This window comes from Arachis hypogaea, chromosome 13 (assembly GCF_003086295.3).
Source record: "Arachis hypogaea cultivar Tifrunner chromosome 13, arahy.Tifrunner.gnm2.J5K5, whole genome shotgun sequence".
NCBI lineage: Eukaryota > Viridiplantae > Streptophyta > Magnoliopsida > Fabales > Fabaceae > Arachis > Arachis hypogaea.
The window spans coordinates 31,309,803-31,367,576 of NC_092048.1; the positions used below are offsets into that span (position 1 = coordinate 31,309,803).

The 57,774-nt window shown below is 34.2% G+C and overlaps 5 protein-coding genes and 1 long non-coding RNA gene across 6 annotated transcripts; 1 reads left to right on the top strand and 5 right to left on the bottom strand.

The window, feature by feature from the left end:
* Positions 1 to 4,510: 4,510 nt before the first annotated feature.
* Positions 4,511 to 5,831, bottom strand: LOC140177532 (uncharacterized). Its single transcript, XM_072210653.1, has 4 exons — positions 5,493 to 5,831; positions 5,197 to 5,308; positions 4,832 to 4,986; positions 4,511 to 4,663 (listed from the first exon to the last, which is right to left on the bottom strand). The coding sequence occupies exons 1-4, from the start codon at positions 5,829 to 5,831 to the stop codon at positions 4,511 to 4,513; spliced, it is 759 nt and encodes a 252-aa protein (XP_072066754.1).
* Positions 5,832 to 23,336: 17,505 nt separating this feature from the next.
* LOC112737939 (probable glutathione S-transferase parA) lies at positions 23,337 to 24,570 on the bottom strand. The gene is made up of 2 exons (XM_025788100.3): positions 24,049 to 24,570; positions 23,337 to 23,934 (listed from the first exon to the last, which is right to left on the bottom strand). The coding sequence occupies exons 1-2, from the start codon at positions 24,364 to 24,366 to the stop codon at positions 23,587 to 23,589; spliced, it is 666 nt and encodes a 221-aa protein (XP_025643885.1). The 5' UTR covers positions 24,367 to 24,570; the 3' UTR covers positions 23,337 to 23,586.
* A 13,256-nt stretch (positions 24,571 to 37,826) lies between these two features.
* On the bottom strand, positions 37,827 to 38,690 carry LOC112735858 (uncharacterized). The gene is made up of 3 exons (XR_003168580.2): positions 38,559 to 38,690; positions 38,024 to 38,296; positions 37,827 to 37,877 (listed from the first exon to the last, which is right to left on the bottom strand). It is a non-coding gene; the product is annotated as an uncharacterized lncRNA (long non-coding RNA).
* Positions 38,691 to 39,751: 1,061 nt separating this feature from the next.
* LOC112735859 (enhanced ethylene response protein 5-like) lies at positions 39,752 to 42,981 on the bottom strand. Its single transcript, XM_072210654.1, has 6 exons — positions 42,966 to 42,981; positions 40,475 to 40,736; positions 40,304 to 40,397; positions 40,135 to 40,224; positions 39,965 to 40,030; positions 39,752 to 39,787 (listed from the first exon to the last, which is right to left on the bottom strand). Exons 1-6 carry the CDS (start codon positions 42,979 to 42,981, stop codon positions 39,752 to 39,754), a joined length of 564 nt encoding a protein of 187 aa, XP_072066755.1.
* LOC112737940 (probable glutathione S-transferase parC) lies at positions 42,957 to 45,543 on the bottom strand. Its single transcript, XM_025788101.3, has 2 exons — positions 45,072 to 45,543; positions 42,957 to 43,489 (listed from the first exon to the last, which is right to left on the bottom strand). The coding sequence occupies exons 1-2, from the start codon at positions 45,384 to 45,386 to the stop codon at positions 43,145 to 43,147; spliced, it is 660 nt and encodes a 219-aa protein (XP_025643886.1). The 5' UTR covers positions 45,387 to 45,543; the 3' UTR covers positions 42,957 to 43,144.
* Positions 45,544 to 47,712: 2,169 nt separating this feature from the next.
* Positions 47,713 to 48,688, top strand: LOC140177533 (uncharacterized). The gene is made up of 2 exons (XM_072210655.1): positions 47,713 to 47,776; positions 48,060 to 48,688. The coding sequence occupies exons 1-2, from the start codon at positions 47,713 to 47,715 to the stop codon at positions 48,686 to 48,688; spliced, it is 693 nt and encodes a 230-aa protein (XP_072066756.1).
* Positions 48,689 to 57,774: the final 9,086 nt, after the last annotated feature.

Below are 57,774 nucleotides of genomic sequence, written 5' to 3' on the forward strand. Positions count from 1 at the left end.
CTTGATCTAATGCGTTGTAGACGAACTCCATTCTCTTGTTAATGTATCTGCAATAACATTTTTGTCACCCTTAATATATTCAATTTTTATTGGATATTGTAACAAAAATAATTGTCATCTTACCAATTGTCCATGATTATAATCAACTTTTAAATTATATCGTATGAAACCTGTTAGGTAGCTTGAATCTGTCCTTAATGTAAATTCTCTTGGTAGTAAATCAATTTTCCATTTCTTAAGAGATTTAATTGCTGCTAGAGTTTCCTTTCATGAGTGGTATATCTCTGTTCTGTTGGAGTAAAAGTCCCTGAAATATACCTGCAAAGTAATTCCTTTAGGGAATCTTTAGAATCTAGTGATTCTTTTCCTTGTTCCAAACTTTTTATAGCTTTCTTAGCTTTTAGACATCCTGACCAGGTTATGTCTGAAGCATCTGTTTCTACTATTAAGTAGTCATTTTCTTCTGGAATATAAAGTTCTGGAAGTTTTTCACATAATTCTTTAATCCTTTGAATTTGCATACTATCTTTTTCATCCCATTTCCATTCTTTTTTAGTACTTATTTTTGGAAATAAGCTTTTAGTGTATTCTGTTATATTCTTTAAAAATCCTTGATCAGAAATATAATTTATACATCCTAAAAATCTTTGTAATTGTTTTCTATCTTCTATTTTATTAGGAAATAAATTTACCTTTTCTAGGACATTTGGTTGAAGTTTTAGCTTTCCTTGAGTAGATAGAATTAATCCAAGAAACTCTATTTCTTGTTTTGCTATTCTTGCTTTCTTTTTGCTAAGAACTAATCCTTTTTCTTTACATCTTTCTAGAACTATTAATAATTTTTGAAGATGATCTTCTCTATCCTGTTTTGTAAAAATTAGTATATCATCAATATACACTAAAACAAATTCATTTAACTCTTTTAGATTTTCTTCCATAAATCTTTGGTAAATACCTGGGGCTTGTTTTAATCCGAATGGTAATACATTCCATTCATAGAGTAACACACTTGTTGATTCTTTTGTTGGGCAAGTAAAAGCAGTTAATTTCTTTGTTTCTTCGTCTAAACGAAGCTGCCAATATCCTGATTTTGCATCAAGAGATGAAAACCAAGTTGCTCCTTTGATTTTTTCTAAAATAGAATCTTTTCTTGGAAGTTTATGAGCATCACCAATAGTTGCTTCATTCATCTTCTTATAGTTAATAACCATTCTTCGTTTTCCCCTTTTAATTTCATTATTATTTTCGACATAAAAGGCTAGAGTCGCATGAGGACTTTTACTTAATCTTATAATTCCTTTTTCCAAAAGATCTCTACATTCTAATGAAAACTCTTCTCTATCTCTTGCGGAATAAGGAATTTTATTTGGAACATTTATCTCTTTTGTAGGATCTTTTAATTTAATACTTACTAATTCGTTATTTGTATTTTTAACATCTAAAGAATTTTCAGCACAAATTTCATCCAAAAGTTCTTCTATCTTTATTTCAAGACTATTTTTTGGGATATTTATCTGAAAGTATAAATTTAAATAGCATGTCTTTAATATAGAAAATATTTTAAATTTTAAGATCTTATCTATAGTGGTAGTTGGTATTTTTATACGTTTTGATTTTTGATTTATTGAAGAATCGTGTGGTGCTTTTAAAACTATATATGTTAATTCTTGAATGAATGGATGATATAGCTTTAAAAAATTATTTCCTATGATAAAATCCATTCCAGAGTCTAACATATATATAGATGGAACAATGAACCTATAATTTTGAATAAAAATTTCAACCATCTCTGTTTTTTGGTTAATTTTATGTATTGATTTGTCAGCTATTCTAACTCTTAATGGTTTCTTTAATTTTTTCCAATCAAGTTTTATGTTTGAACTAGCAAAGCATTGCGTTGCTCCAGAATCTATGAAAGCATTTATAAACTTTTCTGTTATTTTTATAGTAATAAATGTAGCATTATTACTCAGTCTCTGAGTCTGTTTCCGAGACATATTCAAAAATATAGTCTAAGTTATCATCAGATTCTTCTAATGGTTCCATAAAACAGGACTTAGCAATTTCTATTTGTTTAGTAAGATCCTTTTTATCCTTCTTTTTCAGACATTCATTTGTATAATGTCCTTCTTCTTGGCAATACCAACACTTACAATTTTCTTTTTTATTCGGGCAATAATCACTTTTTTGTCTTTTGTTTTTATTGTTATTTCTTTTTCTAAAATACCTCTTTTTTCTCCAGTTTGGATAGTATTTTCTTTTTCTAAATTGATATTTTCTTTTTCTTTGAAAATTTTTATTAAGACCATATTTTTTAGGTATCTCTTCATTATCCTGACAGCAAATTTTAATTATATTTGCAAATCTTTTTTGAGTTGCTTCTTGCATACAACGTTCTTTTATTTCCTCTCTTATTGCAGAGGTTGCTCCACCAAAATTATTTTCAATTGTTCCTCTATTTATTTCTCTTATAAATCTTCCCATAATAAATTCATTAGCAGGATATGGAAGTTTTGTTATATACATACTAAGATAATGATTTTTATCTTCTTCTTTTAATTTGTAATAATGTATTCTATATTCACATATATAAGACTCCACATTACATAGATCATATATCTGAATGTTAGCTAAATGATTTTTTGCTTCTTGATATTCTTTATTATAGACTTCTTGTTTATGATCTATAATATTTTTTCCAAAAAATTCTTTATATAGAATCATCATTATATATAATATCTTATCATAAGCTGTTGTTTTTGTTGCTAATTCTTCTATTATTTGGTTTTCTATTGATGTCATATAATCTCTTATAGCTCCTTTAGTATGAAACCCTGTGTAATTCCAAATATCTCTTCCAGATAATTCATTAAGTTTTGGATTAGTAAAGGCTTCTAATAAGAAGGAATTCAACCAGTTTTCGAAAATTTCTTTTTCATTCTTTTTACAGTCTAAATCGAGCATTCTTTCTCCTTCCATTTCCTGGATTTTAGGAACGTATTTTGATGGTGTTTTTGTATATTTTGAATCTTTATTTATAAATCCTTTTTTAAAAGCATAATTATCAAAACCTGTTTCCATTTAAATTGAGATTGATTATCCCTAGATGTTCCAGCTTCATTTTTTACTTGTATTGGAATTGCTGGTTCTTCGTCACTTGAATAATCTAGGATGTGTTCTTCATTTTCTATATTTTTAGAATTTACTAATTCTTCTTCTATCTGAAATCCCTGTTCCATAATATTATTTTCTTGAGCCATTTTTAATTGTTTAAAAAGCATTGTAACTTCTTCTAATTTTTCTTCAATATTCATAATTTTAGTGGTGGTTTTACTTTTAAATCTGTTATGTTGATTATATTTTGAAATTTTTCTTCTTTGGGATTTTCTTTTTCCTTATTTCTTTGAAATTTTATAGATACTAATATTTCTTCAAGCATATCTACTATAGAATTTAATTGTGGATTAAAAGTATGATAAAGATGTGGGGAATCATTTCCATGGTAACATTTCTTAGAAATTCCGTGTGAAAAATAAGTTTTTTCAGGTTTTTGAAGTCCTTCAATAAAACTTATAGTAAAATAAAGATTTTGAGAAAAATCATTTTGTATTAATTTTAAGAATTCAGTGTCATTACAGTTAACATTAGTTAAAATCATTAATTTTTTATCTATTAATTTCGATAACTTAATTATTTCTTCTCTTAAATCTTCTAATTTATTTTTTTTCATTAGGTGACGTTTTTCTTTGTGAAGAGCTACGGTTTTAAGTGAAAAATGTGGCTTTAAAAAGTGTGGTTTAAGAAAATAAATCTTTAAATCTGTACAGATTTAGATCTGTACCATATAATTTTCTACTCAGCACAGGATGTTATTTTCCCGCCGAGTTTATTATGCAGTATGAGATGTATATTTTTTATTTACTTATATACATATTTTCATATTACATATTGAATTTTATTAATTTAAACTAAAATAAACTAAAACAGTGACAAGTATATTTGAAAGGAAAAGATAGGAATGAAATGAGTACAACAGGTTACCAGCCCTATTATCGCATTTAGCGTGGTAATTGGATCATGTTAATTTTAACAATAGTAAGGATTGGTTTGATAAAGTTTTTGTTTTTCAAAAGTAACTTATGAAAGCTGTTTTTTAAAAGACAGCTTTTTAAAAGTTGCAACACTTACGTTTGATAAAATTAAATTAAAAATGACTTTTAATAAGTACAAGCACCATAATTGTATTTGATAAAATAACTTTTAAAAAAATTGAAAAAATTATAATAAACAGTTTTATAACAAAAAAATAATTTCTTTTTTCAAATTCTTTAAAATTTTATATAATATTTTAAAATAAAATAATATTAAAATAAAAAATTCATAATAAACATAAATATAATAAATAAATTCTTTTATTTTTTAACTTTAAAATTTTATATAAGTATCATAAAAATTTATTTTATCCTAAACATCATTACTAAAAATATTAAATTACCTAAATCACTATAACCTAATTTTTTCCACCAATCAAACTTGATGTTATATTATTTCGAACCATCTCCATAATTCCAAGAAACTTATCTCCAACTTTTTCAACTCCATTTTCAACTTCAGCTTCACCTTCATCGCCATATCCATCTTTTTCTTCAAGCTCAACGTCCATCTGATCATATTTTTTAAACTTACGATCACTTGTAGAATAACGTCTAATGTAGTTATGCAGGGCCATTGTTGCAATAACAATTTGAATTTGTTTTTTATAGCTAAAACTAGGGATATCTCGTAAAATTTTTCATCTCTTTTTCCAAACTCCAAATGTACGTTCTATCACGCTTCTAAGTGAAGAATGAGCATAGTTATATATTTCGTAGTATCCAGAAGGTCCATTAACACGACGAAATTCTGGCAAATGATATGTTGTTCCTTTGTATGGTCCTAGATAACCTTTCTTTTCTGAATAACCTGCATCTACTAAATAGTATTTACCTGTATATTATTAAATGAAAGAAAACATGATAAGAAATTAAATCTATATATGGAGTATATAATTTAATCTTAAAGATAATCAAGTATTACCTGGTGGAGGTTTTGGAAAGTTCAACTCAGATGTACCAATTGCATATAAAAATACTCTTGTGTCATGAGTTGTCCCTTTTCAACCGGCCAAAGCAAAAGTAAATTCCATATCAAAATTACATGCAGCCATAACATTTTGGGTTGGAATTCCTTTTCTACCAATAAATCGAATTTGGTCTTCAGTAGACATAATCACTGGCACATGAGTTCCATCTATAGCACCAATTGTATCCTATGATTAACATGATTAGAGCATCAATTTTACAAATACTATAAAACAAATTTAATACCAACACATGCAATGAAAGATAATAATTTTTTTTGTAATTATTTATAATATTTTTTAAAATAAATAATATATAAATTATCTTAAAATGAGGCCAATATCTATCATCATTTCTTAATTTTGTAGGCACTTCTTTAAAATCACGATCCTTTGGTTGTATAATGTCTATGGCCATTTTGCACACAGCTTGTAGCACTTCTTCAAATTTTCGACTTATTGTTTCGCCGAAATGTTGAAACCGCTCCTTAGTTGACTTATTTGAGTTTCCACCTCCTAGTACAAATAGGAACATTGCTAGCATTTCTGCAGCACTTATTCTTCTTGAGGCACATAAACCATAGTTTGTTTTCAAATCATAGCATAGTCTTTTAAAAACATCTTTTTCCATCCTAAACACGCTGCAACAACGGCTATTATTCCCTTCTAATATCTCTTTAAGCCATTTGTGTCCTATTTGTGTAGAAGTCATGCATGGTCTTTTATAGATATACTTATTATAATATTGGAATACCAAACATGCTGTGGAAGTTAAAACTCGATCAAATTCTTCCTATTCTTCTTCATCATAATCAATTTTCATATTCCAATGCACTGTATAATAATTATATTAAAAGAAAGAACACAAGGATTAAAAAAATAAAATAATATATCAAGAGATGAAAGTATTGTAATTTTTATTTGCAATAAAAAAGATCAAATAAAATAAACAAATCCAAGCAAATGAATGTAAATAGCAGACACAACTCATGGTCTATAAAATGAATGTAAAAAAAATCTTAAAAAAGCTTTGTAAATAAATTGTTCTCCTTCTCCTCTTGGACATTCTTTTCGTTCATTAACCACGCAACTTTGACTTCTTTATGCTTTAAGGCAACGAACAGCTCTCTTTTATCTTTATCCAAGAAGAGTCGAGTTGCAAACATATAAATTTGTCCAAGTGGATCTATATCCGGTATAGCATCCAGTTCTTCTATTGCTTGAGTTATACTAGGTCCCAAAGTATCATTTTTATTGGAGCTCCTACGTTCCACAGCTTCACAAAGTCTATCAATTTGGTGTGACAATTTCTGCGCACCTCTAACTTTTTTTGCTTTCTTGTAAGTATTAGCATTAGTGAAATTTTTCCTTTTTCTTTTAATGTTTATAACACTAGACTCAGGCTCTATATCAGAATCTTCACTATCTTCAAGTTGTGTATCTTTCTCAATTGAAGAAGGAACTATTCCGGAAGATGGAGTCTAAGCATCTTCTCCTGTTGCAGCTGTTCTTTGAAATATCCTATCCAATATTACCTCAAAATCTAGATGAATCCCTTCTTTTCTAAATTTTTTAGCCTTTGGAATAACCTACATAAAATATTAATACTTAGTACTAATTATATATATATATATATATATATATATATATATATATATATATATATATATATATATATATATATATATATATATAATTTCAATGTGTATGCTACTATGCTTACCAAACTAAGCTTAAGAATACTAACCGCTAATTTTTTAGCCCACCACTCTTCACTTGCATCAATTGTCTTTTTAGCAGAATCCCATCCAAGTCCAGTCTCGTTTCCTTTCAATTGCTTCCAATTCTTCCAATCTACTTTCAACTGATCCCATTTGTTTCTCAATTGTTTTCTATTATATTCTTTTTCCGTAACTTTTGTGAATTCAGCTATCAATTGTTTCCAACCTTTGGTATCAAAATGTGTGTCCGGTTTGCTACCAGCTTCAATACTTTTTACACACAAAGCACAAAAGATATCTACTAGATTTTTATTCCATTGTGCAATTTTTTTCCATCATTTTTCTCTTCAGATGTGATCAAATTCATTGTTGTATCCATCAAAACTTATCATATGATAACAAAAATTATTCCTTAAGTTCATACAAAAATTGAAAGATTGAAAACAAAGTAAATCATAAAATTTTAAGTCAGGTATACCTAAATACTTGTTATGTGTTACACAATAATAAACTTTATAAAGTATTATTATCAATTAATAAGACTAATAAATATACAATATTATTCTATTCTAGTAGGCCAATAATAGCACAGGAACCAGATATATTATAAAAACAAAAGAATCATAGAATAATTAATTAACACTACTTGAAAAAAAATCACAAGAAACAATAAATTGATAATATGATTCATGAATCAAATTTTGGAGTTCTAATTAAATCAATTAACACTTTATTTTGATACTAACTCAAATTTTAGAGACTAATAATTAACATATTTACTTGATTTATTCTCTGTACTAATATAAATAGATTTATCATTAGTCAATAATAAAATTTGTATGTAATCCAATGTTAGTACTGGGTATGTTCATTACCTACCTATATATATTGGCTCATCTTTACAGATCACAAAAAATGGGACACATATCTCAAATAACTACTCTTATGATTATATATCTATATTTACATATGTATATACATGTTATTATAATTTTGACTAATGTTCATGCAAAAAAATTTATGATTGGTTTTCATAAACCAGGTCAACCTCTTCCCGTTTCAAAGAACAGAAAAAAACAAACAAACATAATAGATCTACTGACAAAATACAAAATTAACGCAAAAAAATAATATAAATAGATAGAAGTTCATACCTAATATGTGATAGAGATGTATTTGTGTTAAAATTTGTGAAGATTAGGTTCAAAAATAAAAAATATATGAAGATTGTGTTAAAATTTGTGAAGGTTAGGATGAGAAGTTAGAAATATATGAGGATTTCAATGGCAATATAATAGCGGGAAATATGTGCGAAAAAATGAAAAAAATTTGATAAGCATAAGCCAGCTTTGAAAAGCTCCCTCCTAGGTGCTTTCAAAAGCACCCCTAACTTTTAAAAGCTGCAAGTACGAACACTTGGGCTTTTTAATTTACCAAACGCAAAATGACGTGCTTGTGCTTTTTAAAAGCACAAACACCTCTTGAAAAAGTTTTACCAAACTCAGCCTAAATAATCATTGTGTACTTTTGAAATCAAGTTGCTAAAAGGATATCGTGTTTGTGTTCCCAGTTGATTATCACAACCTTTAGAAGTTATTGGGTTTGAATTGTGCAGCACGTAGATTACCAATAAGGAGTTTTATACAATTGTAGCTTCAATGCAACAACTTGCACATATAAGTTCAAATTACATAACATTAACAGATTAGTTGCCATAAATAATTTGCCACAAATATGCTATTATTTAGCAACAGATACCTTTTTTCACTAATTTTAAGTCCAATCACACTAGGTAATCAACGTAGGCTTCAACCAACTCCTGTTAACTCCTATTGGACTGCATCCCAAAGTCCATTACAAAAAAAAATCTCCTCATTTATCCACTTCTTCCTCTTCAAAAATCCGCAACGTCGCGCGACCACCTCCATCCTTCCATCAGGCCGTGTCTCATCCGCCTCTGCCCCCACGCTGTGTCATCACATCTCTTCCGTGCCTGTCACCTCGCTACTTCACGTCGTCTAAATAAGCAAAGCGTCGCACCGCCTCTTTTTTCCTCAGCCAAGCCACGCATTTGTTCCTCTTGTGCCCCTTGTAGTTGGATATTTCTTAATGCAGGTTTGCAGGTGTTCCTTCTTTATTGATGGAGGTTTCTTTGCTCTTTAAATGGATGTTTCTTTGTATTGTAGATGAATGTTTCTTATTATAGGATTGCATATGTTTTTTTTATTTGGTGGTGTTTCTTTACTCTCAATTGGATGTATAAATTTTGGGAAGTTTTTTCTTTTTATTATTGGATGTTTCTTTTTGTAGCATGTGGATGTTTTTTCATACGAGTGGATTTTTTTTAGCGCACTACAAAAACGCGGTGGTGGTCTGCGTGATGACACGACGACGGCAAAAGTAGCTCGAGGGAGTGGGCGTGATGGGTGGAGAAATGCCAGTTAAGAAACAACGTTGCAAGCACAGCCTAAACCGACGAAATTTTCACTATCAATTTAAAATGTGTCATAATTAATAATAAATAACCGCGAGTAGAATCTCGGGTCGTTTCCCTAAGAGTGTTGACACAAGATGCAAATTATTGGTTAGGATTTTCCTGAATTTTTTTTTGAAATTGAGAACGGAAAATTAAATAGCTAGAAATTAAAGTAATGGATAACTAGCAAGAGTGGATAATTAATCAAAATAAAAGGCCTTAGGCAGGGGAGAGAATTAGACTTTCTATCCTTGTTGTCTTTCCCAGGTGTAATAATAAAGGTTCATTGCTCCCACTTAGTTATCCTCTAACAATTGAAGGAAAGTCAAGTGGGCTTCACTTACTCTAGCTCACAAGTCCTAGTCACTTCATGGGGGAGGACTAGAGTTGGTGAGAATTGAGCTAGCCAGCAATTTTCAATTATAGAGTAATACTTGGGTATAACAACTCAAGGGATTCCAATTACTCAACTCCCACCCAAGTTTGGGAGATTTACTCCATTAACATGAATGCCATTTTCACAAACACATGGTGGGTGTAAATAAAAGATATGATAATTATGAGAAATTAACTAAATCAAAATTAACACTAACAACAATTAACAATGATCAACCAAGTATTAAAAATGACCATAAAAATAATTCAATGCATTAATAAAACTCAAAAGTAATAAGATCCAAACATGAATTTAAAGCAATCAAATGGAAAAGAGTAATTAGAGAAGAAAACTATAAGGACAATGACTCCAACTGAAGGTAGCAGCAGCTCTCTCAAGATCCAATTCAAAGCAAACTAAGAATATCAAAAACTATAGAGAGAAGTGGGTGTTTCTCCCACTAGAATTCAAAACTAATCAAAAACTAAAGTGAAAAGTGAAGTGTGTTCAGTCTCAGCTCCATCCCAGCCTCTAGTTTGCATTTTCGGGATTGAAACGGGGTCCAAATCAGCCCGGAAATCGCCCCTAGCGAGTTCTGTTAAGTGCAGCACGTGACGCTCTGTCACGCGTACGCGTCAACCATGCGTACGCATCGTCTGAACTTCTACATTGGTCACGCATACGCGTCAGTCACGTGTACGCGTTACTGAAAGACGCTCCTGGTCACGCGCACGCGTCAGCCATACGTGCGCGTCGCTCCTCGCTTCTCAAGTCTTTAAGTTCTTGTGTTCCTTCCACTTTAACATGCTTCATCTTTATCCTTTAAGCCATTCATGCCCTATAAACCTGAAAACACTTAGCAAACACATCACGGCATCGAATGGTAATAAAGGAGAATTAAAATTTAGCAAATTTAAGGCATAGGAGGCATGTTTTCAATCATAGCACAAAATTGGGAAGGAAACTCAAAAACATGCAGTTTACATGAATAAGGGTGAGAGTAGCTGACAAAACTCACTCAATTCAATCTAAAAAATATCATAAAATAGTAGTGTATCAGGGCGCGATTATGGACTGTGATTATGGGGCGGTCCTTATTATTCAAAATCGTTTTAATGCTAATTATTCAAATTTTTTTAACTTAAAATTAATAATTATTAAATGGAGTTGTTTAAATTGGCTTGTTAAGGTGTTAGTCCCTTATACTTTTTCTTTTAGGTCATTAATAAGTAAAGTAGCGACAAAATTAGGTTGTATTTGTAGGGGAGATTTATAGTAAAGAAAGAGTAAATGCCTTTTTCAATCCTTGATTCTTTATCCGAGGAATAAAAACTACAAGAAAAATACTGAGTACATCGGATTTAGCGTCACAGAGTAGCCACAGCTTTACCGTTAGATTTATCGACAAGTTAGGTGTCAAATTCATCAGGTCAAAGTATTTTCGACAGATATACTATTCTGATGGGAAATTCACTTGTAATAATTGGAGAAAAAATAAAAAAAATTGGCGTGTCCTTTATATCGTCGAATTTATTGGCGAAAAAATCCGACGATAAACCCACTTAGTGAACCGCTTTGTTTTGGCCACCCGCAATACGTAACTGTCTAAAAAATCCGACAGTATCTGTGGCGTAAATTTGAAGCGCAAACCCCCTTTTCTCTCATTCAAATTTCTCTCTCTCTCTCTCTCTCTCTCTAACCATCTCATTCTCTCTCTACCTCTCTCATCTCATCGGTAGCCCCTCTTCTCCGGGATCCACTCCTCTTCATTTTTGCCGTCACCGTTGTAGCTGCCGGATTCTGAATGATCTGCTATCGTTGCTGCCGTCGCTTACGCTATTGCCATCTATGCCGCTTCTTCATTTCAGCTCTGGTGCTCTTATTTAGGTAATGCTTCTAAACTTAGGGTTTTCTGAAATTCTAATTTTTTGATACAATTTATAAGGTTTATTTGCTATTTTGATACTTTTTGATTATTGTTGATTATTTAGTTCTAAACTTAGGGTACTGAGATTATTTTAAACTTAAGATTTTCTAAAATTATGAAATTAGGGTACTAAACTTGTTTGGTATCAATTTTGAGTAGAACATGTGTTGATTTCTTTTCCTTATTTAGTTCTAAACTTAGGATATTAAACTTGTTTTGAACTTAGAATTTTCTAAAATTCTAAACTTCGAGTACTGAACTTCTTTAGTTTCAATTTTAATTAGAACAAGTTCTGATTTCTGTTCCTTATTTAGTTCTGAACTTAGGGTACTAAACTTGTTTGAACTTAGAGTTTTCTAAAGTTATGAATTTAGGGTACTGTGCTTGTTAAGTTTCAATTTTAATTAGAACATATTGTAATTTGTGTTCCTTATTTAGTTCTGAAATTAGGGTACTAAACTTATTTTGAACTCAAGGTTTTCTAAAATTCTGAACTTAGGGTATTGAACTTGTTTAGTTTCATTTTTAACTAGAACATGCCCTAATTTCTGCTCCTTATTTAGTTTTGAACTTAGGATACTAAACTTGTTTTGAACTTAGAGTTTTCTAAAATTTTGAACTAAAGGTATTGAACTTGTTTTGTTTTAATTTTAACTAGAACATGTTTTGATTTCTGTTCCTTATTTAGTTATTAACTTAGGGTACTGAACTTGTTCAAAATTTTGAACTTAAGGTACTGAACTTGTTTAGTTTCAATTTTAATTAGAATATATTCTAATTTCTATTCCTTATTTAGTTTTGAACTTAGGGTACTGAACTTGTTTTGAACTTAGGGTTTTCTAAAATCCTGAACTTAGGGTACTGAACTTGTTTAGTTTCAATTTTAATTGATATGCTCTTTGCAGATATGATAACAGGTAGAGGCGTTGTGGATCAGCCTAGTGGTCATAGTCGTGGTCGTGGTCGTGGTAGAGGGAAGGTTTCTACCAGTACTCCTGGAAATTTTGGATTCTCTCCCTCTAATTCGACTACCCCTATGACGTCACAGGTTGCTGGTGCATCGAAATAGTCGTTCATGATGGTGCCTAACCCCAACTATGTCCCTATGTCTACGAAAATGATGCTTCTTCCATCCTCTCAGCAGTCCACTGTCTCAGTAATGCCGCCTACAGCGACGGACACTACGGCACCGGAATCCTCTTACGGAAGCCAGCTGGATGGTGCCCCTCCACCGCCTTGTATACCTCGCGTAATTAGTAAATAATTAGTCAATAAATTAGTTATTAATCAAAGAAATTAAAAAATTAAATTTTATTGATCTAGAGAGACAGAGATATTAAAAATATGAATTTCAACACTAATTTTAAAAGAATTTGGCCCAAAACCAGGCCAACGGGCCAAACCGGGTAAACTGAGCCCAAACTGCGATGAAGGCCCAACCAATTCACTCCACCCATATGAGCTTCAGCTCATTCTTCCTTTCCTCATAAGTTTTCACGCTAAAAAACACAAAGGGGGAAGAACAAGAAACCCAAACCCTTGTTCTTGATTTCAATTTGCCATAACTTTCAATTCGAAGCTCCGATCGCTGCATTGTTTGCGGCTACGCGACTACCGCGTCGAGCTCTACAATGCATAGTAAGCAATTTGGTAAGGATATCTCACTTGCACACTCATTCTCTCCTTCCACAATTTCAAAATTTGGATATTTAGGTATTCATATTTTTTATGTTTTGATGTGTTAAGATCAAACTAGCTTGTGGGAATTGTAGTGTTTTGGTTAGAAACAGTTGTGGGGTAAGGTAAGAACGTTCAAACCCTTGTTTCCTTTTTGAAATTATGAACTCTATGTTGATTATAGTGGTATTGTGTGAAATTAGATTGAATTTTGTGTTTTGGAGACAAATTGATGATGTTGGGAGCTTGAATTGGAGCCTTGGGAGCTGAATTTGTGATTGGAAAGGAGTTGGAGCCTTGGACGGTTGTGGAACAGAGATATTTGAGGTGCTTTAGCATTAGGGAGGAATCGGCCAAGGTATGGTTTTGGTTTCTCGTGGATAATATATAATGTAATGTGACAACGTAGCCTAGTTGACCATAGGTTAGGTTGGCATGTGTAAGCATGTTAATGGTTAGTAATCTTGATGAAATTATTGAGTTATCTTGAGAATGAATTGAGAATTCATGATTTTGGTGCTTGATGATGATAATGAACTATGATTATGGTAGTTTGATGAATAATGAGTTGTGTTAATTTGATGTGGATTTGTTTGGGGTGAAAATGGTTATGTGGAGAAGATGGAATGGTTTTGTACACAATTGGTATTGTTTTGAAGTGGGAAATCATTGGTTTTGAAATAAAAGTTGGTAAAAATAGAAGTTTTGGTGATTTTGTAAAAAACTAATTTTTTGACCAAATTTTGGTGGGCCATAACTTGGCTTCCGGACCCCCAATTCCTGTCAAACTTGTTTCAAACAAAAATTGAGTCGTGAAATTTACGCCGTTTGAAGAACGGACTAAAAATAATTTTTAACGAAAAATTTATGCGCGTTGAAAGTTCGGTGTGCAAAAGTGAATTCTACAGGACTTAACAGCTTTTTAACACTTTTAGAGGGCATGCGTATTGAACACACATGCAACACGGACTATGGACTCTGTCTAGACATCCCACGTACGCGGGCGTGTGCATGTGTACGCAAAAAGGAAATCTTACAGGCTCGCGTACGTGAGCAAGTACCACGCGACACGGGACATCTTCTCTATCCGAGGGGCTCGCGTCAACGAACAAGGGTTGCGTACGCGAGTTTGACAAATAACACCCCCGCGTATGCGAAACATGGCATACTTACGCGGAACCCTTGTGTTTTGAAAAAAGTGGATTTTTTGTGCTTTTAACCTATTTTCTAACTTCTAAACCTTAGTTACCTTCTAAAGTCCCTAATTTAGTTTTAAATCTTAGGAAGAGGGGTAAATCTAGAGAAGTAGTTAAGTTGACCGTGAAGAAAGATTTTGAAATAATGGTTTGTGGTTGAGGAAGTGCATAAATGATGATGATGATGTTATGAATGATGACAGAATTGATAATGAATGATTAATAATAAAGTATTACTTGGCTTATGCACTTCCACTTATCGAAGATACGAGTTTTTCTGGGTAGATGCAGTGGCTAGCCACCATTTGCTGTGAGGGACAAAGCAAAGTAGTGGCTAGATACTTAGCCCAAGGAGAGCTTCGACTCTTAGGACAAGGTGGTCAAATGAAAATGTGTTTTTATTTTATTGGTTCTGATATATAATTCGGTTCATCACTTACTTTAATTGAGTTCATTTGCATGCAGAAATATTTTTCTTACTTATTGAATGTTCATCATGTTCTGTTCAAACATGAATAGAATTCAGTTCATTGGGGAATTGAGTTACGTTCACTTGATTGTTAAGTGCTCACTTGAGTTCATTTTCATGCAGAAATATTTTTCTTGCTAATTGAATCTTTATCACATTTTGTTCAAATATGAATAGAATTCGGTTCATTGGGGATTTCAGTTAGGTTCACTTGATTCAAACATGCATGCTTGTGCTTGTCGCCTTGTCGGTGTATTGACAAAATTTTTTTGTCCTTACAGCAAAATTGAAAAAGATGATGGTCACAAAAAAGGAGAAGCCGCACTATAACGTAAGCATATACACATTAAATAAACTCTATTTTTGTATTATAAATATATCATAACATACTGTTAAGTTGAGAATTTAACTAGCTTATTTTGATGATGACAAATTGGGTTAATCACCCAATTAGCTTTTGATTGAGTTTGATTAGTGTTGCAGGCCAAAGAAAAAATATTGCAACAGTCCAATAGGAAGAAAATCAAACCAGAAACAAAGTGGGTTACAAAGCACTAAAAGCCCAAAAGTCGTTAAGTAAAAGAATCTCTTGGGCTGAACTTGAAGAAATCCAACTTAAGCCCAAGCCTCTCACCCAAGTTGATCCTCCAAAGCCAACGTTCACCTTTGCTTCGGTCAGAACCAGAAAGAGAGAGAGAGCTTCTTCTTGCTCATTTCATCAAAGAAGAAAGAAAGAGAAGGGTTAAGCAAAAAGCAAATGTCTAATCGCCAAAACCAAACCGTGTTAAGCTAAGTCAGAAGATAAAGGTGATTTATTTCCATTTGCATGCATGTTAATTTCTTCACTCCTTCTCCAACTTTCTACGATACCATTTTTGGTTAAATGAAGAAAGAAGTCTTTGATCTCTGCTGCTGTAAATTAATAGTTCACAAAGTTTCTTGGAGCCAAAGCATACTTTTAATGGTTCAGATTTGGGATTACCGTTGAACAACTTTTTCATTGCTTCCAATGAGGCTTTTGATCAAGCAAAAAGGCTCATATTCAAAATTCCTAATTTAGGGATTAATTAAAAAGAGTGAAATGGTAAGTTGGTAGCACACAGCTCGAGGAGTTGACTTGGAAGAGAGCAACTCAGCAACATGCAAGGAGATACAAAAGAAAAGTTTTTACTCTTCTGAAGACAAGGAGAGAGAACCAGGGGTTTGAAGTTTTTGTTCTGAGAAGTTTTCTCTAAAGAGTTCATCAACTTGAACAGTGCTCTCTAGTTAAAGAGGCATTCCGCCAGAATGAGGAACTAAATCAGAGTTAAGTGAATCTCGTTCAACCTATAGCAACTGAGGCTATTGAAGCATTAATCTCCTTCATGTTTTACAGATTATAATTTTCATTTTAATGTATATCTTTCTATAATTTTTTGAGAGGCAAAAGGCTGAAAGAGAGAGCTCAAGAAAAAGCCAAAAAATGACAAAAGGCTGAGTAATATACTTGAGTGAAAAGTCTAGAGTTATTTCAAATTTCTTTAGGTTATTTCTTGTGTCTTGTATCTTGTACCAGTGATGTATCCCTTTCTTAGTTAGGTTAGCACTAAGAGTGAAGAGTTAGGTATTAGCATAGCCAAGTCAAGTGAGGTTAGAACTTGAGAAGGAAAGGATTGTGTCAATCTTGTGGAATTGATGTATGTAATACTTTAACTATAATAGAAATTCCACCACTGTTGTGGTGGAAACTGGATGTAGGTTGCATTGCACAAGGCAACTGAACCATTATACATGATGGTGTCAGCTTTTCTCTTCCCTTCTCTATTCTGTTTTCTGATATTCATGAGACAAAAAAATTGTCTCATAAATTTTTCACTGCTGAGTTCAAACAGATTCAGCCTTAAAAATTGTTATTAAAGGATTATTTCAATAAAGTAAAAGAAGGCCATAGATTCAACTCCCATTCTCTAAGCCTTCTACAACCTTCACATACTATTTCAAAATCCTGTAGAAAACTCACGATCTGAGATGCCAAACAAAAGCAATAGAAAAGGGTGTTCAAAGAAATGAGTCAGAAAAAGAAAAATATTGTGGAAGAAATGGGATTCGGTGCGCTGGTATATGTCCTAGAAATGAACGTCTCTCATAAGTTCTTGAGGGAATTGAGTCGTTACTATGATGACTATCATGGATACTTAGACACTCTCTATGGCAGAATATACATAACACCTGCCGAGATAAGAGATGGGCTTGGCATAAATCACGGCGGTAATATACTTTCCACCTTGTGCTTATTTTGGTTTATTCATTGCTTTATTTTAGATTCATTTGAAATAAAAAATGAAACTGAACCTTTTTGACTAATTTGTTTATAATAAAATATTATAGGGGATCATTTTCCTGAAAAGTTGAATACATCAAACTAATTGGGAAACAGAAGGAGATAACTGACATCTTCAAAGGTGCTACTTTGGCATCTTTGACAAAATCTGTGCTTAACATGAATGTTAAGGGGAGGAGAACCAGCAGAAATTCAAGAGGACTTTTGTCGTCTTCGTCCAGAAGTGCTTCTTGCTGCTGACGATAGTAAGCACGACCTTCTCGATCCATAAGCCGCCTGCCCTTCATGTGGACAACCTCCGACGATGGGATTGGGCATCTCATGTGCTAAGCTTCCTGAGGAAGGTGATTGAAGCCGAAAGACAAAGAAAGAAACTTTCCATTAATGACTACATCTTCGTTTTAATGGTAATATATTTCCATGAATCGAAGTTCCCTCGACCGAAAGCAAATGATGCTCCCAGGCCACCATGGGTGGCCTACTGGGCACGGAGAAATATGCTCAACCGAATTTTTATGGAAACAACTGATTCAATGGTAAATTAAACAAAAATTTTACTTGAAAATTTGGTTCAGATGCTTCTAAAATACTGTGCTAACTAAATAAGTTTGTGTTTTAGGGACTTGTGTACAGAGCAAAATTAAGGAGGAGAGATACAAAAGAAAAGAAGGTCGAAAAGAAAACAGTTTTTCTGAAGGGGAAAAAGAAGGAAAAGGAGAAGAAAGAAATAAAAAAAGAAAGTTGTCGTTTTGGATTCATCTTCAGAAGAAGACAGTTTTTCTGAATCTGAGTATACTTCTCACCATCACTTATTGAAAACTATCTATTTATTTAATGTTTTATCTTGTTATTTTAACAAAAATTTTTGTATGTGTTACAGAGAAGAAGAAGAAATTGAGAAAACGCCGCCAAAGAAAAAAAAACAACCACAAAGGGTGGCGAAAAAATAAAGCAAAATAAAGAAGCTTGTTCTGATGGATTCGAAAAGCAAAACTGAATCTGAAAAGCAGTAAGTTTGGGAAATGATTATTTTCGGTTCATTGCTATGTTTATTTGATATTCATTTGATTTAGTTTTGCTTGTATTTGCTGAAAATTGTTCATGTGTGCTTGTTAAGTTAATTACAGCTTTAATATTTGTCTCTGGTATACATTCGATGTGTTTTCCTTGATTATTTACATTATTTTACCACATATTTATCTATTTAGTTAAAGTTTTATTTTGTTATTTTAACAAAAATTTTTGTATGTGTTACAGAGAAGAAGAAAAAATCGAGAAAACTCCGCTAAAGAAAAGAAAACAACCACAAAGGGTGGCAAAAAACAAACCAAAATAAGGAAGCTTGTTCTGATGGATTCAGAAAGCAAAATTGAATATGAAAATGAGTAAGTTTCTGAAATGATTATTTTCTGTTCATTGATACTTTTATTTAAAGTTCATTGATACTTATGATATGAATTTTCAGAAGTAAACAAGTAGAAGACGGGACTACTGAAAAAAAAATAAATGTTGGAGCCGATAAAAGAAAAAAAGAACAAAGATAAAATTATGGAGCTCAAAAAACAAATGTTGCTCTAGATGATTGTCACTCAACAAATGCGCGAAATGATTTATTGCAGACGTAAGATTCAGTTTCTTACATAAAGTTCTTTTTCTTTGTTTGCTAACTTTTCCTAAAACCTCATGTAATTTTTCTGGATTTACTGAATAATATTTATTTTTTTGCCTAGACTGCTGACTATAAATTTGGGCAGCGAACCTCTGCTACAAACTCAAATCAGCTCGACACCGTCTATAAATGCACCGACCAATACCAAGTAAATTCGGTTTATTTCTAGTTTTAATTAAGGTTCATTGGAATCCAAAAATGAATTTGATGTGTTTTTAATCCTCTGCTTTTAATCTTGGTTGATGATTTTAATTTGGTATCTTTTTTATTAGCAAAAATACCCTTGAAACCCCGGTGAGAGTTTTTAGAAGAAAGAAACTGTATCCAAAAAAAAGGGAAAAACAGAGTTTAACAACTCCAACTATGTAAGTTGAAATATTTATATTAGTCTTTCAGATTTATGTAATAATTTTTGTTTAATTAATCACACAGGATTTATGTTTAATTGTCAGTAGCACTATACCTGATCCTCAACTACAAATCATTGTTGTTGGAGAAGAAACTCATTCTCAACCTTTGAATAGGTGAGTTTTTCAATGTGCAGCTTTCAGTTTTTGAATTGTGTTTCACCTCTTTTTCTTAAGTAATTGACTAAGGAATAGATGTTAATTAAGTTAAAGAGAAATTAATTACCAAGGAATTAGAATTTGATTATTTACGATTCGTCGTGATTAATCTTTGTATACCTCATATAAATAAACACAAAGATTAATTTCTTAAGGAGTGAACATCTCTGATACCTTAAATTACCTTTATTACCTTACTTTCTCAACCAAGTTTGTTTTCTTGTGTTTGATTTTCGGTTTTTTATACTATTTAATTTGGAAAACTCTTATTCTTGATTGTCTAACTAGATTAATTAATTGACCATTGTTTGCTTAATCCGTTAATCCTCATGGGATCGACCCTCACTCACCTGAGGTATTACTTAATACGATCCGGTATACTTGCTGGTATTTTGTGGTTTGTAAAATCCGCATCACCCATTCCCTCCTTCTCTTGTTGGCTGGCTATTGCTTTAAAATCATCAATAATCACAACATTATCTTGCAACTATTGTATGACTTCTGAAATTTCATCAAACTAGGCCTGTCTAATCTAATCTAAGATGCTCATATGAACCCCAATTAACCCCCAATGATTTTTATTAACCACATCTTTTTTACTTTAACGGCAATAAAAAACTTACCAGTCGCAATGATGTTCACATCTATCTCCTCTTTCTAAGCTAACACAAGACCTCGTGTTGTCCTTGTTGGGTTCACAATGCTCCAATTCATAAATTTGCATGTTCTCATCTTACTTCCCACATAGAGAGGTTGATTTTTTATTTTACAGATAAAAACAATCTCGAGTGAGTGGGATTGATAAATCTTTTTGAGGTTTTGGATTGCCAGGGATCTCTCCAAACTCCGACAATTCTAACTCAACAGCCTCATGGGACATTGGGTACCATTTTATAGCTGGCACCCTCCACCCTATCAACAGTCAATAGCTCTTCTTCTAAACAAATTCTCTTAAGATTCTCAACATTCTCCTTACTAGAGTTTCTGTGCGGGTAGCCTATCTGGTATATAAATGAGCTTCCTTGTTGTCTCGCCTATTGTTTTAATTTAAAGCCTCTGGATTTCTTGAGAGTGGTTCCTGTAGACACTACCACGTTCTCTTTAATATTCATTAGACTGTGAATTTTCCCCAAAACAGTAGGGGACTCATTGTATTTAATCAGTCTCCCAGCTTCCTCTATAGTATATACCTCTAGTCACCAAGTCTCCCGAGTCGGATTCTATATTCTGGTTTGGTGTTGGATTCATTGCAGACTCCTTCATACTCAATCCAGAAAAACCATCAATCAACTATGAAGGTGCTGGTTTTCTCCTTGTTTTAGGAGTAGCCGAACCAGAAATTTTTGTAGTGTATGGTCCTTCATCTTTTCTCCTTTCTATTCTTCTCCTTACTTAGTCATCTTTAACCCACTCTCCTATTGCATCCTTCTTTATTTTGTATTGATAAGAATCATCTAGAAAGAGCTAACACTTTTTGTCTCATGTCCCAGATAGGCATAGCAAGTACAAAAAATGCCAACCCGTTCATAATGCAAGCTTCATATTATCTTTTAATTTTTCTCTCCATTAATCTCTACTCTAGCCTTGATCACTCTTGATTTTTTTCCCTCATCTCCAAAAGATCAATGTCAATGACATCCCTGATCCTGTTCATAAGTTTACATCTTATCTCCAAAGTTTTATAGTGTTCTGATAAGTCCCAAAACTAGACCCAAATCGAAAAGGTTGTGATCTCCGCATTCGAAAAATTTTTCATTCTCTTGCTATCTTTGAACATGAAGCACAAAGCCCTTAAAAAGCCAAGGAGAGCCACGCTCTACCCGCAGTGCATCAGATTCCTTTCTAAAAAAGAATTAAAATTGATTTCTTCCAACGTCCGTCACCCTGAGTCCCTCCAGTCTCCCCCTATAGTAGTCATGGCACCCTCCATTGTAACAATGGAAAAGAATCTATCGGCAAAAATCCTTCCATAAAAACTTTTGATGCACTCATTAATCCCATCTGAAATGTCTTTTTTTTTTATCTAGAATGACCACCTCTTCCTCCTCATCACTACTCCCTTCGAACCTGTGATGTTGATCCTTAGGTGGCTCTTCCATCTTGTTACTCTCACTGGTTAAACCATAGTTTAGAGTCTGATCTGAATTATGATTTTGTTGATGTAAATACCCTAATAGGTGCTATGCAGAAATTCTAGTAAAATACTATGTAAAATTCTAACAGACTTTTGTTATAATATTTATGATATAAGAAATTTATTAAGAATATGCAGTTGTTACAAACAAGATCATTTGAGAATAAACATAAAAAATATATAATTTTAAAATAAAAATATTAATTAATATATAAATAATATCCTTTCTTATCTTTACTTAATTTACATGACAAAAAATACTAATAATTTTACTTATATTTAAAAATTAATCTTTATTTTGATAATTAATTAATTAGTCGGTTTCAGAAATTGTATTATCATTGTTTGTTAATTTTTTATTAACTCAATTTATTTATTTATTTTAGTGTTGATACCAATTTAAATTTAACAAGATAAAATAAAATGGAGACGAAGATTATATAATAATTTATAATTGACTGTGAAGACAAAAATAATATAACAATGGAACAATTATATTTATTATATATAATTATACATTTTTTACATTCTATGGGGCAAGTGCCCCCTTATTTCTTAACTTGGACCTGTTCTTAGTGATACTGACTGTGAGAATGTGAGTGTTGGTGATAAATAGGCCGAAACTTGTCAGGCCGGCTCGCTAATTTGTCAAAAAAGACGGATCGAATTAGAAATTTAAAACTGTTATAATAAAAAAGACTGTCTAACTCGCACCATCTAATCTACGGATTTTGACAAGTTTCTGCGAGGCAGAGCGGAACGGACTTGTCCAGCAAATTTTTAAATTTAAGATAATAATTGAATTTGAAACATTACTTTTATACTTGTATTTAGAATGTTTGTATATTTTATTTTAAGTTATAATTTAGATTATGTCTGATTGTTTAAAGACCTGAACAATATTTAATTATATATTTTAAAAATATTTGTTTTCTTTAGGCAAAATTTTATTATTTTATTTTGAAAATTTTGATTTATTATGTTTATTAGATATTTATTGTTATATAAATTTAGAAATTATAATTTTTTTGTCTTTAAAAATTATAAATTTATTGATATTTTATGAAATTATATATTTTTTAATATTTAATAATTTAATATTTTTTAAAAAAAAATTGGAGAAATTAGTCCACCATGCCAATCCGTCGTTAGATAGAATAAAATAAAAATTTGTGATCGCCTAAATAGACACACGTAAAAAAAGAACTAGTCTGCCAAATAGCGAAATTTTGACAGAACGAGACGGACTCTTTTGGCGAGCCGGGCATGCGTGTCTGGACTGTCTGCCACCCATAATTGTTAATGTTCGTTGTTGTTTGTTGAGGAGGTTGATGCTAGAGAGGAGGTGGTAACTGAAGTAACACAAAATAAAGATGAGATGATAGAAGGTGGGATTGAGGGAGGAATCGGTTTGGAGTCAACCAATCAGACTAAGGTTTTTTAGTGGGATAGGATTAAAATTAGAATTTTAATTAAACATAAAATTAAAACAATTGACTATTAAAAATTTGATAAGAGAAAATAAATTTAAAATTTATTGAAATATTAAAAATAAAATAAATTAAATGTTAAATATAATTTTAAATAATTTTTAAAATTTTAAAGATAAAAAACATTTTTTACCCTTTAATTTATTTGAAGGGATTGCAACATAGAAAAATCCATCAATATATATCTTTCTGCACAGAACTAAAAGTGGGTAAAACTATTATTAACATCAAGCTAAGAGGGAGAATTAGCCAGAGAAACAGAATCCTTAACGCGAACATACAACGCATTGAACTAAATCTTACATCAGAAGCAGAACTTTTAAACGTTTGCAGACGAAAACAAAAACATTTGTTTGAATCGAAAGCAAAATTGACTCATCATTTTAAAATGATAAACTGATTTATGGCTGATGCATATTTTACAGTAATGAATGTATGGATGGTGATCATTGAATTGAGTGCATCTTGTTCTTAAGGTCCAAAAGGAAGTCATAAATTTTGTACTGATCAGGAACGGAGTTGGAAACGCTGTCCCTCTGCATGCAGCGCTTGGCCCAAGACACAAGCCTGGGAAATTCCTCAGTGATGCTGAAGTTGGCAGTGGTCTCAAGAGTATAGAACCAGCTGTAGAAGGGAATGAGAGCCACATCAACCAAACCAAACATGTCTCCCCCAAAATAAGTCTTCTCCGCTAACTCTTTCTCAAGCACCCTAAAGCTCTCCCTCAACTCCTTCTTTGCTTTCTCTTGAACCTCCCCTGTCGTTCCCCACACCAATCTCCCCGTTGAGTAAATCTAAAACATCTCACACAGTAATAATGTCATGAATTCATAAATGTAATCTCCATCAAAGTTGAAAAATAAAATCAATACCAGAAAATAACAAAATAAAGTTGTATATGAACCAACCTTTTTGTCTATATAATCAGCCCAAAACCTTGCATTGGCTCGCTGGTAAGGATCAGAGGGCAACAAAGGGGACTTGTTATTGCTCCAAACCTCATCAATGTACTGAACAATGATGAGTGATTCGGAGATTGGTCTTCCGTTGTGAATCAAAACAGGGATTTGCTTGTTGACAGGGTTCATCTTCAGCAAAAGGGGACTCTTGTTGCTCAAGTCTTCTTCTCTACCCTCATAGTGGATCCCCTTTTCCGCCAAAGCTATTCTGACCCTCATGCCGAATGGGCTTGGCCAGAAATCTAGTAGAACCACTTCGTCAGCCATTATTGCTCTCAAGTTGAGGCTATTTGCAAGGTTCAGTCTGCCGAAGATGCTAGCTAGTTCTCCACTATTGAACAAGTCTGTTATTTATAACATAGGTGGCAATTGGAGAGTGAAGGTTGTGTAATTTTCTGGGAGCTTCTCGTTCTTCCTTGTACACACTAGATTACAGATGCTTCGTGTTTAGTGTTTACACGTATTCTCTAGGCTTAAAATTGAGAAAAAACCACCCGATATTTATAAAGAAAAAATATAAGTAGACAATAAAAATATTAAACAATGTGAATAATAGATATATTAGATATTTATTTTATTAAGTGTATGAATAGTTATTTTAATATTAAAATTTAGATAAATAATTTAAAGGTATAGTATATTTTTGTTTGATTAATGATTATTCATATTATTTAAGATAGTCATTATTTACTTTAACACTCCCCATTTAAAAAAGACAAGGAGGCTCTTCGCAAAAAGAAACATCTCTTTTTGGTCATTAAGCAGTTATTAGCTGAATAAATAAATAAATAAATAAATAAATAAATAAATAAATAAATAAATAAATAAATAAGAGAGAATAAATATAAAATAAAAAAATATAAATAAAAAATTTTATTATTAATATTATTAATATTATATATATTGTAGTATAAAAGAGAAAGAGATAGAGAAGTGTTTTTGTATGTATATTGTTGTATATTTTTGTCTTAGAATTTATTTCTCTATTATACATGTAGAAAGTTATTTCGTTCAAATTTTATTAAATATAATCTTTTTTGAAAGCCTGAACTTCCCACCTTTGAAAAAATTGAACAGTTTATTTTATGAAAAAAGTCATAGGCTATTAAATGGACATTTATCATGTCACAATACTTTTTTTTATGTTTATTTAGGATTATGTCTCATTAAAATTTTATTAAAAAAATTTATTGAAAAAAATTTTAGTAAAGAAAAAAGAGTATAATATCTTTTGTAATGGGGACTGCTTCATTAAAAATCTTATCAAGAAAAATCCAAAAAAAAAATACCAAGAAAAAAATAGTAAAGCCTCCTCCTCTTGCCGATATTATTTTATATCTCGAAATCGGTGCATCCCAATCTGATATACCAATTTTTCAAAGGAGAATTTCGGAAGTGACTTCGTAAATAAATCTGTCATATTATCGCTTGAGCAGATCTGTTGGACATCAATTGTTCCTTGATTTTGAAGATCATGAGTGAAGAAGAATTTGGGAGAAATATGTTTTGTTCTATCGCCTTTGATGTATCCACTCTTAAGTTGAGCAATGCATGTTGTATTATCTTCAAATAAGACAGTTGGAGCTATCTTATGATCAATTAGTCAACATGATGGCAGAATATATTTGATCAAACTCCTGAGGCAAAACACTCGCGACTTGTTTCATATATCGCTAGTATTTTAGCATTATTAGAGAAGGTTGCTGCTATTGTCTGTTTCGTGGGTCTCCATGATATAGCTGTACCACCATATGTGAATATGTATCCTGTTTGATATTTTTCTTTGTGTGGATCAGAGAAGCATCTAGCATCTACATAGCCAACTAATTGTGACTTGGATTCATATGGATAAAACAAACCCATATCAACTGTTTCTTGAAGATATCAAAAAATTTGTTTGATTCCATTCCAATGTCTTCATGTTGGAGAGGAATTATACCTTGCTAGTAAATTCACCGCAAATAATATGTCAGGTCGTGTATTATTAGCAAGATACACTAGTGCTCCAATGGCACTAACATATAGTATTTCAGGACTAAGGATATCTTCATTTTCTTCTTTAGGAGGGAATTGATCATTTTCCACATCCAAATACCTTACGATCATTGGGGTACTTAATGGATGTGACTTATCCATATAAAATCTTTTCAAGATCTTTTTTGTGTATGTTGTTTGATGAATAAAGATTTCATTTTTTGTATGTTTGATCTGTAGGTCGAGACAAAATTTAGTCTTTTCGAGATCTTTCATCTCAAACTCTTCTTTTAGAGCTTTTATAATTGTTGGAATCTCTTCAGGGGTTCCAATGATATTTAAATTATTAATATACACAGCAATTATAATGAATCCAAATGTAGATTTTTTTTATGAACACATGGGCAGATATCATCATTCTTGAATCCGTTTTTAACCAGATACTCAATAAGACAATTATACCACATTCATCCAGATTGCTTTAGACCATATAAAGATCTTTGCAATTTGACTGAGTATAATCCTTGTGAATATTCAGTGGATGATTTAGATATCTTTAATCTTTCAGGAACTTTCATATAGATATTACGATCTAATGATCCATATAAATAGGCTGTTACCACATCCATTAAATACATATGTAGTTTATAGTATGCAGACAAACTTACCAAATAAAGCAATGTTATTGCATCCACTACATGGGAATATATTTTTTCGGAATCTATACCGGGCCTTTGTAAAAAATCTTGTGCCACAAGTCGAGCTTTGTAGCGTACAACTTCATTTTTCTTATTTTGTTTTCTCACAAATACTTATCTGTATCCAACAAGTTTTACATCTTTTGGTATACGGACTACAAGTCCAAAAACTTCACATTTTGCAAGTGAGTCTAACTCAACCTTCATAGCTTCTTTTTATTTTGGCCAATCCTTTCTTTGTCGACATTCTTCGACTGTTCTTGACTCAAGATCCTTACTTTCATGCATGACATTAATGCCACATTATATGTAAATATTTCATTGACAATTGTCTTATTTCGGTCCCATTTTCTCCTGTAAAGACATAATTTATCGAGATTTTATCTCTTTTTTTCGAGAATTTTTGTCTTTGGAACCGACAAGCTTACCACGCTTCTGACGTGAATTTATTTTGGTGGCCATTTGTCTGCTTGGGACATCAATTTGAATTGGAGCATTTTCAGCTGGTATATAAAATTTGTTATCCTTTTCGTATCAGAAAATGCATCAGGCAATTCATTTTCTATTCTTTGTAAATGTATAATATTTTGAACTTCTAGTTCAAATTGCCCTAATCGAGGATCTAAATGGATCAAGGATGATGCATTCTAATTAAGTTCTTTCTTAGGAAGCTTATCTCTCCCCTTAATATTGGAAATTTTGATTCATCAAAATGATAATTTGTAAATAGAGCTTTAAATACATCTCCAATTCGTATTTTAAGATACCTCATTATAGAGGAAGAATCATATCCAACATATATCCCCAATTTTCTTTGGAGTTCCATTTTGGTGTGAGAATGTGGTACAATGGGAACATATATTGCACACCTGAATATTCTTAAATGAGAAACATTTGACTGCTGGCCAAAAGCTAATTGCATAGGAGAGAATTGATGGTAATGTGTTGGTCTCAAACGAATAAATATTGCGGCATGTAAAATAGCATGCCCTAAGCCGAGGTTGGGAGATTTATTCTCATAAGTAAGGGTCTAACAATTAACTAGAGGCATTTAATAAGTGATTCTGCTAACCTATTTTGTGTGTGAACATGAACTACTGGATGTTCAACGCTTATTCCAACATTATCAAGACAGATTGCTTTGATTGAATTTTCTAGAAACTATGCTTTTAATCGAATAATTTGAGCAAGTAATCTCGCAAACGCTAGGTTGCGAGAAGACAATCAGCACACATGTGACCATCTCGAAGATGCGTCTATTAACACCATAAAATATCTAAAAATCCACATGGTGGATGAATATATCTACATATATCATCTTGAATCCTTTCTAGGAATTCAGGATACTCAAATTCACTCTTTACTAGTGATGACCTTAAAATTAGTTTTCCTTGAGAACATGCAGCACAACAAAATTCACTAGATTAAGAATCTTCTAGTTCTTTAGTGAATTTTCATGAAAATTTTTAATAATTCTCCACAACATGGTTGTTCCTAGAAGATCCAATCGATCATGCCAAATTATAAATTCATTTGGGTTGGTAAACTTCGGGTTTACAATGACATGTGATTCAATTGCACTAATTTTAGTATAATATAACCCGGATGAAAGTGAGGGAAGCTTTTTTAACATAACCTTTTTATTTGAATCATGAGTTGTGATACATAAGTACTCATAATTTTCCTCATTCATTATTTCAATATGATATCCATTTTGACGAATATCTTTAAAACTCAACAAGATCCTTAGAGACTTGGTAGACAATAGCAGTGTATTATTTATTATGAATTTTGTTTCTCCGAAAAATAAAATTATTGCTCTTCCGGAGTCTTCTATCACATTGGCTACTGAACCAATAATAGTATTAACATATTCTTCTTTTGGTACAAGATGTGTAAAATATATATTACTTTTGAGAATGGTATACGAACTTGTACTATTAGCAAGGCAAACATATTCACTATATGTCCTTACCATTTTCTTCAAAGACAAATAATAATAATAAAATGAGTAGAAGTCTATGCACAGTAAAATTATTTTCTTGATTGAAATTATTTTTCCAAGAAGTATTGTACATAGTATCATATAAAAATTTTTATTATTATTATTTTAGAACTTGACACATTTAGTAATTTTAAAATTTATAAACATAAATATTTTATTAAATATTATTTATATACATCAAACTTGAAATTCAAATACATATAGGGAATAAAACTTAAAAGTTTTTTTGTACATTATTTATTTGGTGGGGAGAATGTAAGAATCGCGAATTAATTAATTGATTAATTAACTTTAAATAATAATAATTTAATTGTCTGAATTGGGTCCAAAAATTTAGAATATTAATTAGAAAATATAAATATGATATTTGGACTTAATAGATTTTTCTGAGTCGGAAAATGTAATATTTTGCAGAAAATTGCATAAAAACACGTACTGGTAAATTAACCGGTAGTACCGGCTTAAATCTGTCCGGTACTGTGTAAGAGAAGTAAAAATAGTAGAAAAACTTAGAAAAATAATTAAATTTAAAAATCGGATACAAATTTTAAAGGTTTGGTCCAAAGTTGGGGGGCAAACGGACCAAAAATGCTAACAGGTTAGAATAGACCCAAGTTGGGCCCAAACCCAACATATATATAAGCTTAAAGGAAGGCCATTCAGCTCATAACACACACTAAAGCACAAGTGTGCAGCTGCATGAGTTGAGAGTGAAAGGGGAGAGTAAGTTACTATTCACATACAACTTCCGGCGGCCATATCTCGAGTTACGGTGCTTCGATTTGTGTGTTGTCAGCGGCTACGCGAAGCTCTCGCCAAGCCCGTTAGTTCTATCTAACTTGTGTAGGTAAGATCTCGAAATTTTCTCTCCTCTTCTCTGTCCTAAGAAATTCAAAAATGTGGGTGTTGGTTTTGAGTGAATCTTTGTGTTTTAATTGATTAGGTGGTCTCTAAGGTTGGGCTATTGGTGGTTTATGTCTCCAAACACCATCAGACAAGGTAAGGAAACTCTTTGCCTTTGTGAATTTCTGTATTTAAAAACCCTAGGTATTGATTTATGAAAATTCGTATGGTTTTAGTTAAGTTCTTGCACTTGTTGGAGTTAATTTGGAGCATTGGTTCTTGAATTGGTGGCTTGTTGGTGAGTTGAAGCTTGCTTGGACTCAAATTGGTGTTTTGTACATATTGAAAATCAGCCAATGTATGGTTTCGGTTTTTTCTATGTAATATATAATATCTTTGGATACTTAGGCTAGTGACCCATAGGATAGGTTTGGTTTGGATTGAATTGATTGTTGGATTTGAGATTGCATGATGGTGTTGTTAAATTGATAATGTGTGATGATGTTAATGCTTGTGATGGTTTTGATGTGTTGAGATAAAAATTATGAAGAGGTATGATAAATGAAGCTTATGAGTAATGGAATTTAGTGCATGTTGTTAATATTGATTATTGAGATGCAAATTATAGAATTGTTGGGTTATAAAGGTGGAATTGATTGATAGAGGTATTGAATTGGTCGAAATGTGATGGAAGGGTAAAGTATAATATTTAGTAGTGTTTTATGGTGAGATGGACTAGGCTTTGGTTTGGTTGTAAATCTTGAAGTTTTGAGCACTTAGTAAATTTTGATAAAAATAGATTTTTAGTGAATTTTGACGAATCATATCTTGAGTTGCAGTTTTTAAAATTGAACGATTTTTATATCAAATTAAAGATAATTCAAAAAATTTTAAAACGATATAGATTTTGAAGGAAACTGAATTTTATAGAAAAAGATATGATCGTTGGAAGTTTGTGTCAGAAATATGAATTCTGTGATGTTAAAGAATTTGTGCTTTCTAATTTGTGTGCGCACGCACACTGCTGTGCGCGTACTATGATCAATGGCAAATTTTAACTTGTGTGTACACACAGCCTTGTGCGCACATAAACCCTGTGTATTTTTGAAAAACGTGCGCACACACACACTTGTGCGCACGCACATATAAGGATGTGGCTGCTATTGGGCACACACCCAACGAAGTATTGCAAGATATGTGCACGCACCGCCTTGTGCGCACGCACACGTTGGAAGGTGCAATCTGTTGAGGGCGTTCGCACGCATTGTGCGAGCGAACAGAATTGAAAAATTTTACTCCTGCGCGTACGCACACATCTTGAAAATTCTCCTGGGCGTGCGCATGCACACTCCTGTGCGTACGCACACTGCCCTGTTTTCCAATAAAAATCTTGTTTTTAACTGTTTCACCTTCTTGGAAAATTTTGTAAACTTCTGTGACACTCATCTAAGACTTTTTGGCTTATTTTTGGATGTCAAAACATAGAGAAGGTCCTAGGTGAATTTATTTCGGTATTTTTTATAAAAAGTTTAGAAGACAGAGAATTAAGTTTCTGGTGTATTGTGGATGGATAACTTGGGTGAGATGGTGGAATACTGTAATAACAATTGACATGATAATTGGTGGAATTATGAATTGAGTATGATTGAGATGAGTCTAGGACTCGAAGAGTAATGATGGATTACTGATGCGCTGAAAAATTATTTATGAAAACCATTGTTCCATTATTTTATACTGAGATTGTTGAACGCTATGCGCCTAGCAGGGACGGCGTTTGGATCCCGCCTGTTGAGGTCGCGGCGGCGGCGTAAGGGCGGTGGTTAGTCCCGCTTATGTTGAGATGTGAGGTCCGTGGCAAGAGTATCCCGCTCGCATCCCTTCGGATCACTAGAGTGTGCAGACACAAAATCTTGGACGGTATTCCGAGCACCATATCTCGGGGGTTCCCATTATGATTCCGAAGGGCGACATCTCCATGGAGATGTGTCGGGTTGGCAGTTGAACCGACAATGTGATATCACAACCAATAGGATAGACATTCATCATGTGTATTTTCTATGTGGTTTCTTGCTTTATCTACTTTCATACTATGCCTACTTGTATAACATACCTAATTGCTTCTTGATTTACTTACTATACTTGATTATTTCTTGTGTATTACTTGTATGTAATTATTTGTGCTTTCTACTGGATTGAGGAGGCTCGGTAGGTGTTGAGAGAGTTATTGCTGGTTTAGAATTAATCCAAATAAGAATCACTTCGTTAATAGCATAGTCTATACCAACAATGAACTCTCACATTCAAAGTTTAAATCAAAAGATGTCACAATTCAAAACAAATATAAACCGGGAGTTTGAAGTTCCGGGTCGTCTTCCCTAGGAGTTGCAAGTGAGGTGCTCAATTATTGGCTATGATGGAATGGTGGTTTATTGCAAGAGGCAAGAAATGTAAATAGCAAGGAATTGAATAAGCATGCAATAACTAAATATCCAAGCAATTAAACTCAAGACAATTAATCAAAGAAAAGGGAAATTTAAATGCTAAGAAACCACTTGGCATGGATTGAGAGTTAAGGTTACCTATCCTAGCCATTGACCACAAACATATGATGATTATGAAGATTTAATCCTACTTATTCAACCCTAACATCAAGGATAAGTCAAATAGGCATAATTGATTTCAATCCACAAGTCCTAGTCAACTCTATTAATGGAAGACTTAGAGTTAGTGGAAACCAAATCAACCAACTACTCTAATATATCAATCAAGAATGGATATCAATGACTCAACGATCACCAAAGTTCTCAATTCCAAGCCAAGAGTGAGGAAAAACTAAGCCAAGCATTTTTATCAAACACTTGGTGACTTGGTGTACATGAAAATAAAAGCATATTAAATTGCAATCAAAATAAAATCTAAAGCTACAAAATGTAAGAAAATAATAATAACAACTAAAGAAAGCAATAATAACATGGAAAGATAAATTTGCATTAAATGAAATTAAAGTCAACAAGAGTGTTCATAACGTAAAAGTGACATAAAAGAGAAATTAAGAAGAAGAACTAAGAGAATTAAGACAATAAAGCATGAAAACATAAATGAAACTACATTAAAACAAGAATTAAAGACTGAAATTAAAGAAAATTAAACTAAAAAAACCTAAATTCTAGAGAGAAGGGGGAGCTTTTCTCTCTAGAAAACTAAGACAAAAACATAGAAAAATCTAAACCTAATTGCTCCCCCCTTGCCTCCTCTTGGATTAGGGTTAAAATAGTTTTAGAAATGAGTTGTATTGGATTTTGGAGGCCCAAAATTCGCTGCCAGGGAATTGCATTAATGAGGTCACGTGCTGGGACTTGTGCGTACGCACAGACGTGTGCGTACACACACTTTCTATTTTCTACTTGTGCGTACGCACATAAGGTTGTGCGTGTGCACACTTGCTGAAAAGCTCCAAACTTCATTTTTTCATGATTTCTCTACTTTGGCATGCTTTTTCCTCACTTCTTCAATCCATATTAGTCTTGTAAACTTGAAATCACTCAACAAATACATCAAGGCATCAAATGGAATTAAAGTGAATAAAATTTAGCAAATAAGGGATTAAAAAGTATGTCTTCACTTTTGAGCATAATTTATGGAGAATTTACAAAATCAAGCTATTTCATTGAATAAATGCAAGAAAAGTTGATGAAATCCACCCAATTAGAGTAAATAAATACCATGAAATGTGGATTCATCAGTAGGCGGTGGCGATGGGATCGCATGGCGGTTAGGCTGGTGAAGGCTGTGGGACAACGGTGATATGATATTTAGAGATCCCTTAAGATAGTTTACCCTATTTTATAAAGGTTTTAAAGTTATGGTTTTAATTTTAGTTATGCTTTAAGCTTGAATCTTGTGTTGATATGAAGCTCTAGGATTGCCTCTGGTGTCGCGGGGTCTTATATCTTACATTACTAGGCACTGTTACCATATTGAGAACCTCCGGTTCTCATTCCATACTTGTTATTATTTTTTAGATGCAGGTCGCAACCCACCTCGGTGAGTTGCTTTGGTGGTGACAGAGCGGAGGACCTTTATCCTGTCTTGAAGTCTCTTTTGAGTATTTTGTTTAGTTTCTCTCGCTTTTGTATTTATTTTTCCTTAGAGGCTTACTTTGAGAGAGAGATACTGTATAAGCTGTTTTACTTTCAAAACTCTGTATATCAGTATTTAACTAGTCGGCCTAAACTCCGCAGGCTTATACTAGTATTTTATGATTATTATACTCTTATATAACTACATATATCTTGTTATCTTACATGGTGGATCTTGTCTTTTACGCTCATAGCCTCGTGTGAATGTTCGTGCTTATAATTTCGTATTTGAGCTTATTTTCTTCATCGGGCTTCTAGAATTATTATTCCTTCTATATATATTTATGTATAAGCCTTAGAATTATCGTAACCTTTGATTAACCTTTGCTTTACAGCATGAGGTAAGGTTTAGGGTAATTAGGGTGTTACTGACGAACAGAACTCTCGCGCGGTCTAGAATTTTCATAATTAAGTTCTCGTTGCAAGTATAGCTTCTAGACCGACAAGAAATCCTTTCTTGTAAAAGTTTTGGTTGTCACTAGTAACAAAACCCAATAAAATTTATAACCGAAGTATTGAAATCTCGGGTCGTCTTTCAAGGAATTGCAGGGTAGTATGATTTATTATTGGTTATGGAAAAAGGTATATTTTTGGATTTTTAAAATAAGGAACAGGAAAATAAATTGACAAGAAAGTAAATTAATTATCATGAAAACCATTGCAAGGTATAAGAACTGAAAATTCCATCCTAGTTATCCTTATCAAATGTGATGAAAATTGTTTATTGCTCCCACTTAGTTAACCCTTACTAAATAAAGAAAAGTCAAGTGGACTAATCAATTTGATTCCTCAAGTCCTAGTCAACTCCTTTGGAAAGACTAGCTTTAGAGGGATCCAAATCAATCAGCAAATTCTAATTTTCAATCAACAGCTGAGTTTGATAACTCAAGTGTCACCAATTACTTAACCAAAGCAAAGGGAGAAGAAATTTAAATTAAATTAAAAGCATCAATAACATGAATTGAAGAAAGCATTCATAAATCTGAAATACCTCAAATTGTATTAAATAGAAAATCAAATTAAACATAGGAATCCATAAACCAAATTGGGAAAATAAACGAACTAAAGTAATAGAGTAATTGAAAGTAGAAGAGAAATTAAATTAAAGGAACATTGAACCTGGAATTGAGAAGAGATAAACCTAAAACTAATAGAAATCCTAATTCCTAAAACCTAAGAGAGAGGAGAGAACCTCTCTCTCTAGAAAACTACATCTAAAACCTTAAATTGTCTGTAATCAATGAATTTTCAATGTATGATTTGATTCCCTCATTCTCCAGCCTCTATTATGTGTTTCTGGGCTTGGATTTTGGCCGAAAAAGGGCCCAGAAATCGCTGGGGGCGAATTCTGCAACTTTCTGCACGTGGCGTCTGTCATGCGTACGCGTAGGTCACGCGTGCGCGTCATTTGGAAGTTTTCCTTGTCATGCGTCCGCGTCGTCCATGCACGCGCGTCGCTGCCATTTCTTTCAAAACTTCATTTTACACGTTCCTTCCACTTTTGCATGTTTCCTTTCTGTCATCTAAGTCATTCCTGCCCTATAAAGCCTGAAAATACTTAACACATAGATCACGACATCGAATGGTAATAAAGGATAATTAAAATTAACATTTTTAAGGCATAGGAAACATGTTTTCACATATATCACATAATAAGGAAGGAATTGTAAAACCATGCAAATTATATGAATAAGTGGGTGAAGAATTGATAAAAACCACTCAATTGAGCACAAGATAAATCATAAAATAGTGATTTATCAGTTACACATGGTGCATTTTATCTCCTTTTGTTTGTGTGTACAAGAGAGTGATAGAATTGAACACTATAGATACAATGCTAGTACTAAACAAACTCATGTTGCAACAAATTTCCTCACTCATAAAACAAATAGAACAAATGCAAGCCTCAGCCATTGAAACACAAGTTACTACGTGTGACTTGTGTGGAGGAGAGTATAAGAATGAAAAGTGTGAGTTATTCAAGTCCATCATTGAGCAAGTAAACTACATGAGATATTTTTTTAAGGCTAGAGAATGACCCATATCTCCCTGGATGAAGAAATTGTCCTAATTTTGGTTGAGAATCAAGGACAAGGATACATTCTGTACCAACAGCAAGTAAATCCAATACAATTCCAAAATCCTCTTGAGCTTGCTATGGAGAAACTATCTCAATCCACTGCTAAGTTTGTTTAACAAACCTAAAATTTCATATAAGAGACAAAAACAAACTTCAAAAACCAAAAAATCTCCATAAAAAATTTAGAATTGCAAGTGGAACAGATTGCCAATTAATTGACAGAGAAACCAACAAATTTCTTTTCAAGTGATACAATGCCAAATCCTAAAGAAGAATGCGTGGCAATCAACGCAAGGAGTCTGTACCCTAGTAAATCAAAGAGATATATGAAGATTAATTTAATTAACTCATTGATTCAAGAAGTTTTTTATGGAAGGACCCTTGAGAATTTTCCATAACACTAAAGTTTTGAAGGAAAAGAAAAGTCGAAAGATAAGTTGCCTATAAAGAAGATACCTTCAAAAAGCACTAAGGAGAGAGGAACCACCAAAACTAGAATTGAAACCCTTAATGTCACTACAAGAAAACACGTCTTTTGCCACGCTTTTAAAGCGTGGCGAAAAGCTGAAAAAAGCGTGGCGATAGCTTTTTGCCACGCTTTTTGAGCTATCGCCACGCTTTCGAAAGGGTGGCCTATCAAAGGGTGGCGGTTGCTCTATCGCCACGCTTTTTGCAGTCTATTGCCACGCTTTTTGTTTGCCACGCTTTTTTACAAACTGCCACTTGGAAAAGCGTGGCTGTAGGTGAGAAATACGGCCACGCTTTAAAAGCGTGGCGATAGGTAGAGATATGGCCACGCTGTAAAAGCGTGGCGATAGGGCAGATCTGGCCACGCTTTAAAGCGTGGCCATAGCAAAATATACAGCCACGCTTTAAAAGCGTGGCAAAAGCCTTGTTAAATTAAAAAAAAAAATTTTCTTTCTCTTACTTGATCTTCATTGCTACACTATAAATTTTCAATCCTTTTTTATTACCAAACCTACAAATATAGTATGCAATTTTTATTACAAGACAAATCAAACAATAATTAGTTTGATATATAATTTACTATAATTGTTTTATACATTAAAAAAACTATTACTCAAATACAATAATTAGTAACTTCAACTTGTGTAATATTATATGATTATCTTGTGTTATATATAAATGATTGTATTAAAAACTAAACCCAGTCCCAAATCAGTTCAGCTACTACTTCATCAATGTAATGGTAGGAGAAAAAAGCCACCCCTGAAGTGTATGATCCAAAGCCAGACCATGACAATAGCAGCCATTGCTAGAAGGTGAGCCACAAAGGTAAATGGAAGAGCAGGAACTCCCAACCCCATCTTCAATCTTTTCTCCTTTTGTCTCCTTCGCAAGCATTGTCTGTAGAGGAAGCATGACCAACTCCTTCAAGGTGTCTTTCACATTTTCTAAAGCCCCAATATCATCAAAAGTGACCCCAATATCACTTGGAGAAATCACATCAAGCAGTTTTTCTCAAATTCATGTTCAGTAACTAAATCCTGAGCAAAATGGGGAAGGGAAAAAAGAAAAACAACAATAGGAATTAATAAGTGAAGAATAGTCCTCATATATTTTAGTAAAGAACCACCAACGAAACAAGTAATTGAAGTTCCATCTAAAACAACATGTTTACGAGGCTACAATGCAAAATTCAATTACAGTTGGCCATGGGTGCTGAAGATTTGATTCAAACAGTAATAGGCACAACAAAAGAGATGAAAATCAGCAATTAAATTACCTTCAGCAATTTCTTTGAATTCTTGTTTTCACCTTCAATGCCCTGTAGAATGTTCAGCCCATACTTAAGGCTGAACCAATAAAATGTAAAAATAAGTGTTACAAGATGAATTTAAGTTCATATAAAATGTAAAATAGTGTTTATAGGTGAACTTAAGTTCACATAATTCTATTTGTGTAGAACTATATGTGTGCTTTAATAGTTACAAGAAGGAAAATTGAACCTGTAAATATCTCTATGAAGGATCTTCAGGAAGGGTAAGTCTTCTATTCCGGATTGCAGCAACATAGACCTGGAAATTAAAAACATGAATAAGTGCAATAAGGAGTTTGCAACCACTATAGATGTCATCATCTGGGGTATTAAGCCTATCAAAATTCGAGAGTAATGCTGATTAAGTTAAAACCAACACCACTGAGGCATGTATACAACAGATACCTGCACGATCTCAAGTAAAGCACTTGTTCCTTTAGCAGGATGAATTCTGTATAGTGGCAATGCAGCAGCAAAGATAATGATGCCAAGTAACATAGCAATGGTGCCAATCCCAAATCCCCAATCCCATCCTTTATGGATTTGTATCCACACAATGAAGGTTAAGCTGACAGCACCACCAAGGCACACTGCAAGCAAGACTGCAAGAGTGTGTTGAAGAATGTTGACATCAGCCTTGATTCTTTTGGGTCTGTTTCATCAAACTGGTCAACATACCTGCACATATTTGTGCATTCAGAAAACAACCACAGTACTGCTATTAAACATACAAAATGCTTTTGCTTAACCATATTAAGATAAAAAGCATATAAAATAAACCACAAAACATTATAAATAAATTTTGAATCACAATAGTAACGGTTTTATGTGTTGTATATTCTATAAAGAAAAACGAAACCATCTGTTACATTTAAGAATTAAAAACATTAGTTAATTCGATTGAATTATGGAAATAAATTAAAAGTAAGAAAGAACTTACTTCCCAGAACTGCTCACAGAAAGAACGGAGTATGAATCATGTGGAACAGGTGTACTAATGTGCTTCTTCCCCTTGCTTCACAGGCAATGGTTCAAAAAATCCCTTTGATCTTCCAGTTTCTGACAAGGAGCTATTATAATAACCAGCAACATACATCAGCCATGATATGCTCACTTTGTTCAAAATATGATAAATTTTATATATGGAATCTTAAGAATAACCAAGAAAGATTAGACAACCAAAAGAAGACATGCAAGATCCAGGAAGTCAAGCCATAAGAATTGCAAGGAAGAACAGAAAGGTCAACCTCTTTAGTTACAAATAAGATTGACTAAACAGAAAAAAACTAGACACTAAAAACCACAGTGCATTAAAAGAATAAATTTTTTTGTCAAACAGGAAATCTCGTATTATTGAGAGCAAGGTATTAGACGGAGAACTTCTTTCATTAATGCCACAGTAAACAAGAATATGTGAAGCAACAATTGTAGAAAATTAGAGCTGCAAAGCAGAAAAGAAAAAAGAAAAAAAGGGACAGAGAAACAAAGAGAAGAGGCCAAGGGGAGAACCAGATACGAAACAAAACGGGACAGAAACGGAACAGAACTGAATAGTCATAATTATCAGACTAAGTCTTTCCTAAAGCAAAGAAATCCAGTGTTCAAATCACTAACATTTTAGTTAAAGCTTAGTTTAAGTCACAATCCATTTCCATTGCAACTAACCAAATTTCAGTTTTTATGAGACATTTTAAAGCAATAAAATAGTCAAAAAAAATATCTTAACAGAAACTACATTGGCTACAGCATACTTAAGCAGCAGTGATAAGCACTGCTCGAGCAAAGCACAAGCACAATTCAAGAGAGCTCACCTTCCTTATTACATTTAGGGTCTTCGGGAATCATCAATTCATTATTAGGGTCATCTGGTAAGTCTTGGAGCCTATCCTCAAACCAGGTTCAAAAACAACAGCAGATTATCAACTTAACAGGTTCAAAAACAGAAAATCACAACAAAAAAATAAAATAAAAATAACAGAAGAACAACAGAACAACAACACAAGAACAATTAGCAAATTAACAAGTTCACACTAACAGTTAAAATTTACTAAGATCCAATTATTCTAATTTCACATGCAATCAACTTACTAAGTTTCTAAAAGCTAGAAATGATAAAACCAACCCGAAATATGGTTAAAGCATTTCATCAAACATGTTGAGTGCGGAAAACTTGAAACGAAATAAGAGAACTCAAAGCTTAGTATCAATGTGATAGAGAAGAGAACATAACTATTGTATACTTTAATTCAGTCTATGAAAAAAATCCAAACCACTGCCAAATCAAATAGTTACTTATTGTAATAGATGGGAAAAAAAAGAGTGGAAGCATTAGGTAACCATAAATACCTTAAAGTAAATCTTGAACAACTGGCAAGTTACATATAGTGCCCCAACACGCTTAGAACCTTTTCCCTGTTATTGCAAGCAAGCCAATAAAGAAGTGAGTGCAATGATTCCCCCTTGCTCACTCACACACTATATATATAACAGTAACCGATATGTAGAAGAATACATACCGCAAGAACACCAAATACTTTCATAAGGAAGGAACCAGCTCCTTTCAATTTCTCCGGGGATTTCCCATTCGAAGCTAACTCTCTATCCGCCTAGAATAGCACAAAACCTCACAGCAAACTTCCAGAATATTTGAAAAAAGAAGAAAAAGAATGAAATGTAAATCGATACCTTCTCGGCAAGAACCCTAACATCATAAACAATGGCGTACAAAGCCTCCATAGCCCAAGCAGATTCCCAATTTCGAAACTCCTGTACAAACGCACTGAAACGCACACCAATAAAGATTACAAGATAAAAATTCGAATCAAGAAATAAAGGGAATAGGTAAGGAAGGGTTACTTGGCGGCTTTTTCAAAGGCGGTGTAGGCTTCGAGCAAATTCGATTGACGGTAGCTCTGGAGGCAGCGGAAGAGAGGGAGGATGATGTCAGAGTACTGGCCGTAGTTGTCGGAGTTCTTGAGGAGCCTTGGGGCGTCGTGGAAGATGTTGAGGGCGTCGGCGAGGGAGAGAAGGAAATGGGAGTCGGACGAGATTAACAAGATGAAGAAGAAGTGGTTTCCATCAGTGACGAAGGCGAAGGCGAAGGGCGAAGGGAGGAGCTCTTCCGATACAGGCGAGTAGTTTCAAAGGTGAAAGTGAGCATTAGGGTTAGTGGTTTCGAAGGGAAAAGAGAGATTAGGGTTGGGGATCGGGTTTGGGGCCGGGTTTGGGCTGGGTTGGGAGCCGGGTTTGGGTCAATTGGTTGGGCCCCTCTCGCCACGCTTTTAAAACGTTATTGTTGCTCTCTACGGCCACGCTTTTGAAGCGTGGCAGAAAAGAAACCTTTGGCCACGTTTTTAAAGCGTGGCAATAGTGTACCAGCATATAGCCACGCTTTTTAAGCGTGGCCGTAATGAAACCTTGTCGCCACGCTTTTAAAACGTCCTTGTTTCTCTCTATGGCCACGCTTTTGAAGCGTGGCAGAAAAAAAACGTGGCCTTTTCTCTAATCAATTGCCACCCTTACAAAAGCGTGGCCGTTGATCATTTTCGCCACACTTTTGAAGCGTGGCAAAAAAAAAAGTGGCCAAATCTCTTATCTATCGCCACCCTCATTAAAGCGTGGCCATAGGCCTTTTTTTTTGTAGTGTGTCCACTCTCAATTAAGCAGTCCTTGGGCCAAGAAAATTGATTCGATGATAATAAATGTTTTTTGTAAAGTAGAAGAAAAAGGACTGCCTCGAGTAATAAGAGAAAACAACATTGTCATTGGGTGGACAATCAGCGATTTGAAGAGAATAAATTCCACTATGTGCATGTACAAAATTTTATTGGAGAAAGATTCTAAATCTATGGTGCAAGTACAAAAAAGGCTTAATCCAACAATAAAAAAAGTTGTTCGCAAAGAAATAATAAAGTTGTAAAAAGTAATCCAATCAGTGAGTATATTTTTTTTTTTCTCTTTTTCATTAAGGTATTTTTGTTATTATGAAGTTAGGCGCCTTTGAAGGAGCAAGGAAGCTGGTGCCCAGCGCTCATGTATTATTTGGCACCCAAGGGTCCAAGTTTGACGCCTTGGAGAATCACCCCTTGTTTACGATGATTTGCTTTCTCCTAGTGTCTTTAATTTTTTTTTCATAATTTTTTTATTAATCTTTAGTTTTTTAAAAATATTTTTGCCTATATGATTATCTTTGTTTTTACTTTATGACTATCTCCATAATTGTTTGTCTTTTCAAGAATCATCATGTAACCCTTCTGTACATACATGCATTCTTATATTACTTAAAATATTTATACTTAAAAATTTGATAAATTTCTAAGTTTGATGTTAGTGGGTTAAAAAAAAAGGATTTTGGAGTACAAGAAAAATACAATAAGAGAATTCTGACAAAGAAGAGAAAAACGATGATGATGATGATAATTGAAATTTAATTATTTTATTTTTCTGGTGGTTAATTATTTTTTTTCTCTTTCTTTTTCTTTTGCACCATGTTTTTTGTTTTCTTTATTTTCTTAAAACTTGTGTGCTTATTCCCCTAGTGAATTACTTATGTAAAAAGAGAGTTTTTGAATGAAAAGAATTGATGAATTAAAAGGAGATTAAATTAAAAGTTAGTGACTCATAAAAGTATGTGATTACATTAATGGACCTAAGATATATAGATAAATCTTGTAAAAAAAGAGAGAAAAAATCTTCAAAAATAAAATTTTAGAGAAATATTATAAGAGTCCATGTCCAATCCTTGAAGCAGTGATGTTTTTAAAAAAAAAAAAGAGAGGGGGAGAAGATCGAAAACAGAAGAACAATAAGACTCTAAGCACTAATGACTAGAGCCCAGTTATGTGCCTGTGGTGCTTTTGTGTCAAGGAGAAATTTAGGTAAATAAATCCGTAAAGCACCTTATCACCCGATAATTTGAGCCAACTAGTTCGAGATTATCAATTGAAAACCTATATTAAGAGTTGCCTTGAGATGAAGCATTTAGAGTCTAAAGAGGCTCTGGCCACCTATGTCGATATCTAAAAATATTTCCTAGTTATGTGCTGGTGGTGTTAATTGTGTCGAAGAGAAGTTTGAGTGATTAAATCTGAGGAGTGCTTTATCACCCAGTAACTTGAGCCGACTGGCTCAAGATTAACATTGAAAACCAATATTAAAAGCTACCTTGAGACAAAATTTTAGAGTCAAAATTTAAGAATATATTTTTAAAGAAATAAAATGAAGAGAAGCAAACAAAGAAGGCACAAGATTAAATTATATTCTTTTTTTATGTGCAAAATTCCTATAAATATAAATGAAAATTATTATTGACTAAATGTTAACCAAAAAAAAGATAATATTTACTAACCATAATCATATAGCATTGTTCAAAGAAAAATATTCCTCAGAGTATTGAAGACATTAATCTCACATTACATTGTCATATGCAAAAACAGTTTATTTTATTACATGATTATATTAGATCTTACAAATTGTGAATACCAAACCAACCCAGCTTCACATATTATCAGAATTTGCTATAGCCATTCACTCAATACCGAGCCTCTTTTTAGCATCCAAAAGGAATTCATAGACCCTTTCTGAGTTAGGTAAAGTGTTAGCAACGCTTTCTTTCTGCAGACACCTCTTGGCCCAAGAAATGAACTTGGGACATTCAGACTCTATACTGAAGTTGCCAATGGTCTCAACTGCATAAAACCAGCTATAAAATGTGACAAGCGAAATGTCTACGAAACCAAGCTTGTCTCCCCCGAAAAACGGTTTGTCTCCTAGCTCTGCTTCCAATAATTGAAGGGCTTCAATGAATTCCTTCTTACCAGCTTCTTGCTCTTCTCCTTTTCTTGCCCACACCTTCTTTGCAAGGTCATATATCTATTTAACATTACAAATAATCAGCATACACATTTTAAATTGTAACAAAAAATTAGCACATTCTATCAACATTGACGAATTGTTCAATCTAGCACAGGAAACAAGGAGAGGAAGCGTAGACAAAATTGGAAATATTTACTAGAGAATGAAAAGCCTATAGATTTTTTGAGCACTTATAGAAGTCCATACAAATCACCAGAAAATAGTCAAATTTGCCCCAGAAAGATTATTCATTCTCCAAATTGGTCTTCGAGAATTTTTTTAATCAAATTCGTCACTCACAAATTTTAAGTTAGTCACATTAGTCCTTTCATTATTAAATACGTCAAAATTCTGACAGCATACGGTTGACAGTCCTAATTGCTTGCTAATATAATAAGTTTATGAAATTAGATCAAATCAATCTCAAATTGAGGGGGATCTTGAGACATTGAAATCCCTCAATTTGGGATTAATTTGATCAAAATTCATAAAGTTATCATATTATCAGCTAATTAGGACGGCATTATGATGTCACTTAACGTGTCATTTCAGCAAATTCCAATGCCATTAACAAAAGTGATGGAAGAACTAATATGACCAATTTAAAATTTTTGAAAGACGAACTTGATTTAAAATAGATCTTTTGAAAAATAATTTGGAGAATAAATGATCTTTCGTGGATGAATTTGACCATTTACTCTGCAAAATCACCCACTAAAATGAATCTTGTATTTGAATGTAGAAGAGTTTTTTGTCCTAAACTGACCCAAAAGGGAGGGGATGAGATCATAAACTACATCCTGCATCTCGCAGGAGTTCATCTCAATTCTCGGGTAGTACACTCAATAGGAAGCCTACGTGTATGAACATCAAAGGAAGCCTCCAAGTGCATTTGAATATAAAAGGATGCCTGAAGATCTATTATTAGTTCAAGGATACCAAATAAGAAAGCTCTATATATTTTTATTTTTATTTTCCCCCACTAGTTAATTGGATTTGATTTTGTTCAACTTTTTAAGCATAAGGATAGGCGAGGTGTTTAAATCTCCCCAAAAGAGCTTTCTAGGATTAGAATCTTGATCTTACGCATAGAACTTGCCCAAATTCCGCTAAACTACTCCTTGGGTTTTCTTCTGGAATGTTCTATATACTTACATTCTCTGCAAACTTCACAGAATTAAATTGAGGCTAACTTAACAGTATCTCCCAAAGATCTCACTAAGAACAGAACCTATTTATTCAAATCAATTACCCCTTATGTTATCAAGGGTGGGATTTAATGCTAGAAGTTAGGTCCAACTAAATTTGAGAGATTATAAATTAACGAATCAAGTGATAAACAACTCAAGTCCCGAAAAAAAAGGTGATAAACAACCAAACAAATAGAGCGCCGCATCTATACTAATTATAATCTTAAGGCATGGTTTCAAAGATCGTTCCAAATCTATATGCACACCTTAGTTAATACAAACTTAACCAATATAAAAATTAAAACTTGTAAAACACCACCGAGAAATAAATATAGAAATAATAGATGCAAAAAATTGTTTCAAGAAAGTTGAACTAATGCAATTATAAATAAAGCTAAAAAAGGAAGTACCTTCTTGTCAACATAATCAGCCCAGAACCTGGCCTGAGATTTTTGATACGGATCAGAAGGTAGGAGTGGAGATCTATCATTCCAGACCTCATCAATGTACTGAACGGCGATGAGAGACTCGCAGATGGGTTTGCCTTTGTGGATGAGAACAGGGACTTTCTTGTGAACTGGGTTCATTTGAAGAAGAAGATCGCTCTTGTTCCATATATCCTGTTCAATGTACTCGTACTTTATACCCTTCTCTGCAAGCGCAATTCGAACCCTCATACCAAACATGCTCGCCCATAAATCCAGAAGAACCACCTCATTCTCCATTTTTCGGTTTCTCAGTAGATAACTACTACTACACTAGCTAGTCTGTGCAAATGGACTAATGGAGCAGTGAGCACCATATATAGCCAGAGGCGGATTTATGGGAGCAGTATGGGCCATGGCCCCTGAATTTTCGAAACTTAAAAAGTATATTTTATATGATGTCTAAAACTTTTAACAATATATCTATCAATTTCGTTAGGTAATCAATCAAAATTCTACCAACTTTTGCTAACTCTTATTTATGAGAGTATTTAATAGAAATGTCTCTGTGAATATGTTTAATAGAAGTGCCTTTTTTTAGAAATAGGATTCTCTCCAATTTTTTTAACAATTGATAAAATACAGTGTAATCTCTCTCACCTTTGATTTTATGAGTGGGACCAGAAATAAATAAGAGAGTAATGAATGGTTAGATTGAACACTAGATACCATCCAGTTTTTTTTAACTGGAGAGGATCCACTTCCCTTTTTTTTATGGATGTGTCTAATGAAAGTATTCTTGTGGAAGTGTCTCCTAGATGTGTCTCTTTATACATGTGTTTTCTAATAGAGGTGTTTTTGATCAGATTGAGAAGGTAGAAACGAGATAGAGGGAGCGTGCTGCGGTAGACGACGACGATGCAGATCGTGAGGGGAAGGTGCGTGGTGGTCCTGCAGAGGAGAACATTGCGCATGCAAAGCGCACATTGCGTAGACGGAGATTGGTTGCGGAGGACACGGACACTGCCCAGAGGATTGTCGGGGTGGAGGCCGCGGCAGCGGCGCAGACGCGAACCACTGCACGAATTACGAGCAGTGCAACTAACAGCGTGACGCAGCATCGGCAACTCCACGGGAGGGGATTCCGCGTGGCGGTGAAGATGGCGATGGTAAAAACTCCACAGCGTGACGACGAAGACAACAGTGGCAGAGGGTATGCAACGCGACGATCGCAGAGGCGTAATGCGCGCAGTGATTTTGTGAAGAGCATGCTCGGCACGTCGTGTAGGGACAGCAACGGTGGAGGCAAGGATGCAACGCTGACTGATGCCAGGATGAGGGAGAACGCAAAAAGGTTGCTACGGAGGAGGGTTGGGTAACGCTCCTCACCACGGTTACAAATCCTTATAATTCAATTTTTTTTTATTAATTTAAGTCAATTCAATACTAATTATAATTAAAATATAATAATTAATTATTATTGGTAATAAGTTGATAGATAATATATTAGTGCCCTATATTTTTTCTATATCTATTAGTTTAGTGGTTAAAAAAAGATATTTTATAATCTAAAATATAGCTTTAAATTCTATTTTATGTATTTTAAATTTTTTTTATTTTTTTTATTTTTTTTGTAATTCTTTTATCTATTATCATATAAAAATATTTTATTTTTTATAATAATTTCTAATTGGATGTAATAAGAAAATATATACATAAAAATAAATTAAATTAAATTTTATTTATTATGATACTAAATTTAAAATATATTAAATAAATTATTTATTAATATGAATATATTTTATATATTATATTTATTAATTTATTTTAAATATATATATTAAAAGTATTAGAGAAATAAATTTAAATTATTTATGCTATATCTTCTATAATAGAAATAAAAATTAAAATTTTATAAAAAAAACTTTAATATAAATGAATTTTTTAAAATTAATTTTAGTTTAAATTTGTTCTGTTGGCTATAACCTCGCTCAGGTAAAACTATAAATAGAACTAAATAAATAAACACGTGCTACTTAGGAATACGTACATGCTTTGCTTTCCTAACGTGCTTTGCTCTCCTAACGTGCTTATCTTAAAGAAGTCAAACATGATAAAGAGCAGTTATCACGTAATTAGGCTCACATTTTCAACAGTTCCACAATATTAGACCCACTAAGTAACCGCCTATAGCACAACAATTCTATAAATATATCCACTCCTAACATGGAAGAGGTACACTATTCATTCTGAGTAATTTGAGATTTATCTTTTACTCTTACTAACTTGAGCGTTAGAGTGCCTTTGCAAGTGCCCACCGCCGCCGTTCTTGGAGGAAACCGATACATAATCCACTTGGTCTGAGGAGAGGCGAGTTTGAACTTGCAACTCAACTAGCTCTACCTTGGAATCGGCTATCCACACAGAACATTTGGCGTCCAACGTGGGGCCGAAATTATAATTTCTATAACTCGTATTTGTTTTATACCTCTTTTTTCTTTGCAGAGAAGGGGACAAGACTGATTACTCAGAGACTTAGCAACCCCATCAAGCCCACGCCGAACTCCTGGCTGCCAACATCGCTCTCCAAGTGGAAAATCAGAGAATGGCCGAATTATTGGCAACGATGCAAAATAATGGAGGTCGGAAGCTAGATAGCAAGAAGACAAATGCTGATCAACACGAAGAACGTCAGTCAAAATCCAACGCAAAGACAGGGGAGACACCCCCAAAAGCTGGAAGACGGCGAACCAGCCCGTTCTCCAAGGAGATCGTGAACTTCAAAATGCCCAAAAACTTTACGCTCCCGATGACCCTAACGCCGTATAAAGGGATCGGGGGATCCTAAAGTTCATGTCATGAAATTCGAGTCTATGATGTTCCTCAATAGTGACTCTGATCCCATTTTATGTCGATCTTTTCCTACATTTTTAGATGGAGCTGCCTTACTATGGTTTTCTAACTTGCCTGCAGGGTCCATAACCAACTTTGACGAGTTCGCCAAGATGTTCATCAACCACTTCGCAGCATCTAAAATCTATGTGAGAGATTCAGATTATCTCAGCACAATCAAACAAGGGCAGCACGAAAGTCTGAAGGATTACATAACGCGTTTCACAACGGCGGCCATGGAAATCCCCGACCTTAAACCAGAAGTCCAACTGCACGCCATAAAAAGCGGCCTTCAACCTGGGAAATTCCAGGAAGCTATAGCTGTGGCAAAACCAAAAACATTTGAGGAGTTCCGAGACAAAGCCTCCGGACAAATTGAAATAGAGGAATTGCGTGAAATACGAAGAAACGAACGACTACCATCACAGAAGGAAGATGACAGGCCAACCAGGTCAAACAACATAGATTCCAAAAAACCTTTTAAACTAACACCAAAATTTGATTCATATACTAGGTTTAACACCAGAAGAGAGGACATCATTAAGGAAATACTGCACAACCGACTTATAAAGCCACCAGTCAAGGCAGAAACATACCAAGACCAAAAGTACGTGGACAAAAGTAAACACTATGCATTCCATCAAAAATTCGGCCACCCCGCTGATGAATGCGTCGTGGCTAAAGACCTACTAGAGAGATTGGCGAGATAAGGACTACTGGACAAATACATCAACTCCGAGAGTCGAAAGGAGCCAACCGAGGATATGAGCAAACTGAGGTATGCCTCGGATTGCAAGGATAAAGGAGCATACCGAGACCCGGTGGAAACCCCCACTTCGAAAGGAGTCATAAACTACATATCAGGTGGTTTCGTTGGAGGAGGAATCACGAACACAGCCAGGAAACGAAGTTATCGAACTATGATGACAGTGGAAGGGTCGCACCAAAGCCCAACAGTTCCGACCTCAACAGCCAACATCAGTTTCAATAATGGTGATTTCAAATCACAGACACCAAACTTGGATGATCTAGTAGTCATCTCGGTGCACATGGGAGAGCTGACCGTAAAGAAAGTTTTACTCGATCCGGGAAGTAGCACTGATGCCCTATTCTATTCCACATTAAAAAAGATGCAGTTAAGCGACAAGGCATTGCAACCATCAGCAATAGAATTAGCAGGGTTCTCGGGGGAGAAAGTCCCTATATCAGGTTATGTATGGTTGAGGACAACACTGGGAGAATTCCCAAATTCCAAAACACTAGACATCCAGTTCTTGGTTGTCGATTGTGTTAGTCCTTACAATATCATCTTAGGACGTCCCTCCCTTAACTCCTTTGGAGCTATTGTTTCTACCATTCATCTATGTGTCAAGTTTCCTTTGCAGGATAACATAGTAGCGACAGTTCACGCCGATCATAAGGAAGCTAGACAATGCTACGACGCAAGTCTGAAGAAAATCACAAAGGAGGTCATCCCGAGAATCCATTCAGTATACAACCCGAAAAACATTCCCACCCTGTCTGAAATGGACCCCAGGGATAACAACAGTTGCCCCTCCCCAACGGACGACTTAGAAAAGGTACAACTGGATGAAACAAATCAATATACTAACATCGGTTCAGCTTTCTCTGCAGGAACAAAACAAAACTTGGAAAGGCATACTGAAGGCCTATGCTGACCTATTCGTCTGGATCCCCTGCCGGCATGCCAGGGATCGACCCAAATTTTATATGCCACAAACTAGCAGTCAACCCTAATGCCCGACCTATAAGACAAAAGAAACGTAACCTGGGCACTGAAAGAAGAAATGCAGCAGCAATAGAAACACAAAAGCTATTTGATGTAGGTTTCATCCGAGAAATCCGATTTTCCTCATGGCTAACAAATGTGGTTATGGTCAGAAAAAGCTCAGGAAAATGGCGGATGTGTGTAGATTTCACAGATCTAAACAAGGCCTGCCCGAAAGACTCGTACCCGCTGCCGAACATTGATAGACTCGTAGACGACACCTCAGGTTACCAAGTACTAAGTTTCATGGACGCCTACTCTAGATACAACTAGATACAAATGCACCCAGATGGCGAGGATAAGACGGCATTTGTAACTGACCAAGGTAACTTTTATTATAAAGTAATGCCTTTTCGGACTAAAAAATGTAGGGGCCACTTATTAGAGACTAATGGACAAAATATTTAAAAATCAAGTCGGACGGAATATCGAAATATATGTCGATGACATGGTCGTCAAGTCTAGTTCAGAAAAACAACATGAAGCTGACCTTCAGGAGGTTTTCCAACAACTCCAAACATACAACATGAGACTGAACCTGGAAAAGTGCGCATTTGGCATACAGAAAGGCAAATTCCTAGGATTTTTGTTAACAAACCGAGGTATAGAAGTCAATCCAGACAAGTGCCAGGCAATCCTAAATATGCAATCCCCAAAGACGATTAAGGAAGTACAGCGACTCACAGGATGCCTAGCAGCCCAATCCAAATTCTTACCAACTGCAGCAACAAGATCCTAGCATTTCTTCAAGACAATGAAAAAGTCGGATAAATTCATTTGGATAGAAGAATGCGAAAAAGCATTTTCCGAATTCAAGCATATCTTGGGATCACCACCTATACTAAAGAAACCGGAGCAAGGTAAACAACTATTTCTATTTCTTTCAATTTTCACCAACACTATTAGCTCTGTACTTGAAACAGAAATAGGAAAGGAGCAACACCCGATGTATTTCATAAGCAAGGTCTTATAGAACGCCAAGACAAGGTACCCAATGATAGAAAAGCTGGCAATCGGTCTAGTAATCACTGCTCGGCGCCTGAGGCATTATTTTCAAACACACCCAATTATAGTTCGGACAGGCCACTGATAAACCCCGTTTTTAGGGTTTATCATGTGTTGAATTTAGAGCATTTTATCAATCTTTTCTCACATTTATCCAATGAAATAGCATGGTTTTGTGATTCTCCCTTAATTTGTGCTTAAGTGTGAAAACATGCTTTTAGGCCTTTAATTTGATGATTTTAATTCACCTTTGATCCCACTAGATGCCTTTATTTGTTTGTTAAGTGATTTCATGTTGAAAAGGCTAGGAATGGATCAAAGGAGTGAAGAGGAAAGCATGCAAAGTGGAGAACACATGGAAAAGCCAAAGATTTGAGATGCACCATCCAAGCGCACGCGCACGCGTGGATTGCAAAATTTCAAGGGACGCGCACGCGTGCTGTACGTGTACGCGTCGGTGCCAGCACATGATTTTAAAGTGAAACATGCCCAGCGAATTCTGAGAAGCTGTAGGGCCCAATCTAAACCAACTTTGGCGCCAAAACACTTAAAAGAACCAAGGATTGAAGGGGAGAGGAATCTTTTGCTCATTCATTCATTCATTCCAACATTAGGATTAGTTTTAGTTAGTTTTAGAGAGAAGCTCTCACTTCTCTCTAGAATTAGGATTAGGTTTAGGATAATAAGCTTGGATCTAGGTTTTAATTCATGCTTTCATCTACTTCTACCTTTCAATTCTTTGTTGTTACATCTTGTTCTTCCATTCCTTTGTTGTAATTTCCTCTATGTTGTTTCTATACTTTGTTGTTGATCTAGTCTTGTCCCTTTTATTTTCTTTCAATTCAATTTGAGGTAATTCATGTTAATGACGTTCTTTTTGATTGTTGATGATAATTCTTTGCAATAATTGTTGTTAGATTTCATTCTTGTTGTCAATTTACTATGCTTTTCTGTTGTGCCTTCCAAGTGTTTGTCAAAATGCTTGAAACGATGTTAGAGTAGAATTTTACACTCTTGGCTTGGGAAGGTGACTTAGGAATTCTTGAGTTACTAATGTCCAAGTGATTGATAGTTGGTAGCCATTGACTCTAGCTCTCATTGATTCAATTAGTGAATAGCTAGGACTTATGCACTTGGATTGATATAACTCATTTGACTTTCTTCTACTTGTTAGAGGATGACTTAATGTGATTGATCATTGATCCTTGCAATTATGATATTATGGTTAGTGATAAGGATAGAGATCCTTGACCACCAAACCTTGCCAAAACCTTTTCATCATTTGAATTCCTTTGCCATTTACTTTTCTTGTTTTTCATCCAAAACTCCAAAATATACATGTCCATAGCCAATGACAAGAACACTACCCTGTAATTCCTTTGAGAGACGACTCGAGGTTTAAATACTTCGGTTTATAATTTTAGGGGTTTGTACTTGTGACAAACAATCTTTTGTATGAAAGGATTAGTGTTGGTTTAGAAACTATATTGCAACGAGATTTCATTAGTGAAATTCTAAGCCGTCAAAAATCCATTCATCAGCCACCCTCTACGATAAATACTATCAAAGCCGGACTTAGCAGGGCGACTAACAAAATGGGCGATCGAGCTCTCTGAATTTGACATATCCTACTAATTGTGAGGATCACCTAAAGCCCAGGTTTTAGCCGGCTTCGTTTCAGAATTCACGGACAAAGAAGAACACATCAAGACATGGGAACTATACGTGGACGGAGCATCAAATGAAAACGGATATGGAGCAGGAATTCTCCTAAAAGACGACAATGGAGTCCACGCCGAACAGTCAATCAAATTCCTCTTCGAAACAACTAACAATCAGGCCGAGTATGAAGCCCTGCTAGCAGGCTTGAGGTTGGCCAAGGAAGCAGGGATCTCCAACTTAAAAGTACACTGTGACTCACTGCTCGTAGTACAACAGGTAAACGGTCAATTTCAGGTACGAGATTCGATCTTAGAAAAATATCTGAACTCGGTCAAAACGCTAATGAAATCTTTTCAAAATTTTGAAATACTTCATATACCTAGAGAATAAAATGGCAGGGCCGACATGTTATCCAAACTCGCTACACATAGGATAATCGATCAAACAGACAAACTACATCACATTACACTAACAGAATCAAGTTTAGATGTAAAATCTATTTTAAGTGTCTCACAGGAAGAAGATTGGCGAAGCGCATTCATTCACTACTTAAAAAACGGAGAGATACTAGAGGATGAAAACCCAATGATATTCAGATACAAAGCAAACCAGTATACCTTATTAGGAGCCGAACTATACAAGCGAGGTATCTCCCGACCTCTCCTGAAATGTCTCGGACAAGCAGAGGCATAAACCATCATGAATCAACTATATGAGGGAATCTGCGGACACCATACCAGAAGTAGGAGCTTAGCTACAAGAATACTCCGAGCAGGGTACTTCTGGCAGACTTTAAGAACAGACTGCAGAAATAAGATACAAAGCTATGATGCATGTCAAAGATGCGCACCGCTCATTCACAACCCAGCCGAGCTCTTACATACCTCTGACGTCAGTTGGCCATTCCACAAATGGGGCATGGATATACTCGGACCATTCCCAATCTCAACAGGGCAGGTAAAGTTCCTTTTAGTAGCGGTGGATTATTTCACCAAATGGATAGAAGCTCGGCCTCTTGCAAAAATTACGGCCGAAAAAGTACAAAATTTCATTTGGAAGTCAATTATATGTAGATTCGATTTACCTAGAGAAATCATATCTGATAATGGTAGACAATTCACGAATAAAAAAATCGCATCATATCTAACAGATCTGCATATTAAGCATCATTTCTCCTTCATCGAACACCCACAAACTAATGGGCTTGCGGAGGTAGCTAACAAAGTTATCTTGCAGGCCTTAAAAAAGAAATTAATAGATGCCAAGGGACGATGGGCCAAGCTCATACGAGAAATTGTGTGGAGTTATAACACAACACCCAGTGGCAGAGCCACGTTAGTGGAAAGGGGGGCAATGGCCCCTCCCAAGCCTCTAATTTTTTAGTTTAGCCCCCATTTAATTTTTAATTTTTCTCTCTTCTTAACTTCAATTTTTTTTTGTTCGCCCCTCCCAAAAAAATTTCTAACTCTGCCCCTGACAACACCCCACACAACAACGAATTAAAGCCCATTCCGACTAGTATATAGCGCAGACTGTATGATACCCATAGAGATTAACCAAGGATCCACTCGGACCGAATACTTTGATGAGCAAGACAACTCGGAAGAAAGGTCAACAGAGCTCGACCTCATAAATGAAGAAAGAAACCTCACTGGCCTAAGGCAGCAAGCCATGCAAGCAACAATACGGAAGCGGTACAATAAAAAGGTAAGGCCACGAGCACTACAAGAAGGAGACTTAGTCCTGCGACAAATGGAGAAGTCCGAAAACTGCCAGGACACGGGAAGCTCGCAGCCAACTGGGAGGGCCCTTTTCACGTCTCTAAAGTCATTGGAAAATGGGTATACTCCCTCAAAACCTTAGAAGGAACACCTCTCCTAACACATGGAATATCTCATCTTTGAGAATCTATTACAGTTGAACTCTTATGTAAGTGTGAACTGGGAAGGTACTCTTTTTCCTAATCACGAGGTTTTATCCCTAAGGAGGATTTTACTCGGACAGGTTTTAACGAGGCCGACAATTTCATACCTTAAACACCTCATTCATATCAATAAATTTTACATTCAGCTCGACTATCTATGCTTCGAACATCACCAAATGCCTATCAATCAAAACTGACTAATCAGCGATTGGAAATTGACTAACGTATCGAACCGACCACAAAAGTCGGAATGAATAGTACTATCAATATTCAAATATCAAAAACTACTATCAAAATCAATATCAATCATCTAACTAGCAAACAAAGGCTAAGTTAATATCCATGCACGAGCTTTTTATAAAAGCATTGTCAAGTCAAACACCAAAAGAATAACTAAGTACAAAGTTCAAAAAATTCCGAAAACATCGGAAAAGTCATGAAACAAAATACAAATATCTTTCCAAATATCTTTTCAAGGGGGGGTGGAGGAATGCTCTCAGCTTGGTCTTCACCAACTTCGTCATCAGCCAGTTCACCATTAATAACAATTTTAGCCACATTTAGCTTTCTCAGATCAAAGTTCGGCGAAAACAAGGAGACTTAGCTGACAGCACGATCAAAACCAGCTATAAACATATCCATCTTCTCCTCCTCAAGCTCGTTAAGATGAGCAGTCATCTTACCCTTACTCTTATCACTCTCCTTCACTTTAGCCTGCAGCAATCTAACTTGTTCTTGAAGACGGTCCACTTCATCCTCTGTTTCCTTCATTTTCGCAGTGACATCAACAACGACTTCTTCCCTTTCCTTCAACGTACGTTCAAGAGACAATACTTTTTCAACTATCACCTGCTGCTCCGAACTCAATAACTCGGTAGTCCGACCAACACATAGTAACCGAAATGCAACAATCTGCAGAAGACCACAACTTAACCAACCAAAACAAATCGCAAAGTTGAAAAAAGAATCAAATAAATACAAAAAACCTACCTGAATAAATTTTCCCATCCCCTCAAGTCTCGTCCGACGTGTGAGGGCCATATCCCCAGGATACTGGGAAACACGATCTGCAAGCTCGGCAATGGGAAATTGGTCGCTCCACAAAGAGTGTAAGTTCACCCCAGGAACAAAACCATGAAGACATCGCTGCCTTTCAAAAATAGATTTTACAGCAGTGCCCTAATCACCTTCAGAGATGACTTCTAAAGACTTCTCCGATTTAGTCCTCCTCCTTTTTGGAGAAGGAGGGGCCTGCGCAGCAGAGAACGCGGCATCCCCATCTGTTTCCTTCACAACTCCCGAAACACTGCCACCTTTCTCACCTTTTTTCTTCAAATACGCTTGAAATTTAGCAGCATTCAGATTCGACACCCTACTCCCTATCACCACAAAAAGCAGACAATCAACATATACACAACGAGACCAAATCGAAATGCATAAAGTCAAAATTACCTATATACAATTTCAGCCCTTCAATATCATTTTCCTCTTCACATTTCAATAAATCGAGAATAGACAAACATTCCCCAGCAGCAAAATTCTCAATTAAAAATTCTAGCAAACAATCCTCTTCCTCACTTCTCTCACTAGCCTCAAGAATTTGCAAGGGTTCCGAGCACCATACAGAGGAAATTTTTCTATCATCTCATCATCCAAATAAAAGGGATACACGGACTCCAATGACCGGACCTTTACAAACATCGACTTAAAAATTTTAAAAGAAGATTTGTATAACAAAAACAGAGAGCGACCAGGAAAGCTACTAAGAAAAACCCACAGTCCTTTACAAACCCCCTTAGACTGAAACAAAGAAAAGAAAGCATTCAACGAAAGAGGAAAGTTCAGAAAACTCATTAGAACCTCAAATGCACGCAAAAAGGCCCATGAATTTGGGTGCAACTGTGACGGAGCACAGTTCAACTGGGTCAACACTTTGCACTCAAAATCTGAAAATGAAAACTTCACATGCAGCTCAGTCAAACAGGGAACATACATATAAAATAACCCCAATCCCCCCTCCTCTCACAAACCCTCTCCTCACTAGAACAAGGGAGAAACTCAATACACACACCAGAACCACCCTTAACAAACATTGGGAGCTCTAACACACGAAGCGACTCCTGATCACAATACGATGAAGCACGAGTTTTCACATCATCATGAACCCAATGATAGGGATTCTCCTTATTTTCTTCAATAGCTTTAACTTTTTCTTTCTCTTTTACCATTTTTTCATAAAATAATAGAGGAGAAGAACTCGAAAAAAACACTGAAGAGATGAAAAGACAGATACAAGGTGAGAAGACTAACCTCTGAAAGACAAATCTTCTCACTTATCAAAACCTTTTTGTAAACTGAAGTCTTGTTTCGTAAACGGCACAAGTTTAATTACAACCCACTATTTTAGTGGGAAGTTGAAACATCAAAAATTACGCACCCAAATACAAAATGGTCCGGCTCTTCATAGCTAAGTGTGACATTTATTGTAGCCCGATTTACAAAGCAAAAACTCCTTTTTCAAAAAACATATTTTACTTTTACCTTTATTTTGTAAAACCCATTTTTATTTTTAGCCCAAGTTTGGATCGCGCGTTCTTGGGGCTCCAGTAATATTAAAATATACAATTTTTTTTGTTAAAACTTTTAGTAAAAATTTAATATGACATTTTTTATTTTTTTTTTTATTTTTGGCCACCTCCTTATAAAATTTCTGAATCCATTGTATATAGCTGCCAATAATGTAAATAATTAAGATCTTAACATTTTTGAATGATGTGACATTTGTTACCGTGACACAAATTACGTGTCATGTGAGAGTTCATTTGGGTTGCATTTGTAAACATTTCTCTCCCCTTTTTACAAAATTAATGTCTGTACTTATCAAGGTTCTAGCCATGGAACCAAATTGATTTATTAGTTTAGAAATTTAATTAATTTAATTATGATTCAATTAAAATAATAAAATTATAATATAATAATATATAAAATTATAAATAAATATAAAACATAAATATATTTTAATATAAATATTAAAAATAAATAGGTTTAATTACTCTGTTGGTTCTTATAGTTTCACAAAATTTTCAATTAGGTCCTTATACTTTTTTCTTTTAATTAAATTTTTGCACCAAAATTTTTTTTATTAGGTCCCTACACTTTTTTTTCCTTCTATTTAAGTTCCTGTACTAATTCTTTTTTTTTTAGTTGGGTCCCTATAAAATTAAGCTAATTATTACTAAGAGTGACTTAATTAAAAAAAAATTGGTGCAGAAACCCAATTAAAAAAAATATAGGGATCTAATTGAAAATTTCACAAAACTACAGGAACTAACAGAATAATTAAACCAAATAAATATAACATTAATTAAATTTTTTATAATTCTGTATAAATAATATTTTAAAAGTTAAATTGAATA

What these genes read in the sequence shown, in the direction of transcription:
- LOC112737939 (XM_025788100.3), bottom strand. Translation starts at nt 24,366, where the DNA reads ATGGCTGACGAAGTGGTTCTACTAGATTTCTGGCCAAGCCCATTCGGC. An exon ending in CTGATTATATAGACAAAAAG is followed by an intron (nt 23,935 to 24,048) that starts GTTGGTTCATAT and finishes GAGATGTTTTAG; the next exon opens with ATTTACTCAACGGGGAGATT.
- LOC112737940 (XM_025788101.3), bottom strand. Translation starts at nt 45,386, where the DNA reads ATGGAGAATGAGGTGGTTCTTCTGGATTTATGGGCGAGCATGTTTGGT. An exon ending in CTGATTATGTTGACAAGAAG is followed by an intron (nt 43,490 to 45,071) that starts GTACTTCCTTTT and finishes AATGTTAAATAG; the next exon opens with ATATATGACCTTGCAAAGAA.
- LOC140177533 (XM_072210655.1), top strand. Translation starts at nt 47,713, where the DNA reads ATGCAAAATAATGGAGGTCGGAAGCTAGATAGCAAGAAGACAAATGCT. An exon ending in TGCTGATCAACACGAAGAAC is followed by an intron (nt 47,777 to 48,059) that starts GTCAGTCAAAAT and finishes ACTTGCCTGCAG; the next exon opens with GGTCCATAACCAACTTTGAC.
- LOC140177532 (XM_072210653.1), bottom strand. Translation starts at nt 5,831, where the DNA reads ATGACTTCTACACAAATAGGACACAAATGGCTTAAAGAGATATTAGAA. An exon ending in AGGATCGTGATTTTAAAGAA is followed by an intron (nt 5,309 to 5,492) that starts GTGCCTACAAAA and finishes TGTTAATCATAG; the next exon opens with GATACAATTGGTGCTATAGA. An exon ending in CCAAAATGTTATGGCTGCAT is followed by an intron (nt 4,987 to 5,196) that starts GTAATTTTGATA and finishes AATAATATACAG; the next exon opens with GTAAATACTATTTAGTAGAT.
- LOC112735859 (XM_072210654.1), bottom strand. An exon ending in GCCTTTGAAAAAGCCGCCAA is followed by an intron (nt 40,398 to 40,474) that starts GTAACCCTTCCT and finishes TGTGCGTTTCAG; the next exon opens with TGCGTTTGTACAGGAGTTTC. An exon ending in TTAGGGTTCTTGCCGAGAAG is followed by an intron (nt 40,225 to 40,303) that starts GTATCGATTTAC and finishes GTGCTATTCTAG; the next exon opens with GCGGATAGAGAGTTAGCTTC.